We start from the raw sequence: 60,948 nt of genomic DNA on the forward strand, positions 1-60,948 counted from the left end.
GTCTCCATAAGATGTGCACACCAGCACCATGACAGTTTACCACTGCCATGACAGCACCCAAAATTTATCAGCCCTTTTCTAGAAATTTCTGAATAACCCACCCTTAATTTGCATGTAATTGAACATGGGACTAAATATGACTACAGAACTGGCCCTGAGCTGCTACTTTGTGCTCAATGCCTATGGGGTAGCCCTGCTCTGCAAGGAGCAGTGCCTCTGCTACTGTGCAGTACTGTTTCAAAAAAAGTCACTAGCACCACTGGGTTGCCCTTGAATTATTTCCTGGACAAAGCCAGGAACCCTCCCTGGCTAAGCTCCAGTTTTGGGCCCACCTGGCCTGCACCACTAGAAGAGTGACTATAACCTTGTAATAACTACCGCCTCCACACTCATCTTTCCCTAAAACAAGTTATGTTAAGCCTTTGCTTTAATGAAAACTTTCCCAAATGCCCTTTGCTTCACACTTCAATTTGGACACACCACTCATTTCCTTCTACCACAGCAGACACCACTAGATGGCTCTAGGCTGTGAGAAAGAGTTCTATCTGGACTTTTGGGAGCTCTCAAGATTTTTGACCCGAGTGGTGGTTTCATGGTTGTTCATTTGTGAATATTTAAGCTGTTCATATATTTTCTGCACTCTTTTCTATGCATATCTCCCAATTTTTTCCCTTTTCTTCTTTTGTCATTTTTTAAAAAATAAAAATAGAGGTGAGGTCTTACATTGTTGCCCAGGCTGGTCTTGAACTCCTGGGCTCAAGTGATCCTCCCACCTCAGCCTGTGAAAGTGCTGGGATTACAAGCATGAGCCACCATATCTGGCACAATTATTATTATTAATTAATTAATTTATTTATTTATTTATTTTGAGACCGAGTCTTGCTCTGGTCACGCAGGCTGGAGTACAATGGCGTGATCCCTGGCTCACTGCAACCTCCGCCTCCTGGGTTCAAGCGATTCTTCTGCCTCAGCCTCCTGAGTAGCTGGGTTTACAGATGCCCGCCACCACACCCCGCTAATTTTTGTATTTTTAGTAGAGACGGGGTTTTGCCATATTGGCCAGGCTGGTCTCGAACTCCTAACCTCAGGTGATCCATCTGCTTCGGCCTCCCAAAGTGCTGAAATTACAGGCTTGAGCCACCGCACCTGGCCAATTATTTTTTTTTAAGGGGGAAAATTTTACCTCCAAAGCTTGTGACACTTTGTTCAGTAAAACAAAACACAAACTCTTTCAAAACTGTCTTTCACATACCAGCCCGCTGAATGTTTGAAAACCTTTGTATGTATTTTCTCCCCTGAAAGAAAGCTCTTACCTAAGTTCTTCCGGAAAACAAGGGATCATTTTAGGCAGTGGTGATGGCCAAAGTGACCATGAGAACTTGGTTTCTGCACATCCCCACCTAGCCTGCCAGCAGGAACAATCCTGCATCCCCATCCAGCCCTCCCCACAGGGCCAAAACACAGACAGGCAAGGAACCAGAGAGTTGTGAGTTTATTAAGGGAGATCTAGTGCTTATCCTAGAATCAGCCCTTGCTGCCTATGATCTTCTTGATCCAGTCCAGGTAGCGGCAGATGTTGGTATAGACACCAGGTTTGTCGGACCTCCCACAGGGGTCTGAGCCCCAGGATGTGATGCCCTGGAGTGCACCATCACACACCAGGGGGCCTCCAGAATCGCCCTAGATAGGGAGAATGAGAACAGCCTTGCATCTGAGGTGTCCACAACATCCCTTTTCCTGCTGTCCCAGCGTTTTACCAGTTCTTTAGCATGACTGGTCCCCTGCAGCCAACGGGGGTAAAAGCATTGTCCCCTGAGACCAGTCAGGACAGGGCTTGGGGCTTCCATGTACCGACAGACATGGTGTCTAAGGGTAGTGGTCAAAATACTGACAGAAGAGGGGAAAGAATGAAATCCCAGCCAGGCTTGGTGGCTCACGCCTGCAATCTCAGCACTTTGGGAGGCCGAGGCGGGCAGATCGCTTGAAGTCAGGAGTTCCAGCCCAGCCTGGCCAACATGGTGGAACCCCGCCTCTACTAAAAATACAAAAACTAGCTGGGTGTGGTGGTGCACGCCTGTAATCACAGCTACTCGGGAGGCTGAGGTGGAAGAATTGCTTGAACCCGGGAGGCAGAGGCTGCAGTGAGCCAAGATTGTGCCACTGCACTCCAGTGTGGGGGACAGAGCGAGACCCTGTCTCAAAAAAAAAAAAAAAAAAAAAAGAGTTCTCGAGGGTCCAATCCAGAGAGAAGACAGTAGGGATTACTTGGAGAGGACTGAGCTGAAGTTTCTTCCATTCCTGGCCAATAGTGAAGGCATCATTGATTGCAGTTGCCAAACATAGAAGAAAGGGTCAAGATTCTTGTGGACACACACACACACACACACACACACACACACACACACACACACACACACACCATATCCCCAAGGGACCATGGCTGAAATATTTGTGGACGAGACCACTGTCCCTATGGAACAATCCAGAGAGACTGGCTTTCATGGCAGTATCGCTGATGGAAATGACTCCATTCTTGGCCAATGGGGAAGAAAGCATTGTCTTTAAGGACCAGTCATTGGCAAAGGTGGTGGGGCTTCCAGGAAGCGGACAAAGCCAGGGGGAAGTGCTAGGAACAACGAAGTTGCAGTTAGAAGGGAGAGTTATATCTATGACAAATCCCAAGAGAAAGGGATTGGAGCTCATTGAGGAGGCACTGAAGTCAATGGCACCATTTACTCCAGCCAACTGGGAAGACACCATTGTCTCCCAAGGAACCAATCACAGGAGAAGGGAACCAGCCTTGGGATTCTAGCCCGGTCTCAAAGAAAAGTGGCTGACCACCGGGCCGGTGGTAAAGTCGGCACAAATTCCACGATGTAATGCTGGGAACCAGAGAGCAGGGAACTCGTCTAACCTCTAGCCTTAGACTCTCTCCTTGCTGGACATCTATGCCACCCTCTATAGCCCCCAACTCTGCATCCCATCCTGTAGGTAAGGGTTCGAAAGAAAACAGCAGCAACAATTCAATGCTCCTAATCCCTATGCGGTGTGACTTTCAGAGAGAGTTTGGCCTTCTCTGAACCTAGCTCCCAATCCGTAGAGATAGGGGCGACCACTCCGGGTGCTAAGTCTTTGGGGTCACTCCCCTTACCACCCCCACCCCCATCCAAGCCTTGAACCTCTAGAGGGCAATGAGGGATGTGTGAGGAGAAGGATTTCAGAAATTGCTTACCTGGCACGTGTCAGCCCCTTTGCTGCTGCCCGCACAGACCATGCCATCTGTGATCTGCCCTGGGTAGGCATCCTCACACTTCTTCTGGGGAAATATTTTTACTTCTGCACAGTTGAGAGTGTCAGGAAAATTCTCTGAGGGGGAAGAGGTTGTAAGTTTCCCTGAGAGAACAGCCCTTTGCCTCCATCCCTGACTGGATCTAACCCCCTTTCTTTCCAGGATGTAATGGGGAGTTTTCCAGCTGCATGGGGGAGTTTTCTGACACTGTGCACAGGGGACATCCTTCTCACCACATTAAATGAAGCTGTACTTGCTGCTATTGTGCTTTCTCCATCTAGAGAGGGGCCCTCAGATCTCACATGTTTTTTCTTGCCCTGAGCCATTTTCAAATCAAGGGGCTGGGGGTTACTTGGAGGTGCCCCTTTTTGATACCTCTGACCCTCTCTTTCCAGTCTTCCTGCCCTCAGACAGCCGGGTCCTCAATCTGTGCTAAATCCTGCTCCTTCCAAGTGTCACCTCCTCCTGGAAGTCTTCCCTGACCACTCAAATTAAAAAATACCATCCCTCCATTACTCCCTATCCTTTTATGCTCCACAATATTTCCTTAAAGCACTTAACTCTACCTAATATTTTATTTTATGTGTATTTGTTTATTGTCTATTTCTCCCACCTAGCTTGCAACTCCCTAACGACAAGGACTTTGTACGGTTTGCTCACAGCTGTATATCCAGCGCCTGCAACAGCACCTGGGGCATACTAGGTGCTCAGTAAATCAGAGTTGAATTAATGATTGAAGGTGGAATTGATCTTTTTTATTAACCTCTTTTGAGGAATAGACTTCTCCAAACCCTCTTTGAGGGGAAAAACTTCCATCTGGCATCTCTACGTGCCAAAAGCAATATGCTCATAATCTCATTTAATCCTCACAACAGCGCTTTGAAGGAGAGATTCATTCATTCATTTCATTATTTATTCATCCAGCCATCCATTCAACAAATATTTATTGAGCATCTACCATGTAGCAGGCACCATTCTGAGCATTAGGAGAACATAATGAAGAAAACTGATGTAATCTGAACCCTCACGTAGCTAAAAAATCTATTGGTTAATGATTCCCATTCTGCAGATGAGGAAAGTGAGGCTCAGAGATGGAAAGGAATTTGCCCAGGGAGAAGGGGCAGAGCCATAGTTTGAACTGATCTACTTGATTTGCAAGCATGTGTGTTTCCACAGCCGCAAACTGTCTCATCCAAAGCATTCAGAGCAGGAGTGAGGCAGGCAGGGACCTGAATGCTGACTTTGCCACTTCCTGGAGAAGCTCCTTGACTCTCTGAGCTGAGTCCCAATGTTTTCACTGTGAAGGAAGGCGAGGGGCTGTCTGGACTCTGGAGTCCCAAAGGGACAGCTTCATTGGAGGTCCAGATTTTGGGGTCCAGAGTCAAGAGGGAGCTAGGACTGCTGGGTCCTGGGAGAAGAAGGGCCTAGACTCCCAGGTCTGAGGGAAGAGGGGACCAGGGCCCAGGTTTCCTGGGTTCAAGAAGGAGAAAAAGGCCGGGGGCGGTGGCTCATGGTTGTAATCCCAGCAGTTTGGTAGGCCAAGGCGGGCAGATCACTTGAGGTCAGGAGTTCGAGACCAGCCTGGCCAACATGGTGAAACCCTGTCTCTACAACAAATACAAAAATTAGCTCGTGTGGTGGCAGGTGCCAGTAATCCCTGCTACTCTGGAGGCTGAGGCTCGAGAATCGCTTGAGCCCAGGAGGCAGAGATTGTAGTGAGCTGAGATCATGGCACTGCACTCCAGCCTGGGCGATTGAGTGAAACTGTGTCCCCCCGCAAAAAAAAAAAAAAAAAAAAAAAAAGGGAGGTGGGGGAGAAGGTGCTTAGGAGCCTGTTTTCCTGGGCCTCTGAGAAGTCCAAATATCCCAAGTGTGTTAAGATTATATAAAATCCTATACAACCAAGGGTCTCATAGGATAGTGCTCTCTGCCATACAGGAGGGGCTTTTCTAGCCCTGCTTAACAATCTGCTAGTTGGTTCTCTTTCTCTCACCACTCTTGTTAGTAGTCTGATCTTCGAGGCTTCTAATATGACTCCCGCTTGTGAATCTCAACATCATGATCACTTTCCCTTCTTTGTCTCCCTCTGGGGGACCAAGCTTTGCCAATAGCTTGGGTTCCACTGGGCCAACCAGCTCCTCCTCTCCCTCCCATTAGTGGACAAGCCCACTACCTCGGGGACTGGTGACAGTGCCCCAGCCTGAGATGGTGCACTTCTGGCCAGGCTGGGTGCAATGATCTGCCAGGCTGATGGGCTTCACTTTGGACCCCAGGGATGCCTGGTCACGCAGTTGAAGAAGCATCAGATCATGGTTGTGGTCCTCCACATCGCTGCTGTTGTAGCAGGGGTGTGGGATGGACTGAACCACAGGTATTTCTTGCTCTGGGCCATCTTTATTCTGTAGGCTGTGGTCTCCCAGGCGTACTGTGTATTTCCTGTAACGGCGGGGATAGTTTGGGATCCAGGCAGGGGTATTGCCCCCAGCCCCCTCTTCCTTCAGACCCAGGAGTCCAGTCTTCAGCTCTCTCCTTCCGGAGTTGAAACCCCAGCCCCCTCTTTCCTTAAGCCCCAGCCGACCTCTGCCCCCATCATCCACTCACGGTTTTTTACAGTGGGCAGCCGTAAGGACCCAGTTGCCACCTATAAGGACACCGCCACAGAGTAGTTGCTGGCCCTGGAACAAGGCCGCCTGCCAAGGCTGCGAATGGGGTTGGCACTCTTGACCCCCCAGCACCTTGTCCTCCTGTGCCCTGGAGTGTCCTGCAGCAGGAGGGAGAGGGTTGAATCGCCACGCTCTGGGGCAGTGCAAGGACTGGGAAGGCCACTGTGGGTTCAAATGGACACACGGCAAGTTCTCCGCATACAACTTAGTGAGGAGGTCCAGGCATCCACACGCTGCCACACAGGGACACTCATTTCAGCGCACGTGTCATCATACAAAAGTCACACACCCAAGAATGCCCCCACATGCTTCCACATGAGTCTACAGGCCCCGTGTACTCCCAGGTGAATCTATGCCCACAAGCAAGCAGCCCCCAACAGGATGTAGCTATTCAGACAATTTACAGCATCACGGAACCTACTCCTACCTGCTGCTACCTGTTTCTTGTCTCTATCCACCCTGAGGAAAGCCCACAGAGGCTCCTGCACCGTATCACACTCTTCACATCCGTGCACACGCACCCACATAACCACCGCGACATTCCCACAGACTCCCCAGTGCCACTGCTGCCTTCAGACCCCTCCCCTCCGGAGGCCTCCGCAACCCTCCTCACCTGCCCAGGCTTCCCCCAGCAAGAGCAGGAACATCCACGTCTTGGCTGCACGAGGTCGGGGGCGTCCCATGGTGAGGTCTGGGAGATGGGGAGGGCGGGGCCGGTAAACAGGAAGGAGGAGCCAGAGCTCCCAGTTCTGGATTTTGGCACTGGGGAGGGAGCTGAGAGTATCTGGGGCTGTTCTGGGCTTCTCTGGAGGAAGCGGGAGGCTAGGGGACTGGATTCCTACATTCCAAGGGAGGAGGGAGTCCTGGATGTCTGGGTCTGAGGGGACAGCGAGCTGGGAGCTGGGACTCCTAAATTTGGGAGAGGAGGAAGCCGGGGTCCAGACTGCTGGATCTCGAGAGAGAAGGGCATCTGAGGCTGGGGTCCTGGAATCTGGAGAAGGAGGGTCCGGGGCCTGATGTCTGTGTCTGAGTACCTCTGCACCTCACCTTCCAGAATCCAGGGGCGGGGTCACCTACTGATTCGGACCCAGTGGAGGAGGCCCCAGTACTTCAGTTCTCTCTGCCTGGCACACGTTTCTGGAGACTTTTAACTGGGAATCTCCACCTCCTGCTCCTCCTCCTTCTCCTCCTGCACTAGAGAGCCTGGGGAGCTTCTGGGAACTGGAACACTGGGTGTGAGTGAGAAGGGGCGGAGGGTACTGAACGTGAAATCTTGAGGGAGGAGGGGCTGGAATCTCAGACTCCTGAGGCTAGGGAGAGGAGGGACTCGGTGCTGAGACTCTAGGATCTGAAACGTAAAGGGCTGGGGGCCAAGATTTTAGTTCTGAGAGGGGAGGAGGCTGGGGGCCTGGATTCCTGGGTCTGAGGGAGGAGAGGCTGGGGGCCTGGACTCCTAAATCTAAGAGAGGAGGGGCTGGGACCTGGGATTTAGGTCTGACTGAGGAGGGGCTGGGGGCCCAGACTCCTGGGTCTGAGGGAGGAGGGAGCTTCTAGGGGCTGAGACTCCTGGGTCTGAGGGAGGAGGAGGCTGCTAGGGGCCAGGACTCCTGGGTCTGAGGGAGGAGGGGCTGGGGGCCTGGATTCCTGGGTGTGAGGGAGGAGAGAGCTGGGGGCTAAATTCTAAGTACTTTAAAAAGGAGAAGCTTGGAACCTGATCTTTTGTGGGAGGAGGCGGCTGCTGCCAGTAACCGGGAACCGAAGAAAGGCAGGTCTTCTAGGGTCAGAAACCAGAGGGTGGATCAGGCCCCGCCCGCTGTCCCCTGAGAGGTCCGGGATCTGGGAGGGCAGGTTTGGGAGGCACTGTGACCTGGTTTCCCCTTCCCCTGGAGGCGGCAAGACCAACCCAAGCAGAACCCAGGAGTCTTGCCGCAATAGGGCTGATGGACAGAGACTTCAGGCAGGACTTACTAGGGGTTTAAGGGGGAGTTGCAAGGCGGTACCGGTTCCCTCATCTGCCCTTCACCGCCCACCCGTTTGCCCTCCACTCATCTCACAGCTCAGGCAGAAAGAAGGTGCGGTTTCCCGCGTTTACTGAAAAATCATCCATTGGCTCTAAAGGTATCCAGACCCTCCCTCAATTTCCCCCCAGGTCCCCGCCAGGATTCAAACCCAGCACACGCCCAGGACGGGGCCACAAGGGGCTGAGCTCTACACTGCCCGAGCTCCACGTGGGCGGAGCTACTGCGCCCCTGACATCACGAGGGGCGGGATCTCTGGTGAAGGAGGCGGGGCCACAAGGGGTGGAGTCCCGAGGGGAAGTCCCATTGGGCAAAATTTCGAGGGGCGGAGCTATTTTGTATAAGTGGTTCCTTGGGGCGGAGCCACAGGCTGTGCAGTTCCGAGAGGGAGGGGATGGCTGTCGGTGACGTCATAGAGACGGGCTCTGAAGGGCGTGTCCCTGCTCCGTTCTGAGGGGGCGCGAATGTGTCTTGCTTGACCTCGTGAGGGGGCGGAGCCTCGGGGCGGAGTCTCAGTGTCCAGAGGGGAGTCTCAGGGCAGCTGGTGGCAGAGGGCGGGAACCATTGAGGCTGGAACCCTACAAGAACCCCCTACCCCGTGCCCTTCGGTCTCTCTTGGTCTTCCAAGGTGCCCCCGTGGCGCGCAGGCTCAGTTCTCCATGGTTTCTTGGATCCAGTCAAGGTAGTGGCATACGCTGGTGTAGACTGCGGGGCGCCGGGGTCTGGAGCAGGGCTCAGCACCCCCAGACACCACGCCTGCCAAGGTTCCATTGCAAACCAGGGGGCCCCCAGAGTCACCCTGTACGCGAGAGAAGGGCAGAGGAACTGTTAGGCCACTCTGTTCATGACAATTACACGGGCCACTTCCTCCTTCCCAGAAAGGCCCCAGCCTCTTCCTCCTCCAACATCCGAGAGTCCCCCATCTCCAGCCTCTCCTTCCTCAGACCCAGGAGTAAAAGCTCAGAGCCCCCACCTCCCCGCAGGACCTAACCTCCTCCTCCCCCAGGACTCAGACTCTGGACGCCCAGCCCACTCCTCCTGCAGATTCAGAAGTCTGGACCTCCAGACCTTTTCTCTTTTACACTAAGGAGTCCAGGCCCTGGTCCCGTCCTCTCCCAGAAACCAGGTATCCCAGTCTCCTTCTCATTTTGATCCAGGAAGGCTGGGGGCCGACCCCTCTGCTCCCCTAAATCCTAGAAAACTTGGCAGAACAGCCTCATTTTCCCCAGAGTAAGGTCTCACCTGGCAGGAACCTCGGCCCCCCTCCCACAGGCCCGCACAGAGCATGCTGTCCGAGATGTGGCCAGGGTATGCCCAGTGACAGAGTTTGTTCTCCAGGATGCTGATGTTGGCACACTGCAGTGTGACTGGAAACAGCGCTGTCAGGGAAGAGAACTGTCAAGGATCTGCAACTGTCTCTGACACACTCAGCACCCCACCACCCTGAGTCCTCCCTGCAGCTTTTCCAAAGGACCCATGGAGCCACATTTAGGACTCTCAAAGATAGAGACAAGAGACGGTGGACAGAGAGACAGTCATAGCACGCAAGAGAAACAAATAGGGACAAGGAGGAAGAGGGCCAAGAAGAGAGAGAGGCTGGCCGGGCACCGTGGCTCACGCCTGTAATCCCAGCATTTTGGAGGCCAAGGCCGGCGGATCGCTTGAGGTCAGGAGTTTGAGACCAGACCAGCCAACATGGTGAAACCCTGTCTCTGCTAAATATACAAAAATTAGCCGGGCATGGTGACAGTCGCCTGTAATCCCAGCTACTCGGGAGGCTGAGGCACGAGAATCACTTGAACCTGGGAGGTGGAGGTTGCAGTGAGCCGAGACTGGTCACTGCACTCCAGCCTGGGAGACAGAGTGAATCAGAGAACTTATCTTGGCTGAAGGGAGCAGCCTCCATTGACTCAGCCCAATGCTTGCTATTTTGGGAATGTGAGTTCTTCAAACTTTTTCAAGTGAATCCAGAAACCTGGCTTTTGTATAAAACTTTCGAAGTTTTAGATATTGGCAGCAACAAATTCAGACTGTTTTTCCGATCCACTGACCCAATTTGGCTAATGGGTCAGTGATCCGTGACTCTGAGAGACATGGTCTTATTCCCATTCTAAAATGAACGCATTTCACATGTAAACATCTCTGGGCCAGGTACAGTGGCTCACACTTGTAATCTCAGCACTTTGGGAAGCCAGGAGTTTGAGACCAGCCTGGACAACATAGCAAGACCTCATCTTTGCTAAAAATAATAAAAATTTTTATCATAAGGCTTAAGTTAAAGGAGGTCCCATCATGGAGCAATGCATGATGGGAAATTCCCACACAGCATCTCTTACCAGAATCCGTGTTTTATTCATGGAGGGAAGAAAATTGGAACAGTATGGATGGTCACTTTTCAGAGGCAATGGAGAGAGGATTCCTGCAGCAGGTGGATTCCAGGATACTATTAGAATGCCCAGAATCTAAGATTCTAGAATTCTCAGATTCTGACACACTATTATCCATGATTCTAGAATCTAGAGGCTCAAGGTTTAGAGTTTTATGAATCCAAGATTCTAATATTCCAGATTCCCCTGGATCAAAAAACTCCAGGATTCTAACATTATCTGAATTAAATCTAAGATATGACTAGATTTAAAAAAGACTAGAATTTTGGCCGGGCGCCGTGGCTCATGCCTGTAATCCCAGCACTTTGGGAGTCCGAGGCGGGCAGATCACAAGGTCAGGAATTTGAGACCAGCCTGGCCAATATGGTGAAACCCCTGTCTCTACTAAAAATACAAAAAAAGATAATAATAATAATAATAATAATAATAAATAAAAATGACCCGGGTGTGGGATGTAGTGGTGCAAGTCTGTAATCCCAGCTACTTAGGAGGTTGAGGCAAGAGGATCGCTTGAGCCCAGGAGTTCAAAGCTGCAGTGAGCTGTGATCACACCGCTGCACTCCAGCCTGAGCAACAAAGCGAGACCCTGTCTCAAAAACAAACAGATAAACAAACAAACCCTCTGAAATTAGAATGTGTCTTCCAGAAAATGGTGTTATATAATCAATGGGATCTAATGGGATCTTTCCTCCTCCTCCTCCTCCTTTTTTTCTTCTTCTCCTCCTCCTTCTTCTTCCCCTTCTTCGCAGTTCATGAAATAATGGCACATCTTAAAAATGCTAGTATCTTATATTTGATTAAATATATCGATTGGCAGATAGATAGACTGACAGAGAGAGAGAGGAGAGAGAAAAGGAGAAGACAGAGATGAAAAGGCAGAGACAGAGGGATGAGGGAGCCAGATCCCGGGCATGAAGTTTCAGAGAGAGTTCTGGGCCAGGTCATACCCTTGGGGCTGGACACGGCCCCCCAGCCTGAAATGAGACACTGCGTGCCTGGGGAGACACAGGTCTGGCTGAGGTTGAGGGGCTGCACAGCAGGACTCAGACGTGCCTGCCTGGGCAGGCGGATCAGCATGATGTCATCATTGTGGTCATTGGCACTGAGGTCCTTGTTGAAGCCAGGGTGGGGGAAGAAGTCCGTAACCCGGAACAGCTGCTCTGGACCCTCCCATTTCCAGAGGTGGTGCTCTCCAAGGCGGACCCACAGATACCTGCTGCGACAGGACTCAGAGGTCAGGCTGCGGGGAAGGTAAACGTCCTTTCAGCCCCAGCCCTCTTTTCCTGTCCATCAGACAGCTGTGTGACCCTCCACAAGTCACACACCCTCTCTGCACCCTCGTCATCTATGTCTGGCCCAGGGTACTGTGATTTTAAGCCAGGCACACACCTCCTCTGGGTCCCTGCTCCCCACTCTGATGTTTTGTGTGTCTCCATCTTTGTAGCTCTCCCCACAAAGCACCCACTCCTAGTCCCAGGCTGAGTGAGCCACCTTCCTCCGTACTCACCTGGAGCCTTGGTGGTGACTTGGATCCCTAGGAACGGTGTGGGCACGGGGGACCCCACCTACCGCATAACAACAGCCCCACCCCTGCCCCCACAGGTCTGGTGGCTTCTGTGGGAGCGGCTCTGTATGTCTGAGTGGTGTGTGTGTATATGTGTGCATGTGTATGAAAGGGGATGGGATATGGAAAATCCCCAAATTGGGGGTCATCTCTGGCCTCAGCTTTTCCTGTCTATCATATCCTTCACCCTTCAATGCATGTCTTCCTGGTGTCTAACCTTAAGCCCTCGCCATAGTCTCAGTGCACTTGTTCCACTTCTCGTCCATGCCCTAGACAGCTGGGATCCTTTCGGGGTTGACAAGCCCATTCCCCAGCCTCTGACCTCTGACATTAGGCAGCAGGCTAATGACTGCGAATTCAGGGTTGGGGAACCAGAAACATCTGTGTCTGTCTCTCTCTGTCATTCTTGCTGTCTTGGCTCTGGATCTGGAAAAGTAGTCCTCACCCCTACATCCCCTCATCCCCCTACTCTTCCGCTGCTTCTGACTCTCTTCCACCTTCATATCTCTGCATTTCTCCTGCTTCACTTTCGGCTGAAATCTGAACATCGTTCTCCCAGTCTGATGTATAGGCTTAAGTTAAAGGAGGTCCCATCATGGAGCAATGCATGATGGGAAATTCCCACACAGCATCTCTTACCAGAATCAGTGCTTTATTCATGGAGGGAAGAAAATTGGAACAGTATGGATGGTCACTTTTCAGAGGCAATGGAGAGAGGATTCCTGCAGCAGGTGGATTCCAGGATACTATTAGAATGCCCAGAATCTAAGATTCTAGAATTCTCAGATTCTGACACACTATTATCCATGATTCTAGAATCTAGAGGCTCAAGGTTTAGAGTTTTATGAATCCAAGATTCTAACATTCCAGATTCCCCTAGATCAAAAAACTCCAGGATTCTAACATTATCTGAATTAAATCTAAGATTTGAACCTAGAATTTTAATGTTCTGGGACAGAAAGACTAGAATTTTGGCCGGGCGCGGTGGCTCATGCCTGTAATCCCAGCACTTTGGGAGTCCGAGGCTGGCAGATCACAAGGTCAGGAGTTCAAGACCAGCCTGGCCAATATGGTGAAACCCCAGTCTCTACTAAAAATACAAAAAAAAAAAAAATAGCCTGGCATGGTGGCGCATACCTGTAATCCCAGCTTCTCAGGAGGCTGAGGCAGGAGAATTGCTTGAACTCGGGAGGCGGCGGTTGCAGTGAGCTGAGATTGCACCACTGCACTCCAGCTTGGGCGACAGAGGGAGACTCTGTCTCAAAAAAAAAAAAAAAAAAAAAAAAAAAAAAAAAGACTAGAATGTCATCATGCTATAAATCTATAACCTTAGAAATTTAAGAGTCTGGGATTCAAATAGTTTAAGACTACAGAATTATCGGAATCTCAATATTCTAGGATACTGTGAATCAAAGATTCTAGTACTGTGAGTTTCAATATTCAATGAATCTAGATAGCTCTGAATTTAAGATTCTAGGATCACACTAGCCATTATGGCTATTGAACACTTGAAATGTGGCTAGTCCATTTTGTAACAGGCTATATGTGTAAAATACAGAACAGATTTCAAAGGCTTAGTACCAAAACAAAAGTAAACTGTACCATTCATACTTATTTAAAAATTGATTAAATGTCAAAATAAGTTTTTGGGTATGTCAAGTTAAATCTATTAGAATTAATTTTACTCATTCCTTATTTTTAAAATGTGTCCACTAGAAATTTAAACTTATACACGTGGCTGGCATCAGAATTCCTCCGGGCAGTGCTGTCCCAGACTGCTAAGATTCTAATAGTCTGTGAATCTATGATTCTAGAATCTGCTGAGGCTATTGCAGAATTTCATAAATTCAACATTGTAGGATTCTACGATTCTGGATTTCTCTGGGTCAGTCTCGGATTCGAACAGCCTAAGTTTCAAATCTTAGACTCCTCAAATGAGATATTGTCGGTCTCTAGAATTTTAGGATTTGGGAGGCTACCCTTCCTAATTCTAAGAGTTGAACTTGTGGTATCAGAAGTGGGGGCTCTGCGCTTCTGGCCTATAGCACCCCTCACCCTCTCCTGACCCCCAGCCTCCGCCCCCCGCCAGCGTGGCCTATAGCACCCCTCACCCTCTCCTGACCCCCAGCCTCCGCCCCCCCAGCGTGGCCAGCCCAGGTCACTCACGGCTTGCGGCAGTGGGCAGCTGTGAGCAGCCAGCGGTCACTGATGAGGGTCGCCCCACAGAAGAGCCGAGTAAGGTGGAAGAGGCCGGCCTGCCAAGGCTGGGAGTTGGGGCGACATTCCTCGGCCCCGATGGCACGGGTGTCTGCCCAGCCATGCCCTGGGGTGGGGACGAGGGACAAAGGGGTCAGCAAAGAGCAGGTTGGGAGGGCAGGGAGAGGATGCTGAGAAGCCTAGAGGGCAGGAGGCAGAAGCCTGGGACGGGAGGGAAGAGCAAGATGACCTTAGTAGAGTTGTGAAGGAGCAGCCAGCCCAGGAGCCTCACCTGCCAGCAGAGAGAGCAGGGCACAGAGGAGTCCCAGCTTCATGACCCCTGGGCACCTGGATCCTGGAACGTGCACCCGGCATCCAGTGCTTCTTTATGGTAAGCCATGCCATCTCCTTCCTCCTTCATGGGGCCGCCCCTGTGATTAATCGGGGTTGGGAAATGTCCCTGGGGGAGGGGGAAGCCCTGGGGCTGTGACAGGGGCCTTGGGAGAGGAGGTAAGTGCAAGGGAACCCCCCTTTTGGATGAACTGGTGGCTTGCTGGGCCAGAGCTTGACTGAATGGAGGAGGAGTGCTGGGGGTGTGGAGAGGTTGTGGGCACCTCCTCTGGGGTCTTCAGAGTGGTAGCCCTCATTCCTCATCACCTTAGGCTACAAGATACAGAATTTTTGTGTCCTGGAAAAGGAGGAAGATCCTTGAGGCCTAAGGTCCTGGGGTGCTGCAGGTTTATTTTGGATAAAGCAGTGGTGTGCAGAGACCAACCTCCCAGGGTAGGCTGGAGGGACGTGCAGGGGGACCCGCCCGGAAAGGAGGCTAGGGGTGGGACACAGAGTCAGGACTCAGACACAAGAGCAAAAGATACAAAGAGAGAGAGGTACAGGCACAGAAGGACCCAAGATGAGAGGAGGAGTGGGAGGAGGAGAGAGAACACGAGAAAGATTGAGGGAAGTCCAGGTGGAGCGAGGCAGAGACCACAGGCAGCTACACAGGTTTACACACCTCGCAGAACCTTCCCTGCCCTGGGGATTTGGGCCTCTTCCCACAAGGACAAGGCCCTCTCCTAGAATGTTGAGAAATCTGGTTCCATCTGGATTAACCCACTCTTGTCACAACCTGCCCCCTTTCGCACAGCTCCACTACCCAAGGACCCAGGTGCCCAACCTTCCAGGTAGCAAGTGCCCTGTGCTCTCTCTTAATACATCCTGATCTTTGCCAAATCCTGAGAACATTTGCTACATATTTTTTTCATCCATCTCCCTGCCCCCTACCCCATTGTCCTTTCCATCACCCCATCCTCCCTGCCTCTCTCCTCATCATTCCTTCTCACCAGGTGGACAGCTTCTGGAGGGCTGGGCCCAGGTCTGACTCATCTCTGTGTCCCCGCATCACCCTGTTCCAGGCGGAACAGGGCTTGCAGAAGTCCTCAGGAGATGTTCATTGAATGAGTGAATGTCTTTCTCCATATCCTTCTTTTCCTGGTGAACTTCCACTCATCCTTCAACACCCAACCTCAATGCTCCCTCCTCAGGAAATCTCTGAGTTCCTCAGGCAGAGTCCATCTTTGCCTCCCCTGGGCACTTAAAATCCCATCCACTTTCTCCTGCCCACAGGCCTGGTTATGAAGCTGGGTCTGGGCTCCCCTTGAATGTTCTCTCACTATGTCATCATGGTTTGGAGCATGGACTCTGGAACTGAATCATGTGTGTCCAAATCTCAATGATTAGGTGTGATTAGTGATGAGGTGTGTGGCTTTGGGCAAGTCACAAGACCTCTCTCAGTTGCTCCATCTGTTTTTTGTTTGTTTGTTTTCCAAAAAGGAATATTTCTCTGTCACCCAGGCTGAAGTACAGTGGCGCGATCTCAGCTCATTGCAACCTCCGCCTCCCGGGTTCAAGCAATTCTCCTGCCTCGACCTCCCAATTAGCTGGGACTAAAGGCGTGCGCCAAGACGCCTGGCTAATTTCTGTACTTTTAGTAGAGACGGGGTTTCACCATGTTGGCCAGTCTGGTCTCGAACTCTTGTCTTCGTGATCCACCTGCCTCAGCCTCCCAAAGTGCTGGGATTACAGGTGTGAGCCACCGCACCTGGCCTGCTCCTTCTGTTAAGTAGCAGTAATAATGAGGGTTGTTGGGGGGATTAAGCAAATTTACACACATGAAGCACAACAGTGTCTGACACATGGTAAATGTTCAATGTCTCTTCATCCCCTGCAGAAACCTGCGGTGCCTTTATCATAGCTCATTTCACCCTTGCCTGCAGTTGTCTCACTCCCTTTCCAGACAGGGAAGTCCTTGAGATCGGGGACTGGGTATCCACTATGTGCTAAGTGCCACCTTAACTGCTATTAAGAGCATTTCAGACCAGGCGCGGTGGCTCACGCCTGTAATCTCAGCACTTTGGGGGGCCAAGGCGGGTGGATCACTTGAGGTCAGGAGTTCAAGACCAGCCTGGCCAACATAGTGAAACTCCGACTCTATTAAAAAAACAAAAATTAGCCAGGCTTGGTGGCAGGCGGCCTGTAATCCCAGCTACTCGGGAGGCTGAGGCAGGAGAATTGCTTGAACCCAGGAGGCAGAGGTTGCAGTGAGCCTAGATCGTGCCACTGCACTCCAGCCTGGGCAACAGAGCAAGACTCTTAAAAGAAAAATAAAAATAAAAAAAGGAGCATTTTAATAGCTACCTTTATTGACTGTGTTCTCAGTGCCTGGTGTTAGGTAAACTTTGCATGTATATTATCTCATTTAATTATCCTTTTGTTGTTGTTGTTATTTTTTGTTTTTTGACACAGGGTCTCTGTTGCCAAGGCTGGAGTGCAGTGGCATGATCATAGTTCACTGCAGCCTCAACCTCCTGGACTCAAGAATTCCTCCTGCCTCAGCCTCCTGAGTAGCTAGGACTACAAGGTGTGCACCACCATGCGGGGCTAATTTTTTTTTTTTTTTTATTAGAGACGAGGTTTCACTATGTTGCTCAGGCTGATCTTAAACTCCTGAGCTCAAGCATTCCACCCACCTCAGCCTCCTAAAGTTCTGGGATTACAGGTGTGAGCCACTGTGCCCGGCCTATCTCATTTAACTCTCACGAGAGTCTAATTAAGCAGGTGTCTCCATTTCACAGAGTGGAAACTGAGGAAGAGAGAGCATTCAAGTAATTTGCTCAAAGTCATACAGCAAAGTGATTGAAATGCATTTCCTTCTCTACCTGGTGAACTTCTACTTATCCTTTAAACCCCTGCACAAATTTCCCCTCATTGAGAAGCCTTTCCTGACTCTTTCAGGCACAGCCTGTGGACTTGGTGTGGTGCACCCCATACCCCCTTCTGTTACAGCACTGATCTATTTGTGTTATGTGTTCACACAGCAACGGGGGTGACTTCTGTGTGCCGGGCACAATACAGGTGCTTAGAAAATCACAGTGAACAAATATCTGAATCACCGGCCTCACGGAATTTGTGGGGAAGGGTGACGTAGACCATTATCTAGTAAACATAAATGAGATAATTTCAGGTATAATAGGTGCTATTAAAAAAAATAAACAGAGCATCAGGACTGGATGACCAAAAGTGGACTCCTATAGCCTGGGCAATTCAGGACGGCCTCCCGGAGGAGGTGACTTTTGAGTGGAGACCTGAATGACAGGAATGTAAGGCTGGCCTGTCTCCCCGACCTAACTAGCAGCTCCTTGAGGGTAGTGCCTGGTCTGATTCATCTTTGAGGCCTGGCATAAGACGTGGCTCGATAAACATTGTGGAGTGACTAAAGGGATGGGTGAGTTGCCTTTAAAAATGAATCGAGTTTTCAAATTTCCACTGACCTCGCTTCTGATCTTTGGATGACAAACTCAGCTGATATGCCTGACTGACATTTCCTGGGTGTGCTAATGGAGGCAGAATAGGAAAGATGCCACGGAAGGGAGCTGTGTACCAGACTCTGTGCTCAGACCTTGTACATCAACCTCCTGTGGGCTTTGCAGGGGGAGGGACCTTGTGATCACCCTTACGTATGTCCCCAGCACCCAGCACTGGGCCTGGCACATAATAGATGCTCCATAAATTGGTAACTGAAAGGACAAACAAACAAACAAAAAAACCCCATGCTGGGCAATTTCTGTTGTGCCTATATTCAGCTAGCTTATGTTACTGCTTCAAAGTTCAGGATAAGCTGAGACACTCAAACTTCTTTTTTTGAGATGGAGTTTCGCTCTTTCATCCAGGCTGGAGTGCAATGGTGCAGTTTCGGCTCACTGCAACCTCCGCCCCCCGGGTTCAAGTGATTCTTCTGCCTCAGCCTCCCAAGTAGATGGGATTATAGGCGCCTGCCACCACGCCTGGCTAGGTTTTGTATTTTCAGTAGAGATGGGATTTCGCCATTTTGGCCAGGCTGGTCTCGAACTCCTGACCTCAGATGATCTGCTTTCCTCGGCCTCCCAAAGTGCTAGGATTACAGGCGTGAGCCACCACACCCAGCGGACACTCAAACTTCTATTAGCTTTACCTGGATTCTGTGTATTAACTCCCCTCCCCTCCCCCAATTTCAGGGAGAGTCAAACAATTCCTCCTCCCAAGTTTTCAGGACGAAAATCTCACAGCCAATTAATAACAGACAAACCAAAGATTTTCCCCTAAATGTCAGAGGGAGGTTTCTTGGCACAAACTGGGCAGTTGAGGTGGCAAGAGTTCCCCAATCTTCACTACCCCCTCCGCCCTCTGGTCTTAGAGGTTGGGATGGAAGCAAGGTGAGGTCCCTTGAGATCCAGTGGCCCCATGAAGGCAGAGAAGGTGCTATATGACTCAGGGGCAGCCTAGCCCCTGCCAAGACAGGAGGAACTGGTGTTGGGTGGAACCAGAAGTGGGAAACAGTGGGAGATGAGAAGGAAGTGGTTAAAAGATGGTTCCTGGGTCTTGAAACTAGGGTGGAGAAAATGATTCTTCCATCATCCCTAAGGGATGGGGATGGAAGGTTGGGATTGGGGGCTACCCTGTGCACTTCTTTCCTGGACACATGCTCTCACCGGGATGTGGTCAGATCATGACAATAGGTAACCTTTAGTCAGAGCTCACCACCCACCGTGTTAAGCCTTACATGACAATCACCATGAAGATTTACATACACATGTTATATCATAGTCTCCTCACAACATGTCTAAGAGGTAGGCATGTCATTGTTCCCATTTTGCAGATGAGGAAACTGAGGTTCAGAGAGGGCACTTGGCTTGCCCAAAGTCACACAGCGGGGAGTGGCAGAGGAAGTCAGGTTGGGTGACCCCAGTAACTGCTCTCAGAGGCTGGGCGATGACCAGCTTCTTTGCTTCTCTGGAATAAACCTTTGCCACCACTTCCTGCATTTCAGCTTCAGTTCAGGCAGAGAATGGGGATGGGTGGGGGAATGAGGCGAGAGGGGAGATGTTTAGATGTGTGGAGGGCGGCAGAGGTTTGAGCAGTGCAGACAAGGGGAGAGTTCAGCCGACTGGGGAGGAAGAGGATGGACGTCAGAGCCTCTGGGCATCTGGATCAGTTGGAGCATAACATCTGGATCAGCTGGAGCGTAGCATCTGGATCAGTTGGAGCGTATGACTTTATTGATCCAGGACATGTATTTGCAGATCTGGGTGTAAACAGCTGGATGCTGGGCAGAACCACAGGGGTAAACACCCCACGAGAGGATGCCTTGGAGGGTCTCGTCACAGACCAGGGGGCCTCCAGAGTCACTCTGGGGGTGGCAGGAAGGAGAGATCAAATAAATGTGCCAACGTGAGAGCTGTCACTTTGGGATCTGGGGCAGTGGTGGGGAAGGAAGGGATTGGGTTGGGATAAAGACGAGGATCGGATGGGGTTGGAATTAGGTATGAGACTGGAAGGTAGGAATGGAGGTGGACTTCAGGTTATGGGAGGTTGGGCTGGGGGATGAGAATGAAGACGCAGTGAGACTGGGGTTGGGATTGTAGTTCATGGAAGGTGAGGGGATGAAGATGGGCTTGGAGATGGGAATGGGGTGGGGTTAGGATGGAAATGGGATTGAGGATAGGGATGAGGAGGAGGTTAGGTCTGGGTAAGAGTTGGGGTCAAGGATGGGTTTGGGAATGGAGTTGGGGAGTGGGCACAGGGGCTGCCCTTTTTCCATAACCTCCCTGTCCTCCCTCCCAGGAGTCAGAGACTCTCCCTGTTCAGACCCTACCTGGCAAGGGTCCTGGCCCCGGTCCAGTCCGGCACATATCATGTTGTTGGTGACCACGCCAGGGTAGAAGACCTCACACTCTTTAGGGCTCAGGATAGTGACATTGGAGCAGGTCAGGCCCTTGTTGTACTTCACTGAAGGGAGAATATGCCAGTAATCCCTGGGTCCAGCCCCCAATCCTTGGGGAGCCAGGAGTCCAGATGCAAGACTGTTTCTATCTAAGCCCCAGCCCCTCCTCCTTCAGACTCAAGAATCCTGGCCCCAGCCCCTCCCCACTTAGACCCAGGAGTCCAGGCCCCCAGCCCCTCCTCCCCTCAGACTCACAGACCCAGGCATCCAGGACCACAGCCACTCCTCCCCTCAGACTCACAGACCCAGGCATCCAGGACCACAGCCCCTCCTCCCTCAGATCCAGGAGTCCAGTCCCCAGCCCATCCTTCCTCAGACCCAGGGGTTCAGGCCCTCAGCCCCCTCCTCCTGAGGTTCCGGCCTCAGAGCCCCAGCTCTTGCCTCTCCGGGCAGCCGTGGTGCCCCAGCCGGCCACCTGGCACTGGTCTCCGGGCTGGGCACAGTGGTAGGGAAGCTGCAGGGCCCGGACGCGGGGCCCCGGCACTACGGGCCTGGCCAGCTTCAGCAACATAAGGTCATGCTCATCCGTTCGCCTTGGCAGGATGGGGCCTGAGCCCTGGTGGTACTTGGGATGGACAAAAGAGCGAGTGGTCCGGCGGAGCTGCTCGCCCTGAAGAAGCAGCAGGTGGTCATCCCCTACTCGAGCCCACAGTGGCCTGGGGGAAGGAAGAGGCATGTGAAGGCAAACCCTTCATAGGGACTGGGAAAGGGGGCGGGCAGTGGCGTGAGGGCAGATACCAGGGCCGGGAGATAGGAGGGGTCTGAGGGAAGAGGGCCTTGGGGGAGAAGGGGACCTCAGTGGACATGGGGAGGAGGAATCAGTTGTTTGAGCTCTGAGGATCTGCAGGAATTGAGGAGGGCTGGGGGCCTGGACACCTAGGTAAGCCTTTCACATTTTCTTTTTTGTTGAAACAGAGTTTCGTTCTTGTCACCCAGGCTAGAATGCAATGGCGCAATCTCAGCTCACTGCAACCTCCACCTCCCAGGTTCAAGCAATTCTCCTGCCTCAGCCTCCTGAGTAGCTGGGATTACAGGCACCTGCCACCACACCCAGCCTTTTTAAATTTTTTTTTTTTTATTTTTAGTTGAGAAAGGTTTTCACCATGTTGGCCAGGCTGGTCTTGAACTCCTGACCTCAGGTGATCCACCCGCCTCGGGCTCCCAAAGTGCTGGGATTACAGGCGTGAGCCACCGAGCCCGGCCCTACTCCACATTTTCTCTGTGGTAATACCCAGCCCTTCCTCCTTCATTGGGGACTCACGAAGTGAACCTTTTCCTTTAGTTCTAAGTTCCTGACCACACCGGACCCTGGCTTCTATCCGTTGCAGGCAACCACCTCCTCCTAGAGCTCAAGGAGAATCAGCGGGACAGGGGTGACAGGCCCAGAAATGAGGAGAAGGACCACACCGCCCCCTGGCGGCCACAGCGCAAGCCCGGTCTCTCCTCCTGCTGGAAGGACACCAGGGACCGCACCTCCAGCTGTGGGAGTTCCGAGAGCCCCCGCCTTGCCCGCTCCTCCCTGGAGGCCGCCTCCACAGCCCCCCGTGGCGTCCTCGGGGATGGATCTCCTCCTACTTGTTTCCGCAGTGCGCGGCCGTCAGCACCCAACTCTGGTCCACCAGGACACCCGCGCAGTGGAACGAGAGGCCGTTGAAGAGCGAGACCTGCCAGGGCTGCGAGCCGCGCGCGCACGGGGCGCCATAGGCTTCGGGGTCCAAGCGCGTGTCGTTTTGGGGGAGCAGCACCGCCTCTGCGGCTGGAGAAAGAAAGGGGACGGGATCAGAGCACCAAGGGCAGGGGCTGGGTTTGGGGTCGGAGCTGGGCTTTGGGACTGGACTGCGTTCGGGGACGGGGGACGCAGCCAGAACGCGAGGGTGGTAGGGAAATATTGGGGGTTTCGCGTGCACCGAAGGGAATGGGAGGAGAAGAAGCGCGTGAAAGTGGAAGGAAGCTGGGATAGGGTAGCGTGGAGTAATGAGACAGAATAGGGTGGGTCTGGAGGGCAGGGACTGAACGCAGCGCGCCTGGAGAGCTGGCTAGAACGCCGCTGGTCCATAGAGGGGCGGGGATTGAACGCGGCGGGGAGGTAAAGGAGCGGGGATAGAACTCGGGGATCGGGGAGAAGAAGGGGTGGGAATAACAAAACGGGATTGAAAACCGGGAGAGGGGTGGGGCGCAGTGGTTTACGCCTGTAATCCCAGCACTTTAGGAAGCCGAGGCGGTGGGACCGCTTGAGCTCGGGAATTCAAGACCAGCCTGGGCCACACAGCGAGACCCAGTATCTACAAAAACAAACAAACAAACAACAACAAAAAAATAGTCAGTCGCGGAGGCATGCGCCGGTAGTCACAGCTACCTGGGAGGCTGAGGTGGGAGGATCGCGTGAGCCCAGGAGGTGGAGGTTGCAATGAGCCGAGATTGGGCCACTGCACTCCAGTCTGGGCGACAGAGTGAGACCCTGTCTCAAAAAAAAAAAAAAAAGCCGGATGTGGTGGTGCATGCCTGTGGTACCAGCTACTCTGGAGGCTGAGTATCGCTTGAGCCCAGGAGGTCGAGGCTGCAGTGAGCTCTGATTGGGCCACTGTACTCCAGCCACGGAGACAGAGCACGGCCCTGTCTCAAAAAAAAAAAAAAAAAAAAAAAGAAAGAAAAGAAAAGAAAGAAAGAAGAAAAAATAAGAGAGAAAGTAAAACAAGAAAGAAGAAAGAAAGAGAAAAAGAAAGCGAGAAAGAGAGAAAGAAAGAAAGAAAGAAAGAAAGAAAGAAAGAAAGAAAGAAAGAAAGAAAGAAAGAAAGAAAGAAAGAAAGAAAAAGAAAAGGGAAAGAGAAAAAAAGTGAGGGGAGAGAGCAAAAAGCGGTAAGGCAAGACTCAGGATAAAACACGGTAGTGTGGCCGAGCGTGGTGGCTCACGCCTGTAATCCCAGCACTTTGGGAGGCCGAGGCGGGCGAATCACGAGATTAGGAGATCGAGACCATCCTGGCTAACACGGTGAAAACCCATCTCTACTAAAAATACAAAAAATTAGCAGGGCGTGGCGGCGGGCGCCTGTAGTCCCACCTACTCGGGAGGCTGAGGCAGGAGAATGGTGTAAACCCGGGAGGCAGAGCTTGCAGTGAGCCGAGATCGAGCCACTGCACTCCAGCCTGGGCGACAGAGCGAGACTCCGTCTCAAAAAACAAACAAACAAAAAAACAAAAAAAACACAAAAAGCATGGTAGTGTAAAATGGGGCGGGGCCAGGATGGGGCGGTGTAAGAGGAGGAGAAAGAACGCGGCGAAGAGTCCACGGAAGAGCGAGGATCCGGGTGGCAGAAATCGGACGGGGCCTGAGTGGGGCGGGACACCCAGGGGCCGAGCCAGAAGACGGGCCCCAGATGATTTGGGGGCGGACCCTGCTCCGGAGCTCTGGGTGGGTGCTGGGGTCTCTGGGGAGGAGAGGTGCGCGGGGCTTGGTGACAAGAACACATTCTCCTCCCGCCTGTGCCTCCCACCGGCTCCTCTCGCCGCCCTCTGCCCCCCACCTCACCCCAGAGTTGCGCCATCAGCAGCGGCAGCAGCTTCGCCAGAGCCCGGGCGCCAGAGGCGGCGGAGAGGTGGAGGTGCGGGGCTCTCATGGCCAGGATCTGCTGGGGTGTGTGCGGGGGCGGGTTAAAACAGATGCTCCGTTAGAGACCCCCACCTCGCCGTGCTCCTCCGCCTAGCCTGGGCCACCCCAGCCCGCAAGCACCCTTTTGACCTGCTGCCGATAACCCCAGGGGCTGGCAGACGGGAGATTCGGGCTGGAACAGCGGTAATGGGTACAATTACCCTAATGACGCCCCTCGCGGCATCCTTCCGTCCTCCCTGTGCCCGAGGGGAGCGCTCTCCGCGCCCCAGCTACCCCGGCTGCAGCCACGCCGCGCCCGAGGTTTCCCCCTCCTTCACGCGCGGGGTGGGGATCCGAGGCTCCGAGCCAGTGGGAGCCTCTTTCTCAACCTCACAGCGGGGGGACTTCCGCGTCCCGCAGGTGGAGAAACCGAGGCTCTAAGCCGGCTCCTGTGGCCCGGGGGTCCCCACCCATCCTCTCGCAATCCACCCCAACCCGGGTGGGGTGCAGCTAGCTTCACCTGGGAGTCGCCGATAGGAAGGAGGGAGGGGACCCAGACGTGCTTCTGCCCTGCCTGTGGTCCGCCGCTGGTATCCTCTGCCCAGGGACCCCTGGCCGGACCTTCCCTTTTAACCCAAGGAGTCCGGAAGCTTCTCCACCCTCCCCTACCCCCACCCCCGGGCTCCCTCCCTTTCCCTCTGTCTAATTGTACCGTGGGTGAGGCTGGCACTCCTGGGTCCCAGATTCCTGCTCTGGGAGGGGCCCTGGAATACAGGCTTCTCCCAGTGCCCGAAACACCCCCTTTTCATCCCTTTTGGAAATGGCTTCCGTGGGGATTCCCCGGGTCCAGGTGCCAAGAAGGCTTCCCAGGTGCGGGGAGAGGGTTCATGTCCCCAGGAAGGCTAGGGGTGGCGGGATGAGAGGCCACAGAGCAAGAGGAAATCAACGGGAAGTGCATACCTAGAGTGACAATGTGAGAAGCCAGACTGTGGAAGAGGAAGGAGGAAGGCCTAGAGATAAAGCGGGTTGAGTAGGAGGGACAGAGGCTGGCTTGGAAAGGGAGATTGTAACAAACCAAGGCTAAAAGAGGCAGAGAGAGGGAGAGAGAGAGAGAGGGAGGGAGGCGCCGAGGCTAAGACAAACAGAAACAAGGAAAGAGGGAAACCCACGCCCACTCTGTGGCTATGAGTGAGCTCTGTGTGTCCCAGTGTGCGTGTTGGGGGGCTGTGGCTCTGCCTCATACCCATGTGTGGCCATCTCACACCCTCCCTGCCATCTGTGTGCCACCAGTTGACACACAGTCCCCTGAATCACAGGAGGTCAAAGCTGCGAGGGGCATCAGCATCACCTCAGCCAACTCCCTCATCTCAGGTGAGGAGTGAGAGGCTCAGAGAGGGCAGAGACTCACAGGAGGTCACACAGCAAGTCCACTTAACAACCAGAAGGCCTTGGTTCCACTCTGGGCTCCTATTGCTCATGCCAGCCACTTCTCCTGCGAAGTGAGCAGACCGTCCCAAAAGATCCTGAGCTGGCCGGGCGCGGTGGCTCACGCCTGTAATCCCAGCACTTTGGGAGGCTGAGGCGGGCAGATCACGAGGTCAGGAGTTCGCGACCAGCCTGGCCAACATAGTGAAACCCCATCTCTACTAAAAAGACACAAAAATTAGCTGGGGATGTTGGGGCGGGCCTGTAGTCCCAGCTACTAGGGAAGCTGAGGCAGGAGAATCACTTGAACCGGGGAGGCAGAAGTTGCAGTGAGCTGAGATCACACCACTGCACTCCAGCCTGGGTGACAGAGCAAGACTCTGTCTCAAAGAAAAAAAAAAAAAGATCCTGAGTTCTGGATTTTCTCCGTGGGACATCCTCTTCAGAGGCCGTCTAACTCAGTGCTGCTCAGCTGAACTTTCTGCAGTGATGTTTTATATGCACTAGTTAATCCAGCCACCATCAGCCATGTGTGACTATCCAGCCTTAGAAATATCACAAGTGAGACAGAAGAGTTACATTTCTGGCTTTATGTAATTTTAATTGGAAGAGCCAGGTGCGGTTAGTGGCTACCATATTGGCCAGCAGAGGTCTCCACTACCTAATTACCTATCATGGAAGTTGGAGAAAAACAATGATAAGCTCCATTGGTTAGGTCTTAGTATGTGCAGGCTGACTGACTTCTTTACTTACTGTGTTATACTTTTGCATGCACCGTTTTACAGGAAAGGAAACACACAGAGCCTTACTCCAGGAACATCACTTGGTAATTAAGAGATCGCCTTGCTTCAGATCCTTGCTCTCTCAGCCACGTGACTGTGAGCAAGTGACTTTGCTTCTCTGTGTCTGTTTCTTCATCTATAAAATAGGTATGAAAACAGTACCGACCTCATAGGGTTTTGTGAGGACTAAGTTGATACATTTAAAAGTGCTTGGAGGCCAGGCACAGCGACTCATGCCTGTAATCCCAGCACTTTTGGAGGCTGAGGAGGACAGATTGCTTGAGCCCAGGAGTTTGAGACTAGCCGGGGCAACATACTGAGACCTCTGCCTCTACGAAAAATACAAAAATTAGCTGGGCTTCATGGCATGTGCCTGTAGTCCCAGCTACTCTGGAGGCTGAGGCAGGACAATCACTTGAGCCCAGGAAACTGAGATTGCTGTGAGCTGTGATTGTTACTGCGCTCCAGCCTGGGCAACAGAGCAAGACTGTCTCATAAATAGATTAATTAATTTAATTTTATTTAATTAATAAATAAAAGCCGGGTGGGCACGGTGGCTCACGTCTGTAATCCCAGGAGTTTGGGAGGCCAAGGCGGGCAGATCATCTGAGGTCAGGAGTTTGAGACCAGCCTGGCCAACATGGTGAAGCCCCATCTCTACTAAAAAATACAAAAATTAGCCGGATGTGGTGGTAGGCACCTGTAATCCCAGCTATTCAGGAGGCTGAGGCAGGAGAATTGCTTGAACCCAGGAGGTGGAGGTTGCAGTGAGCAGAGATAGCGCCACTGTACTCCAGCCTGGGTGACAGAGCAAGACTCTGTCAAAAAATAAAATAAAATAAAAGCCTTTGGATCAGGGTCTAGCACATAGTAAGCACTCAGTAGATTCACTCATTTAGCAAATGTTTATTGAAACCTTGATATATGGCCAGGAGCTGTCTTTGGGGCTGGGGATACAACAGAGAACAAACCAGGTGTTATCATTCCTAGAGTCACAATAGTTCAAGGCAGAATTTGAATCCAGGTCTCACTGATTTCGAACCCCAGGTTGATTAAGTGACAGCATCTCCTGTAGTCCAGGAGGTCCAAAGAATGTTCATAGAGGGTCTTGGCTTAGGGTTTCTTATTAACAGAGTGAACAGGAACAAAACACCAAGTGGAAATGGAGGGTGTTGGGCTGTGGTGGGTGGGTCCAGTCTAATTGTTCTTCATCGTCTCCTGGATCCAGTCCACATATTTGCAGACTTTTGTGTAGACACCAGGCTTTCGGGTGATCGCACACGGATCCTGGCCCCAGGAGATAATGCCTTGAAGAGAATCGTTACAGACCAGAGGGCCCCCGGAGTCACCCTGGGCACGGGGAGAGAGAACATTGGTCAGAGAAAGTGTTGAGCATGGTGTTAGCCAGGGAGGAGATGGGGACGGTGCTTAGGAGTGGGGCCCAGACAGGATGGGTAGGCACCGGGAAAGCCGATAGGTTTAGCGATAAGGCTGGGATTATGGGTGGGATAAAGGATGGGGTTAGGCTCAAAAATGAGTTTGGGGATGGTTGGAGCTGGAAATGGTGTGGAAACAGGGATGGAGCTGAAGTTTGTGCTGAGGTCAGAAACGGGAACAGGGGAAGAGATGGATTGGGAGTTGCAGGGGGCGGCTGGTTGAGGTTGGGGATGAAGTTGTGGATGTTGGTAAAGATGTCATTGAAGCTGGGGATGGGGATGGGGCTGTGGTTGGAGACCCAAGCCCTGCCCACTGACCTGGCAGGAGTCCTTGCCCCCTTCCTGAACGCTGGCGCACACCATGGTGTCTGTGATGTTGCCGGGGTAGGCGTTCTCACACTTCTGGTGCTCAATGATGGTGATGTTGGCGCATCGCAAGGTGTGAGGCAGGCGTACTGTGGAAACAGCGTGAGGGGCTGTGGGAATGAGCCCCCTGCCACCTCCCCTAATGTAGTGCTTGCTGTGACCCTGCCTCTGGGGGAATCCCTGTCCTTAGATGCAGCCAGCTCACCTCTCTTCTTGTAACGATAGCAACAGCAATGCAGCAATGCTATCCAGCTTGTTTTTTTTTTTTTTTGTTTTTTTTTTTTTGTTTTTTTTTTTTTTGTTTTTTTTTTTGAGACAGAGTCTTGCTCTGTTGCCCAGGCTGGAGTGCAGTGGCATGATCTTGGCTCACTGCAACCTCCGTCTCCCAAGTTTAAGCGATTCTCTTGCCTCAGCCTCCCGAGTAGCTGGGATTACAGGCACACAAAACCACGCCCAGCTAATTCTCGTATTTTTAGTAGAGATGGGATTTCACCATGTTGGCCAGGCTGGTATCAAAGTCCCGACCTCAGGTGATCTGCCCACCTCGGCCTCCCAAAGTGCTGGGATTACAGGCGTGAGCCACCATGCCCAGCCTTCTATCCAATAAATGATTTATGCCAGTTGCTTGATATACATTATCTCTAATCCAATCCTGACAGGTGGGTATAATTATTCTCATTTTATAGAGAAGAAAATCAAGATTCAGAGAGGTGAAGCTGCTTGCCTAAGGTCTTACAACAGGAGGTTATGGATGTATGACTGCATATCCCGTCCGTCTGACTCCTAGGCCCCAACTTTTGTCCCCACCCTCCCCTGTCCTGACGTTTTCCACACATCCTCTCAACTTATCCCACCATCGTCACTGTGAACCGCATCTCTGATCCCCTGAACCCTTCCACAATCCTGACCACCCCCTCCTCACCACCCCCTGCCAGGTTCCCCTCTGGAGCTCCTACACTGGGGGCTGGATGTGCTGCCCCAGCCGGAAATGAGGCAGCTGGTGCCAGAAGTGACACAGCGTGAGGAGAGGGTGAGGGGTTGCACAGCCCAGGTGATGGAGACTGGCGATGCCATCTTCACCAGCATGATGTCATTGCGGTGGTCTTTGTTGGGGAGGCTGTTGTTGAAGCCGGGGTGGGGGAAGGACTCAGTGGCTGTCCGGGTCTGCTCACAGCCCTCCTCCTTCTGGAGGTTGTGTTCCCCCAGGTGAACTATGTAGTGGCTGAGGTGGGAGAGACAGCAGTTGGAGGAAGAAAGGTCGGGGGAGACATGGGTGGGAGAGGTGAGTGACACCTTTGAGGATGAAGAAACATCGCTCTGCTTCCCACCTCTTCCACATCTCCCACCGAAGCCCCCTTCCCAGCCATAGCCCCATCCCAACCCCTTTCATCCCCCCACCTTCAATCCCAACTCGAGCCCAGCAACCTTGCTGACACTACGCATCCCCATCTCTAATCCCCTTTCCCACACCCCATCCCTGAGCTTCTCTCCATCCATGTCCCCATTCCCAGCCCCCCTCCCCGGCACCGCCCCAGCCCCCGCACCCACGGCTTGCGGCAGTGGGCTGCTGTCAGGAGCCATCTGGGGGAGATGAGGGTTGCCCCACAGAGCAGCCGCGTCTTCTCGAACAGGGCTGCCTGCCAGGGCTGGGAATGAGGCTTGCACTCGGACCCCTTGATGATCCTGGTCTCTCCCCCTACGAGCCCTGGAGGGGTGAGAGCAAAAGGAGGGGCTCAGGAAGGAGAGGCGGTAGACCAGGAGGACTCCCAGAAATCGAGGTGGGGAGGAGAGAAAGAGAGTGGGTGGTCTGGACCCTGGTCTGGTATCCCTCTGGGTTGCCCTGGATGCTGGGGTCGGGTATTAAAGGATGAAAATACTTCCACAGGGTTGGATGCAGTGGTTCACGCCTGTAATCTCAGCACTTTGGGAGGCTAAGGTGGGAGGATTACTTGAGCTCAGGACTTCAAGATCAGCCTAGGCAAACATAGTGAGACCCCCTCCCCCATCTCTACAAACAATTAAACAATTAGCCTGGCTTAGTGGCAGGTGCCTGTGGTCCCAGCTACCGGGGAAGCCGAGATGGCTTAAGGATCACTTAAACCCGGAAAGTCAAGACTGCAGTGAGCCATGTTGGCACCACTGCACTCCAGCCTGGACAACAGAGCGAGACCTTGTCTCTGGGGAAAAAAAAAAAAAAAGGATATACTTCCATACTGGTTGGTCAGTAGCCCCTGTCCTGTGTGCTTTGATGACTGCTCCCCCAACTCCGGCTTCCTCGGCCCCTCCACGGGACCCTTTAGGACCCCCTTGACCTCTCCTCCTTTGGCATTTAAAGGGATTATCTGGAAGGGCATCCAGGCCCTCAGGACGGCTGCTACCAGTTCAGGTGCCTTATGGGTTGTTCTGTAATTTGGAATCAGCCCTGTCACTGTCCAGACACAGAGGGTTAGGGGATCCCAGAGATTCAAGAGGGAGGCTCCTGCCCTGCCCCACCCCTGCGTACCTGTCGCCAGAGCAAGCATGATTAACTGCAGAATCCTCATGGCCTGGAGGGGGGAGGAGCGGGCCCCAGGTTCCTCTGGGAACAAGGAGGGACATGGGGCCGCATCACTTTACGGGGAAATCGGGGGGCTGGCTCATGCCCTCTCCTCTCTCCCTCACCTGCTCCCGCTCCCCACTTGGGAGAAACAAGGTTGGGGAAATCCCCTGTTTCTCACAGCACTCGGATCTCCAAACACTTAAAATATATCTTAGGTGTCTAGGGTGGCCTTGGAGAGGGCCTGGTCACAGCTAGAAGCTTCCGAGATACCAAGAACCACGTGGAAGTTGTTGGGAGGGGCTTTGAGCCGTCAAGCCATGGGCCGGCCCCCTTCAAGTCAGCCATGGGACCTCCCCGGCACATGTCAGAGGATGTTTTCCTTCTTGCCTTGAGAGCTGGCCAGGCCCCAGCAGCTTGGGGTAGAAGGACAAGGGGAACCAGACCCCGTTCCGTAGCCACCCCTTTTTCGTTGTCTTCGCAGCAGAGCAATATGGAGCCTTTGAGGTCTGCTGGGGGGGAGTAGGGGGCTCAACCCCAGACAATGTCTGGGACCCCCATCACCCGGCTTGCTGAACCCCTGTCTGCCAAATCCCTGCCCTTTTGAAGGACAGCCAAGCAAAGCTGGGCGGGGCTGGTCGAGGGGAGGGCCAGTACCCTCAGCTGCCCTGGCCAGTGGGGGTGGGAGTAGAGGGCGGGCTCAGCAGCTGAAGTCATGGAGATTAGAGGTAACTGAGGCTGGGGACAGCCATCGGAGGTGAGAGCTGTAGAGAGAGGCCAGGAACCCCCAACCAAGCAGAGAAGGACAGAGCAGAGGGAGAAATGGGCGCCCGAGTGGGACAGATGTCCTTGGGGAGGGCTGACACCTGGATGGGGAGGGACGGCTTCCCTTTCCTCCTGGACTCACGGGCTCTGGGGCTGGGGCTCTGGGGGCCCAGTGGCGGCGGAGGCGGCAGTGGCGGCAGCTACAGCAGGTAGGCTGGGTTGGAGCGCCAGGTGCCAGGCACCAGGCAGGCAGGCTGGCAGGCGGGCGGCCCCGGGCGGGCCCAGGATGACTGGCCTCCAAGCCCTGCCTTAATGCCCCGGGGCGGGGTGTGTGTGAGGGCCCTCCCCGAGGCCTCTGAGGCACTGGCTACCTGCCTGTGCCGCCTCTCCAAGCCCCTCTTCTCCCTGCGTCTTGGCCTCCCTCTGTCTGTCTGTCTGCAGCCTTCCTTTCCCTGCCCTGAGTCTCTGAATCTGTGTCTCGCTCTATGTGTCATTCCCTGTCATTCAGTAATTCTGATTTTGTGTGATTTTTCTCTTTCTGTCCCTACGTGTCTGTCTGCCTTTCTCTGCCCTCGTCCCTGTCTCCATCTCCGCTCTTCTCTCTCTGTCTGGCTCTGTGTGGCCCTTTCTTTAATTCCTTCTATCTTTGTGTCTCTCAGTCAGTCTCTCTGACTGCATCTCTGGCAATTTGTCTCGAAATCCCTCTCCTTCCATCTAATCTCCAGCTCTCTTTTTCCTCCCGTCCCAGCCACTCCCTCTCCACAGCCCCAGCCCAGGTGGGCCCCTGGCCTCCCCTAGGCCGCTCCCTTCTCCTTTGCAAGGAGGGGGGGGTGTGCTGGGGTGTCACACAGGTGGGGCTGCTGCCAGGCACGGGGCAGGACCGGAGGGTGGGGGAGGCAGGTCAGGGCCTGTGGAAGCCGAGTCCAGGAAAGGGAACGGAGCCCTCGGCTACGCTCCACCCCAGGGCTCCTCTGGGGCCTTGCTTCTCTGCTGACCCTTCCCCTGCCCGCTTCTCCCTGCCTCCCAGGCAGCCCGAGTCCAGCTGTTCACTTACTGGCTGCTGTGAGACCTCTGCCCGATGACTTCCAGTCCTGCAGCCACCTCAACCTCTGCATCTGCGGAACCCGAGCGCGGATTCCTGCTTCTCCCAGCTTGTTTGTTTTCAGTTAGGTCCCTTCCCTTGGCTTTCCTCCCCTCTCTCCCCTAACCAGATGTGGAGTAAGGCAGGGGAGGGCCTAGGTTCTGACAGCAGCCAGCCCTGGCCTCAAACCTAGGTGCTTCCTCTTCCTGCTACTATGACTACCCTTATGACGTGGGGACAAGGGACTCCACCCCTGTGAGGCTCAGTTTCTTCATCTGAGAGATGGGGGTGACAGATCTGCGTGCAGGGGAGGTTGGGATCAGGCTTCCAAGAGGGTCCATTTGGAAAGAGCAGACTGCAGGGGAGCTCAGCAAATGTGCCTCCGCTGGTATGATCACCCCTCACTTCCTCCCTCCTCCAGTTCCCCTTCAGTGCATTTGGGGAGATGTTCTCTCCTCGCCTCCTGAGTCCCAGTGGAGACAGACTCCAAGGGGTGGGCAGGAGGATTAAAGACGTCGGCTGAGCTCTCCTGCTTTCCAAGGCTGCACTCCACCCTTCGTCTTATTAGAACAAAGCCACGTCCCACATTAAAGATACAATGTATGCTTCATTACAAGATACAATGTATGCTTCACTACAAGAAAGTAAACTGCAGTTGGCTAGTGGAAAGAATGTTACGTTTTATGGACATTGGATTAAATGGTCATAAATGTTGACTTTGCAGCTTTCATCTGGTATTTTGGAGCTAAGAATTTTCTTTTTCTTTCTCGGGTCTTTTGTGGACCCTTGAAAAGCTTATAAGCTCTGGGCACTATTTCTATCGTGCCGGATGAAGAAACATGTGTCTTATTTATATTGCTGGGTTTTTGTTTTTGAGACAAGGTCTCACTTTATTGCCCAGGCTGGAGTGCAGTGGCATGATCTCGGCTCTTTGCAGCCTCCACCTCCCCGGCTCGGGTGATCCTCCCACCTCAGCTTCCCAAGTAGCTGGGACTACAGGTGCGCACCACCACACCCAGATAATTTTTTGTATTTTTGTAGTGACAAGGTTTCACCATGTTGCCAGGCTGATCTCGAAATCTGAGCTCAAGCCATCCTCCCAGCTCGGCCTCCCAAAGTGCTGGGATTACAGGTGTGGGCCACTGCACCCGGCCTATATTATTATAAGTAACTTTTTCTACTCCATTTCTGAGTAACTACTCAGGGAAGACCCTCATCCTATTTGAGCTCTGGGTTTTTTGTTTGTTGTTTTTGAGATGAAGTCTCGCTCTGTCCCCCAGGCTGGAGTGCAATGGTTCAATCTCGGCTCGCTGCAGCCTCTGCCTCATGGATTCATACTATTCTCCTGTCTCAGCCTCCCGAGTAGCTGGGATTACAGGCATGCGCCACCATGCCTGGCTAATTTTTGCATTTTTAGTAGAGATGGGGTTTAACCATGTTGACCAGGCTGGTCTCGAGCTCCTGACCTCAGGTGATCCACCTGCCTCAGCTTCCCAAAGTGCTGGGATTACAGGTGTGTGCCACCATGCCCTGCTAATTTTTTTTTTTTTTTTTTGTATTTTTGTAGAGATGGGGTTTCACCGTGTTGGCCAGGCTGGTCTTGAACTCCTGATCTCAAGTCATCCACCCGCCTCAGCCTCCCAAAGTGCTGGGATTACAGGTGTGAGCCACTGCGCCTGGCCTTATTTGAGCTCTGTTTCTACTCCTATGAGATAGGGAAACTGCTGAGTCCTTCTTCCAGTCTCAACCAGCATGAGAACTTCAAATGGACAGACATGGCCCCTCCTTCATTTATATTTATTCCAGACTATTGCACACTTCTCTCACCCCGCTCGTGGGTCTTAGAAGGGCTGGCAGGAGTTAAAATTCCAAGAAGTTCTCAGGCCAACAAGAGTGGAGCTGGGGGAAGTGATGGAGGAGACATTGGTGCTCTGAGGGCCAGAGTGGTACCCAAGCTAAGGGGTGGAGGTGGAGGAAACAGGTCAGTTGTTCCTCATGATCATCCGGATCCAGTCCACATACTTGCAAATATAGGTGTAGACTCCAGGGATGCCATCTTGTCCACAGGGCCCCACAGACCCCCAGGACACCAGACCTTGAAGGACTCCCCCACACACCAGGGGACCCCCAGAATCACCCTGGAAGGGAAGAGAAGTACTGTCTGAACAATGGAGACATCTTATTTCTGTTTTCCTCCCCAACCGTCCAACCCAGTCCTGGGCCTTGGGGAGGGCTCCAAGTCTGGTCATCAGACAAAAGAGTATAATCACTTTCCTGGAGGACAATGGCAACGGCTAACCAAAAGAGAAGAGCCGCTGTCTCTAGGGGCCAATCCCAGGGGAGGAGGGTGGGACTCCATAAAGGGTAGAGGTTCTCTCAAGGACAATGCCTGGGGTTCTGACCAATGAGGGGAGAGAGTGTCATCAAAAATGACCAGTCCCAGGGAAGGTGGGCAGGACTCCATCAAAAGCACAGAGTTCTCTCAATGACAATGGCTGGGGCCCTGACCAATGAGGGGAGAGACCGCCATCCTCAAATCTCTCTCAGTCTGGGACACCACCAACTGGAGGATGGTATGGGAAAGACTTAGAGCCCCAGAAACAGCTGGTTCCCTGTCTGGGCTCCCAGTCCTCTCTGTCTGTTTTGCTGCCTCTCTCTGTAACCCCTGCCCCATCTTTCTTTCTCTGTTCCCTTCCCCCCCTTCTCTCCCTGCCCCTCCCCCTCCTCCATTCCCCAGTCCTCCCTTTTACTCCCTGTCTCTCTCCCTCCCTTATCCTGGGCCTCTCCTCCATCATTTATTATTATTATTATTATTATTATTATTATTATTATTTTGTTTTGAGACAGAGTCTGGCTCTGTCACCCAGGCTGGAGTGCAGTGGCGCCATCTCAGCTCACTGCAACCTCCGCCTCCCGGCATCAAGCGATTCTCCTGCCTCAGCCTTCCGAGTAGCTGGGGCCATAGGCTTGCACCACCACCCCCGGCTAATTTTGGTATTTTTAGTAGATTCAGGGTCTCACCATGTTGGCTAGGCTCGTCTTGAACTCCTGACCTCAAGTGATCCGCCCGCCTCGGCCTCCCAAAGTGCTGGGATTACAGGTGTGAGCCTCCGCGCCCAGCCTCTCCCTTCCTTTTTGACCCCATCTCTCTCCAGCATTCCCTTTCCCTGATTCATCCTCCATCAGTTCCCCTCCTGCTTCCAGCGCCTCCCCTTCACTTCCTGTCCTGGTGACCACGCGTGCTGCCTGCACTGGCTCACCTGGCAGGCATCCTGCCCCGGGACGCCACCTGCGCACACCATGTTGCTCGTGATTCTCCCGGGATACACATCATGGCAGGTGGCATGGGAGACGATGGAGAGGTTGAGGCACTGGAGCAGATCCGGGAATGGGTCTGGAGAGAGAACATGCGTGCGGCAGGGTCCCCTAAATCTCCCCACTTTGAGGCCACGTTCCTCTTCCCTGGACGTGGCCCATCCAAGTCAATACCCCTGCCCCTCACCAACCTGCGCTACAATCCCAAAACCTCCAAGTTACATATTTATGTCTTAATTTCATATGAATTGTGACCCCAGATGATTGATGGTCTCTTTGATCTTTGACATTTGACTTTGAGTGGCATAACTCAAGAACTTTCTTGTCTCTCCAGCCTCAGAGACAACGAATCCAGACCTGACCCTCTTCAATGCCAGCTACTGTGATCTTTGACCTTCTGTCTTATTACCTCATGATCCCAGCTTGATCTCATATCTTCTGTCTCCTGACCCCATGTCCCTGTCTTTACCTTAACCTCCAACCTCAGCTCTGCACCTTCCAAACCTCGCTGCTTCCAACGCCAGTGTCCCCTGATCCTAGTTTATTTGGCCTCAGCCTCCATGACCCCAAACTTCGGGCCCCACACCCCAAACGCTATGACCTCCAATCTCAGATATGTGATTTCGGATAGAATCCCAGTTTCCATCCTCAGATTCTGACCAGATTGTACAACCTCTGGATCCCATGACCTTAATTCTACAGTGACCTCTAACCCCAGACCCATGACCCACAATGCCATATCCCATATATATATATATGTCTTTTGCGCCAGTGTGGTGACCCCTGACACACTCTGACCTCTGACCATGTCTCTGACCTCTGATCCCTGACTTCATACCCAGTCCTTTAACCCCTTTGACTCCCAAGACCCCAATCCACTATAATCTCTGACTCCAAACCATGATCCTGGTGTCCCATCCCACACCCTGACCCTTTACCCATCCTTCCTCTGAGGTCATGATTCGACCTCTCGCCCTGCATCCCAGACTTGTACCCATCCTGACCCCTGACCCCTGGCCCCGGGCCCCTTACTCCATGGGTGGTTGGTGATGCCCCAGCCTGAGATGTGGCACTCGGTGCCAGCGGTTGCACAGTCGTTGGGCAGGGGCAGGGGTTGAACGCTGCTGGTTATGCGGACGGGCAGACGCAGCCGCAGAAGCCGGAGGTCGTGCTCATGGCTCGTCGAGGCTCCCAGGTAGCCGGGGTGGGTCACAGAGAAGCTGCTGCGCCGGATCTGCTCGGTCCAGTCGAGCTGGCTGAGGCTGTGTTCCCCCAGGCGCACCCAGTACCTGCTGCCGGTGGCGATGGCTGAGCGGGTGGCAGGCAGGCAGCCCCCACCTTGCACCCCTCCATGGACACTCCCAGGCACTCCTGCCGCTCCCCACTGCTCTGCCTCTCACTGTCTGTCCTCTCACCCGTGCCTCTCATTCTCCAAGTGTCTCTCACAGGCTCTTATTCCCAACCTCCATCACCCTCTTTCCATCTTGGGTGTTCCCTGTTTCTCCTCCCATGTCCCTGCATCTGTGTCTCTCTCTCCTTTTTTTTTTTTTTTTTTTTTCAAGACCGAGTCTCGCTCTGTCACCGAGGCTGGAGTGCAGTGGCACCATCTTGGCTCACTACAACCTCCGCCTCCCGGGTTCAAGCAATTCCCCTGCCTCAGCCTCCCAAGTAGCTGGGATTACAGGAGCATGCCACCATGCCCAGCTAATTTTTGTATTTTTAGTAGAGATGAGGTTTCACCATGTGTGTCAGGCTGGTCTCAAACTCCTGACCTCAAGTGATCTGCCCGCCTCGGCCTCCCAAAGTGCTGGGATTACAGGTGTGAGCCACCACGCCGGGCCTCTCTTTCTGATTCTCTCGGCTGGTGAAGCCCACGAAGGCAGGGACATCAGTGGGCCTTGTTCACTGCCTTATTCCCACCTCCTGGAATGGAGCATGTGCCATCCACGCTGCTGACTGAATGAGTGGGATGCTGACTCTGCATCCTGCTGCTGGCCCTCTCTCTCCCTAAGTCTCTGTTTCTTTGCATCTGAGCTCCCCTTTCACAAAAAAAGTTCCAGGCCAGGTACAGTGGCTCACACCTGTAATCCCGGCACTTTGGGGGAGGTCAAGGCAGGAAGATCGCTTGAGCTGAGGAGTTTGAGACTAGCCTGGGTAACATAGCAAAACCCTGTCTCTACAAAAAACATTTAAAAATTAGCCAGGGGTGGTGGCGCAGGCCTGTAGTCTTAGCTCCTTGGGAGGCTGAGGTGTGAGGATCACTTGAGCCCAGGTGGTTGAGGCTGTAATGAGCCAAGATAGCATCACTGCACTCCAGTCTGGATGACAGAAAGAGCAAGACTCTGTCTCCAAAAAAAAAAAAAAAAAAAAAAAGAAAGAAAGAAAGAAAAAGAAAAAAATTCCAGAACATCAGTCCACTGAGGCCCAGAGAGGTGCCAGGCATAGATTCTGAGGTTGCACAAAGAGTTTAGGTCATGTTGGCCAGGCGCAGTGGCTCACACCTGTAATCCCAGCACTTTGGGAGGCCAAGGCGGGCAGGTCATTTGAGGCCAGGAGTTCGAGAGCAGCCTGGCCAACATGGCAAAACCCCGTCTCTACAAAAAATACAAAAATTAGCCGGGCATGGTGGCGGGTGCCTGTAATCCCAGCTACTCAGGAGGCTGGGGCAGGAGAATCACTTGAACCTGGGAGGCAGAGACAGCAGTGAGCTGTGATCACACCATTGCACAGCAGCCTGGGCAACAGAGCGAGACCCTGTCTCAAAAAAAGAAAAAAAAGAAAAAGAAGAGCTTGGGTCAGACCTGGGCCCCGGGCCCAGACTGGGTCAAGGAATGGCTGGGGTGTGTGGCAGATGTCATATAGGAAAGAAAGGGTACATGCAGGAATGGGAGAGGGCAGGTTCCAGGACCCTCCCCGGCCCAACACACCTCACCCTGCCCAGCACCACCCCAGGCCCACTGCTAAGGAAGTTCCACTCCTGGTCTAACCTCAGACTTTCTTGTTGCAGGACCAGCTTCTTCCCAGTGGGCACCACTCTCCCTTGTGATCCTACCCCCAGCGCTTGCCTTCCCATAGTCCTCCCTTAGCCCACCCCAGCAAGGGACTCAGCCTGGGGCTTACCTGCCGCTGCAGTGAGCCGCTGTGAGGACCCACTTGCGGTCTATAAGGACACCCCCGCAGCGCAGGCTGGTGCCCTCAAACAGCCCCACCTGCCACGGCTGTGAGTTACGCCCACACTCGGTGCCATTGAAAATCTTCGGTGTGGCTGCCTGGCTGAGCCCTGGGGACAGACAGGGCCATGGGTCAGAGAGAGGAAGAAAAGATACAGAGATGGAGACACACACACACACACACACAGAGAAACAGGCAGGAGAGAGAGAGGAGAAAGAGAGAGAAAGAGAGAGAGACCCAGTGATAGAAAAAGACCATGAAACATCAAAGAGACCCAGGGAGAAAGATGCTTACACATAGGAGGGAAATGGAGAGACAGAGATTCAGAGAGGGACAGAAGGGAAGAGGGATCAAAAGATAGGGGAGACTGAGGTGAGCAGTGCCCTGAGAGCTGCAGGTAAATGGAGGCACAGAGAAAGCCCCTCTCCTCCTCACCACCAGGCTGGGGGCCAGAGCTGAGATGGGGAGGGGGGTGGGGCCTCCTCATGGGGGTGGAGGGATCCAGTCACAGTCCTGCCCTCTCCCTGCTCCGGGAGAACTCACCAAGAACACACAGGAGCAAAAAGATGCTGGGCCCCATGGTGGGTCACCTCCGAAGTCTGGGGGAAAAAGGGGAATCTCAGAGGTCACCCTTTCCCCGTGCCCCCACCTCTGCCCCTCTGCTTCTCTTTGAAGGTCACCAAGGGGATGACCTGCTTGTCCTCTCTCTACCTGCTCCCCTGTGTGTCACTCCCTCATTGGCAGTCGCTTACCTCCTTCTCACCTTGTCTCTTTGTCTGCCAGATCCTCTACGTGGCTGTCACTGTTCGGCCTGTCCGCGTCGCTGCTATCTCTCCGTCCACCTACCTGCCTGTCGTCTCATCTGCTGGCCACTCCGCCAGCCAACTCTACTACTCTGCACCTGGTTCCTCAGCCACCTGTCATGTTGCTCAACCGGTCCCTTTCCTTCCATCTGTCGCTCCAGACAGACCACTGACAAAGCTCTTAACTCTCTTTGTCCTGGCCCATCCAATTTCCGGGTTAAGGGAAGGGGACCAGGAAGACAGGGGTGGGGGCGTCCTCTTAATTCTGCAGAAACTCTTCTCACCTAATCACACTTAATTGAGCTTTACAGCTAAACGGAGTGGGGAAGTAGGAAAGGACCCAGGGTGGGAAGACCCAGCCCCACTCCCTCTCTCCTCTGCAAGCCCATAAGCAGCCCCGGGACTTATGACTCAAGGTGACTAGGGAGCTGGGTTCTAATCCTGACTCCAGTGACAAAGGAGGGTGGGGAGACCTTGGACACCTGGGGCCCATCCCCATGCAGTGCAGGGGAGGGACAGGGGGAAGGAGAGGCTGTGAAAGCAGGAGAGTGGACGGGAGGGGCAGGAAGCCCAAGCTAGAAAGAGTCCCAGAAAGAGAACAAGAGATGAAGGAACAGACTTCCAAATAGTTGATCAGGCAGGGGTAGAAGAGAGTTTCTGAACTGGGTTCATATATATACATATGAAGTGGATCAATCTAATTCCATGAAGTTTTTCTTTGCATAAGAACTTCTATTGCTTAAATAAAACTCAGAGAAAAAGAAACAGACACAGGGAAGGAGAAATGGTAGAAAAAGAGAGAGAGAGAGAATGAATCATAGGACAAGGGAACTTTGTGCTGTTTTTTATTTTTCGTTTTGAGATGGAGTCTCACTCTGTCGCCCAGGTTGGAGTGCAGGGGTGTGAAATCCACTCACTGCAACCTCCACCTCCTGGGTTCAAGCTATTCTTGTGCCTCAGCCTCCTGAGTACCTGGGATTACAAGCACGTGCCACCATGTCCGGCTAATTTTTGTATTTTTAGTAGAGACGGGGTTTCACCATGTGGGCAAGGCTGGTCTTGAACTCCTGGCCTCAAGCAACCTGCCTGCCTTGGCCTCCCAAAGTGCTGGGATTACAGGTGTGAGCCACCATACCCGGCCTCTGTGCTGGTTTATCTGAGTTTTTGCTTCATCTAGGAGGAATGGAAGGAGAGAAAGAAGGAGAGAGAGAGGGGACAGAGAGAGAAAATGAGAACAAAAAGGGAATTAGACTCAGAGGAAGGGGGATTGAGAAACCAAGAGAAAAGCAGTCAGGGCCAGGCGCGGTGGCTCACGCCTGTAATCCCAACACTTTGGGAGGCCGAGTTGGGCAGGTCACTTGAGGCTAGGAGTTCAAGACCAGCCTGGCCAATATGGTGAAACCCTGTCTCTACTAAAAATACAAAAATTAGCTGAGTGTGGTGGTGCGTGCTTGTAATCCCAGCTGCTCGGGAGGCTGAGGCAGGAGAATCCCTTGAACTCGGGAGGCAGAGGTTGCAGCGAGCCAAGATTGTGACACTGCACTCCAGCCTGGGAGGCAGAGCAAGACTCCATTTCAAAAAAAAAGAAAAAGAAAAGCGGTCAGACAGACAGAGCCCACAAACAAACAAAAAAACCCAGAACAAAACAGAGGAGAGCAAACTCCCACCCTATGACTGTCTTTTAGTTGTTCAATTTCTCTCTGGGTCTCCAGTCTCTGTCCGTGTCTCATTTTCCGAATCACAGAACCTTAGCTTTGGTTTGCTCTTAGAAACGACCTGACTGCTTTAACACATCATTGGTCAGCGCGATTGGCGTTGATAACGCTGGTCCCTACAAGCCTCCTGCTGGCTGTTAAGAGCTTTCCTTCTTTGGACAGAGAGGATAAAAAAGCACCATGACTGTCCTTTCTCTGGAAAGGACACACTTCACACGCTCACAGCACAAAAACGCCACTTCTTCCTTTTTCTGGTGTCAAGTTTTACAATAAACCTCAACTGAATAAGCAAAGAAACAAAAACAAAAGTACCAACAACTACCCAACTCAACCTCTCTCTCTTTTTTTTTTGTAGATTTTTAAGAGAATCAGGTTTACTGATGTGGAATTTATATTCAATAAAGTTGAATACAAAAAATAAGGCAGGGTCCCTGATTTTAAGGAGCATTCATGCAAATTAAAAATTACCATGTATATAGTTAGTGACAATGTATTGTGTACTTGAAAATTACTGACAGAGTAGGGTTTAAGTGTTCTCACTACAAGTAAATACAAGTATGGGGCCGGGCATGGCGGCTTGTGGCTATAATCCTAGCACTTTGAGAGGTTGAGATGGGAGGATGGATTGAGGCCAGGAGATAGAGGCCAGCCTGGGTAACATAGTGAGACCCTGTTTCTACAAACAAAAACTAAAAAAATTAACCAGGCATTATGGTGACACAGGCCTGTAGTCTTAGACGTGTGGGAGGCTGAGGTGGGAGGATCACTTGACCCCAGGAGTTTGAGGCTGCAGTGAGCTATGATTGTGCCACTGCACTCCAGCCTGGGTGACAGAGTGAGACCCTGTCTCAAAGAAAAAGACTAAATGTAAGCATATGAGACAATGCATATATGAATGAGCTTGATTTAACCATTCCACAATGTTATATATTTCAAATTTTTGTGTTGTGCACCATAAATATATACAATTTTAGTGTTGATTTAAAAACAAACATGTCATTTTTATTTGAAAAATTTCACCCTTCAGGTTCAGTTGCGTCTCAAAAGATGAAGTCAGTCACCCAAAGTGGCAGCACTGGAGGCTGAACCACTCCAGAGCCTGTATTCTTTATCATTATCCAAATATACGAATGAACAAATAAACGACTAACTGAACTAGTAAGTACAGACACGAGTAGCTGAACATATATTTAAATTTAAATTATATGTTTATTTTTAAATTAACACATCAAAATTGTATATATTTAGGGTGCACATCACAAAATTTTGAAATCTCTAACGTTATGGAGTGGCTAAATCACGTTAATTCATGTATGCATTGTCTCATTGGATCAATGTTTCTACAGGTTTAAAAGAAAGAGAATAGCTTTTGGAATCATACAGACCTAAGCTGAGACCTGAACTTATCTCCCATGATTCTCCGGAAGAGAATGGGCCACTCTCTTTTCCTAACCTCAGTTTTTCACCCATCTGGAAAATGGGGCCAGGAGGAGGCGAAATGCCCATTGCGTCAGAGATGCAACAAGGCAATCAAGATGAACAAGGAAATCAGAGATGGATGGGAATATTAAGTAGATAAGTATAGACACCACCGAAATGGCTCTTATCAGTTTATTTCCGTATAAAGAAGGAATTTGCAAAGCTGACTTAGATGATAGAATCTTTTTTTAGAGAGACAGGATCTCACTCTGTCACTCAGGCTGGAGTGCAGCGGCGCAATCATAGCTCACTGCAGCCTCGACCTCCCGGGCTCAAGTGATCCTCCCACCTCAGTCTCCTGAGTAGCTGGGACTACAGGCATGCACTACCATGCCTGGCTAATTTTTTAATTTATTTGTAGAGACGAGGTCTCACCATGTTGCCCAGGCTGGTCTCAAACTCCTGTGCTCAAGAGATCCTCCTGTCTCAGCCTCCCAAAGTGCTGGAATTACAGGAGTGAGACACTGTGGCATGAAGAAGTAACAGTGACAGCTTGTCCTTTGTTCTGTCTCCATCTTTCTCTCTCTCTCTCTCTCTCTCTCTCTCTCTCCATGTCTCTGTCTGTCTCATGTATTCATTCATTTACTCATTCTTGTTTGGATGCTCAGAGACCTCCCTGTTTTCCAATCTAGTGGCCACCCCTCTGCTCTCACCTTACTGACTTCTGAGATGGGGTCTCACCGTGTCGCCTAGGCTGGACTGCAGTATGCAATCACGGCTTATTGCAACCCTGAACTCCTGGTCTCAAGTCATCCTCTTGCCTTGACCTCCCAAAGTGTTGGGGTTACAGGCATGAGCCACCATGCAACAAGCCATTATGATGCTCTGTGTGGCCTGTAGCCTGGATCCAGTGAGGGAGGTGAAAATTCCATTGAATGCCTTGTTCAAGAACTCAGCATTGAGCTTCCTAAGAGGTGAAATGAGTACCTTGTTCACTATCAATAATGTATGGAACTCCACAGGGAAAAAGGAGAGGCTTGCATTGTGTTTTTGGTATGTGCAGAGACATGCCTGAACTTGATTAATATTTGGAGTATCTGTGAGGCAAGAGAGTCCCAGAGTTCATTACCCCAAAGGGGGCTACCATAAATGAGGAATTATTAGTGCTGCCATTGGGCAGAACCACATGGCCAGATCATTGGCAATGGCTCAAGAATCTTTCGAAATATGTACACGTGGCCGATTGTTGACCTGGGCATCTGGTGCTAAGACGACTGCCTGAAGCTCAGCTAATTTTGCTGACCCGTTCTTGGTCAGGGACACCCTAAGTAAGGGATGAGAGGCAGCTACTCTCCAGAAAGCTCCATCCTCTGTGATGGTGGCATCATCACCCACAAAGTGTATGAATTCCCCTTGCTATTCACTCAGTTATTCCCACGGGGCTCCCTAGGTAGCTAAGGGGGCCAGGAAAGAGGTGATCTCCTCCAGCACCATGGAATCTGGCAAGAAACTGGGGATAGGGAGGCCGCCCTCTGCTGCAGGTGAGATATACTGGGAGGCTCAGGCTGGCTGCCTCCTGTGTTAAGAAGGCGTCACAGCCATGCTGAGCATGTGGGGTGCTGCTTCCAGGACCCAAGGCATAACGGGCAGCTGGGTACACAGAGACACAGGCTCAGGCTCTCCTATGTTTCCAGGAAAACCCAATATGGGACCAGCAATTGCCTTTCTAATGACATATAGTGTGGGTCCAAGAGGGGCAGTCCCTTGCATCAGAAACTCATGGAGGCTGGGCACAGTGGCTCCCACCTGTAATCCCAGCACTTTGGGAAGCCGAGGCGGGAGGATCACCTGAGGTCAGGAGTTTGAGACCAGCCTGGCCAATATGGCAAAACCCTGACTCTGCTAAAAATACAAAAATTAGCTGGGCGTGGTGGTGTGTACCTGTAGTCCCAGCTACTAGGGAGGCTGAGGCAGGAGAATCGCTTGAACCCGGGGGCAGAGGTTGCAGGGAGTCGAGATCGCACCACTGCACTCCAGCCTGGGCGACAGAGCGAGACTCTGTCTCAAAAAAAAAAAGAGAAAGAAAAAAGAAACTCATGGAAATCTATGGTTGTTTTGGATAATCCAGAGACCCCAGGAAGCATGAGAAGGGTTGCTAAAGCCTCTATAGTAAAGGAGTCCGTAGGAGGTTGGGAGGTGGAGCCCAAATGGGGGTACCTGTTGTGATGCAATTTGGGCAGATTCTAGAGCTTTTGGGTGAAGAGGGGCCCATTCAAATTGGACTGATTTGAAAGTAGCAACATAAATGGGCTTAAGTAAAATTTGTCGGCCAAGCATGATGGCTCACACCTGTAATCTCAACACTGGGAGGCTCAGGCTGGAGGATCGCTTGAGCCCAAGATATTAAGACCAGCATAGGCTGGGCGCGGTGGCTCATGCCACTGGGAGGCCGAGGCGGGTGGATCACGAGGTCAGAAGATAGAGACCATCCTGGCTAACATGGTAAAATTTTGTCTCTACTAAAAATACAAAAAAAATAAAAATAAAAAATTAGCTGGGCGTGGTGGTGGGCGCCTGTAGTCCCATCTACTCGGGAGGCCGAGGCAGAAGAATGGCATGAACGTGGAAGGTGGAGCTTGCAGTGAGCCAAGATTGTACCACTGCACTCCAGCCTGGGCACTCCAGCCTGCACTCCCATCTCAAAAAAAAAAAAAGAGGAAAAAAAAAAAAAAGACCAGCATAGGCAACATAGTGAGACCTCATCGCTACAAAAAGTAAAAAAAAGTTAGCCTGGTGGAGTGGCATATCTGTGGTCCCAGCTACTTGGGAGGCTGAGGTGGGAGGATCGCTTGAGCCCAGGGGTTGAGGCTGCAGTGAACCATGATGACACCACTGCACTCTAGTTTGGGTCACAGAGCAAGACCCTGTCTCTCTTTAAAAAAAAAATAATAACTTTTATTAAAAAATAAAATAAAATAAATTTGTAGATGAGGAATATGTTGCCTCCAGAACTCAATGAGGCCTAAAATGTTTTGCGTTTGTTTTAATGCTGTGGGTGCTAAAAGACTCAATAGCTGTTTCCTGGCAGTGTCTCAGCTGGAGGGGTCCTCACTTTACCAAATGATTTTTAGAAATTTAACCAAGGTGGGGCCGGGTGTGGTGGCTCACGTCTGTAATCCCAGCACTAGGCCGAGGTGGGCAGATCACTTGAGACCAGGAGCTCGAGACAAGCCTGGTCAACATGGTGAAACCCCTTCTCTACTAAAAATACAAAAATTAGCCAGTTGTGGTGGCGGGCACCTGTAATTCCAGCTACTCGAGAGGCTGAGGCAGGAGAATCACTTGAACCTAGGAGGCAGAGGTTGCAGTGAGCTGAGATCGAGCCACTGCACTCCAGCCTGGGAGACAGAGTGAGACTCCGTCTCAAAAAAAAAAAGAAATTCAACGAAGGTGGGAGGCCTCATACTCTGTGTGGGGCACTGACTGGCCCATCCCGTTGTGTGAGTTCCTCTTGAGTATTTGTGAATCTAGAATGTGTGTATCCCATGGCTTCCTTTGGACAAGGGTGTTTGTCACCATATGACGTCATGCCTGTGCTTTTGGAGAAATGTGGATGGAGCTGGGGTTTTGCCTGTGTTGCATCTCAGAACGTGATATCCCAGAGTCTGGAACTCAGGCATGCTGAGTGCTTTGAGCTGAAGGAGATTGAAAGACCTCAGGAACAAGAGGTTCTCTCGGACCTTCTCCTGCCTTCCTCTCCCCTTACTTCTCCTTTGAAGCAGTCACAGACGCTAGAATTCCTTTTCCCCTGAAGACCCTCATGTGACAGGTGTCCTGCAGAGGAAGGAATGCAACACAGAGAGGCCCAGAAGAATCTGAACAAACGGGACCTGCTGGGATCCCCCCCTCAATTTATGACCAAGAGATCATACCTGTTTTTGGTTTTTGTTCTTTTGTTGAGTTGGTTGGATTTGTTTGAGATAGAGTCTTACTCTGTTGCCCAGGCTGAAGTGCAGTGGCACGATCTCAGCTCACTGCAACCTCCGCCTCCTGGGTTCAAGCAATTCTTCTGCCTCAGCCTACTGAGTAGCTGGAATTACAGGCACCCGCCACCACACCCAGCTAATTTTTGTATTTTTAGTAGAGATGGGGCTTCACCATATTGACCAGGCTGGTCTCGAACTCCTGACCTCATGATCCACCCGCCTTGGCCTCCCAAGATCGTACCTGTTTTTTCACATCACATGTCTACATGCCAACGCCTTCTTCATTGAACCTCAAAATGACACAGTTTTCCCTGAGTTTTTGGGTCTTCATTTCTGAAGGCTTTCATGTCACATAAAACTGTTAAATCCACTTGTTATGCTTTTCTCTCATTAACCTGTCTTTTGTTATAGGGGTGCTGGCCATGGACTTTGAAAAGGGTAAGAAAAAGGTATTGCCGGCCAAGCACGGTGACTCATGTCTGTAATCCCAGCACTTCGGGAGGCCGAGGCAGTTAGATCACCTGAGGTCAGGAGTTTGAGACCAGCCTGGCTAACATGGTGAAACCCCGTCTCTACTAAAAATACAAAAATTAGCCGGGTGTGGTGGTGGGCACCTGTAATCCCAGCTACTCGGGAGGCTGAGGCAGGGGAATTGCTTGAACCCAGGTGGCGGATGTTGCAGTGAGTGGAGATTGCGCCACTGCACTCCAGCCTGGGTGACTGAGCAAGACTCCATCTCAAAAAAAAAAAAAAGGTATTGCACCTTTTCACTACTGCACCTGCAGTAGTGGCCAGGATTCAAGGTTCCCCAGGGACAGCCGGGTCAGCGTATTGTATCCTTTCCACAGTGAAGGCTAGCTGCAGCTGAGAGGCTGTTGAAATAGCCTTGGAACAGAGCATATTAGCCAAACCCAATGACAGTAACATATTTACCAGTTGCTGATTCTATGGAAAGTAATACTGGGTATGAGGGCCTTAATGGGTATGTGAAATTTTGTTTTGTTTTTGACACAGGGTCTTGCTTTGTCACTCAGGTTGGAGTGCAGTGGTGCAATTATAGCTCACTGCAGCCTTGATCTGAGCTCAAGCAATCCTCTTGCCTCAGCCTTTCAAGGAGTCGGGACCACAGATGCACACTACCCTAGGCTGGTCTTGAATTCCTGAGCTCAAGCAATCCTTGATCCTCTCACCTTGGCCTCCTAGAGTGCTAGGATTACAGATGTGAGCCGCCTCACTGGGCTGGTCCATGATGTTCTGAAATACATATACATTGTGGAATGACTAAGTTGAGCTAATTAACATATGCATCCCTCACATTCTTATTTTGTGTGCATGTGGTGAGAACACTTAAAATCTACTCTCTTAGCAATTTTTGAGCCCTGTAGTCACCGCTTATCCAGGGAAAATACATTCCAAGATCATGGAGAGTACCTATCGTAAAATTTAATTTATAAATTAGGTGTAGTAAGAGATGAACCACAATAATGAATAATAATACAATAAAACAATTATAACCATGCACTGTAATAAAATTATGTGTTATGTGGTCTCTCTCTCTCAAAATATCTTATTGTACTGTATTGTACCCACCTATTGTGGGACTGCGGTTGACCACAGGTACCTGCACTGCAGAAAGGGAAACCTCAAATAAGGAGGGACTGCTGTCTATGGTACATTGTTATTAACTAGAGTTACCATGTTGTATTAATACAGTAAATCTCTTAAACTTATTCCTCCTGCACTACAGGTGCACACCACCATGTCCGGCTAATTTTTCAGATTTTTAGTAGAGATGAGGGTCTCACTATGTTACCCAGACTGGTCTCAAACTCCTGGGCTTAACCGATCCTCCCACTTTGGCCTCCTAAAGTGCTGGGATGATAGGTGTGAGCCACTGTGACTGGCCATCAACTTCCTTTTTTTTTTTTTTTTGAGATGGAGTCTCGCTCTGTTGCCCAGGCTGGAGAGTGCAATGGCGCAATCTCGGCTCACTGCAAGCTCCACCTCCTGGGTTCACGCCATTCTCCTGCCTCAGCCTCCTGAGCAGCTGGGACTACAGGCGCCCGCCACCAAGCCTGGCTAATTTTTTTTTGCATGTTTAGTGAAGATGGGGTTTCACCATGTTAGCCAGGATGGTCTCGATCTCCTGACCTAGTGATCTGCCCGCCTCGGCCTCCCAAAGTGCTGGGATGACAGGCGTGAGCCACCAAGCCCGGCTAGCCATCAACTTCTTATAAAGTTAGATGTATGCTGGCCAGGCACAGTGGCTCACGCCTGTCATCCCAGCACTTTGGGAGGCCAAGGCAGGTGGATCACCTGAGGTCAGGAGTTCAAGACCAGCCTGGCCAACATGGTAAAACCCTGTCTCTACTAAAAATACAAAAAAGTGTCTGGGCATGGTGGCAGGCACCTGTAATCCCAGCTACTCAGGAGGCTGAGGCAGGAGAATCGCTTGAACCTGGGAGGCAGAGGTTGCAGTAAGCCTAGATCATGCCACTTCATTCCAGCCTGGGCAACAGGAGCGAAACTCTGTCTCACACACACACACAAAAAATGTTAACTATATGCTTATCATACAATTCAGCAATTCTGCTTCGAGGTGTCTTCCCAAGAGAAAGGAAAACATATGTCCACACGATGATTTGTACATGAATATTCATAGCAGCCTTATTTATAATTGCTAGAAACTGAAAGCAACCCAAATATACAACTGGTGAATGGATAAACAAGTTGTGGTATTCCATACTATGGAATACTGCTCAGCAATAGAAAGGAATGAACTTAGGGCCAGGCACAGTGGCTCACGCCTGTAATCCCAGCACTTTGGGAGGCCGAGGTGGGCGGATCACCTGAGGTCGTGAGTTCGAGACCAGCCTGACCAACATGGAGAAACCCCATCTCTACTAAAAATACAAAATTAGCTGGGCATGGTGGTGCGTGCCTGTAGTCCCAGCTACTTGGGAGGCTGAGGTGGGAGAACCGCTTGAACCCGGGAGGTGGAGGTTGTGGTGAGCCGAGATCGTGCCATTGTACTCCAGCCTGGGCAATAAGAGTGAAAGTCCATCTCAAAAATAAAAAAAATAAAAGGAAGAAAGGAAGAAAAGAAAGGAATGAACATAAACTTTTCATAGAGATGGCGGTCTCACGATGTTGTCCCGGCTGCTAAGCAGTTAATCTAAACCTGACCCATCTCAGAAAAAAAAGAAAAAAAGGAAGAAAGAAAAGAAAGGAATGAACATAAACTTTTCATGGAGATGGTGGTCTCATGATGCTGTCCAGGCTGCCAAGCAGTTAATCTAAACCTGACTTAACCCCTGGGGTCCTTAAACCCAATCAAGCCACCATTGCCATGGGGAAGGCCCCTAACCATGATAATACTGATTTGAGGCTCTCTGGAGGAAAAAAAAGTCGAGTATAAATATAAACAGGGTAGAGAGGACCCAATCTCACTCCAAAATATATCCAGTAAGCATTTAAAAAAAAGCTTAAAAAATTTCAGCATTGTATGGGTATACCACAACTTGTTTATCCATTCACCAGTTGTTGTATATTTTGGTTGCTTCCAGTTTCTGGCAATGATAAATAAGGTTGCTATGAACATTCATGTACAAATAATTGTGTGGACATGTTTTCCTTTCTCTTGGGAAGACACCTCAGAGTGGGATTGCTGGATTGTACGATAAGCATATGTTTAACTTTATAAGAAGTTGGTAATACTGATTTGAGGCTCTCTGGAGGAAAAAAAAATCGAGTATAAATATAAACAGGGTAGAGAGGACCCAATCTCACTCCAAAATATATCCAGTAAGCATTAAAAACAAAAGATTAAAAAATTTCAGCATTGTATGGGTATACCACAACTTGTTTATCCATTCACCGGTTGTTGTATATTTTGGTTGCTTCCAGTTTCTGGCAATGATAAATAAGGCTGCTATGAATATTCATGTACACATCATTGTGTGGACATGTTTTCCTTTCTCTTGGGAAGACACCTCAGAGTGAGATTGCTGGATTGTACGATAAGCATATGTTTAACTTTATAAGAAGTTGGTAATACTGATATGAGGCTCTCTGGAGGAGAAAAAATAGAGTATAAATATAAATAGGGTAGAGAGGACCCACTCCCACTCCAAAATGTATTCAGTAACCATCAAAAAAAAAAAAAAAAAAAGATAAAAAGATTTCAGCATAGTATGGAATACCACAAGTTGTTTATGCATTCACCAGTTGTATATTTGGATTGCTTCCAGTTTCTGGCAATTACAAATAAGGCTGCTATGAACATTCATGTACAAAGCATCATGTGGACTTGTTTTTCTTTCTCTTGGGAAGACATCTTGAAGTGGGATTGCTGGATTGTATGATAAGCATAGGTTTAACTTTATAACAAGTTGCTGGCCGGGTGCAGTGGCTCACATCTATCATCCTGGCACTTTAGGAGGCCAAGGTGGGAGGATCGCTTGAGCCCAGGAGTTTGAAACCACTCTGGGCAACATAGTGAGACCCCATCTCCACAAAACATTTGAAAAATCAGCCGGTCATGGTGGTGTGCACCTGTAGTCCCAGCTACTCAGGAGGCTGAGGTAGGAGGATCACTTGAGCCCAGGAGATTGAGGCTGCAGTGAGACGTGACTGAGCCACTGCACTCCAGCTTGGACAACAGAGGGAGATCCTGTATCAAAACACTCCCCGCAAACGAAAAAACCTGCTGGTCCCAGAGCGCTCCCTGGAACAGAGAGCTAATGCCTGCTTGAGACCAAGCAATAGTCACAGAATGAGATCCTTCCTCTGAGAGCTTATGGTGTCATTAGGATACGTGACTCAATTCAAGACACATAGAGAGGTCTGGGCCCAGATGCATGAACCAGGGCCACTGGAAACAGGGTTGCAGCTTCTTACTCCCGTTCCTAAACACCAGCTCTTGAAACTTCTGACTTAAGCCGGTTAAATCTGTAACAGAGGGTTCAGTAGGTCTCAGCAAATGCAGCATCCAGCTCAAAGAGCATGCCCCCCAGCCGGAGGCAGTGCAGTGAGCAGAAGGCAAGAGGAGAAAGACCCTGGTGCTGGTGCTGGTGCTGGTGGTGGTCATCACCTAGACCCCTGCTCACAGCACCGACTCTGCAGTCACCCCACAGAGGCAGAACAGGACCCTTCGGTGAGTGTGTGGCATCATCGGTCTTGACATCCGAACCAAATTTCGGATGGGGAGATCCATCCCATTTTTGCAGATGGCCACAGCATCAACCTTCAAGGCCCAACTAACTCCAAAGTCCCCTCCTCCAGAAAGCCTGACCTGGGTTTCTTGCCTCCTCATTGCTCCTATGAACTGTCTGCTTCTCTCTTTTTATCACTTAACTTCTTAGAATGGAAACTTGGGCTTGCTCATGGAAAAGCCAGACCGTAAAATATTTTAAAGAGGTTTATTCTGAGCCAGTAGGAGTGGTCATGGCCTGAGGAACACAATCTCAAGAGGTCCTGAGCAAGTGCACACTGAGTAGTTGGATTACAGTTTGGTTTTATGCATTTTAGGGAGGCAGGAGTTACTGGCAAAGTCATAGATCAATATATGGAAGGCATACATTGGTTTGGCCTGAAAAGGCAGGAGATCTTGAAACATGGGCTTACAGGTTATAGGTGAGTTCAGAGATTCTTTTTTTTCTTTCTTTTCTTTTTTTTTTTTAGATGGAGTTTCACTGTATTGCCCAAGCTGGAGTGCAGTGGCGCGATCTCGGCTCACTGCAACCTCCACCTCCCGGGTTCAAGCGATTCTCCTGCCTCAGCCTCTGAGTAGCTGGGACTACAGGCCCCTGCCACCACGCCCAGCTAATTTTTGTATTTTTAGTAGAGACGGGGTTTTACCATGTTGGCCAGGATGGTCTCGAATTCCTGACCTTGTTATCCGCCCGCCTTGGCCTCTCAAAGTGCTGAGATTACAGGCATGAGCCACCGCGCCCGGCCTCAGACATTCTTTAATTTGCAATTGGTTAAGGGAGTAAAGCTGTGTCTAAAAATTCGGAGTCGGCAGAAAGGAGTGTTTATAGTTAACATAAGGAAATCTGTTAACCAAACCACCAGGTCAGAGCGACCTGCACGGTGCATGACTTAACCCTTACCTGGCATGGCCTCAGGTCCTGTGTATAACCTGGTATCTTGCTGTCACAAAGAGTTTGTCTCCTCAGCCGTAATCTCTATTTTAACATTAATGCTGGTCAGTTGTGCCTAAACCCCAAAAGATAGAGAGTACAATGAGGCATGTCTGACCTCCCTTCTCATCATGGCAGGGAATTAAGTTTTAAAGTTTTTTCTGGGGTCCCATTGGCCAAAAGGGGGTCCTTTCAGTTGGTGAGGGGCTTAGAATTTTTATTTATTTATTTATTGAGACAAGGCTGGAGTGCCATGGCGTGAACACAGCTCACTACAGCCTCAACCTCCGAGGCTCGGGCGACACTCTGCCTCAGCCTCCCGAGTCGCTGGGACTACAAGCACTCGCCATCACACCTGGAAAATTTTTTTTATTTTTTGTAGAGACAGGGTCTTGCTATGTTGTCCAGGCTGGTTTCAAACACCTGGGCTCAAGCGATCCACTCATCTCCGCCTCCCAAAGTGCTGTGATTACAGGTGTGAGCCACGGTGCCGTTATCTCATTTAATTGTCTTCACAATCCTGCTAAATAATTTTCATGCTCTCTGCTCCAGAATGAGGAAACCAAAGCCTCTCAAATCACAAGGGACCGCCCTGAAGCTCCTCTAACCAGCCAGGGAAGAGCTGGAACTTGAGCTCAGGCCGCATGATTCTCCTCCGCCAAAGGGGAAAGACTGAGCTCAATTCAGTGGCTTCCAACCTGCTCCAGCATGAGGCCTCCATTTTCCCTTTGGAAATGATTGCCTAGGGTGGTCTCAAACTCCTGAGCTCAAGTGATTTTCCTCGCCTCAGCCTCCCCAAGTGCTGGGATTACAGTGGTGAGATACCACGTCTGGCCTAGGTTTTTATTTTTAGTTTACAGGTGTTAACGCAAACTAAATATGGCCTGAGAAGGACTCCGTACTTCTATATTTGAGTCCTTGTGGATGAACTGTAACCTAGCTTAATAGGCAGGCAGCATCGAAAACCTAACTTAGTAGTATGCACCTGTTACATCGGCTAAGTCTTGGCCAATCCCAGCAGCCATACTTCACTGCTGAGTGTTCAAACTGTGTTCAAATAAGACATATGCCGAGCTGTAACCAATCCAGCCATTCTGTACCTCACTACCAATTTCTGTACATCGTCTCTCTCTCTCTCTTTTTTTTTTTTTTTTTTTTTTTGTCTATAAATCTTCTTCCACCACGTGGCTGCGCTGGAGTCTCTCTGAATCTGCTGTGATTCTGGGGGCTGCTCGATTCGGGAATTGTTCATTGCTCAATTAAACTCCTTTAAATTTAATTCGGCAGAAGTTTTCCTTTTATCACAGGCTTATATTCCCCACTGCCCTCAATAGCCTGGAAAGTTCCACGGGTACCCATCTACAAAGCCTCACCCTGGGGCAGTGGCTGAGCTTGGCCTGACCCTCCAGGCTAACAAGGTGAAGTCCGTGGGGCCATCGAAGATGCGGTTCCATTAACCAGGATAGGGTTAAATCACCAGCGATTTTCCTTAGTGTAGGCCCATTCTTCTGTAAGATGGAGAGGATGACATTCTACCCAGCTGACGCCTTGGGAGAATGGAATAAAAGGACTTCCAGTGCTGTGCCAACCTGGACAAATGCCAGAAAGCCTGGTTCGTCTTTTGACAAAATCCACCTTGATTCCCCATTTTGCTTTTCTCCCTCTTTTTCTTTCTTTCTCTCTCTCTTTCTCTTTCTTTCTTTTCTTTCTTTCTTTCCTTCTTTCTTTCTTTCTTTCTTTCTTTTTCTTTTTCTTTCCTTCTTTCTTTCTTTCTTTCTTTTTCTTTTTCTTTCTTTCTTTCTTTCTTTCTTTCTTTCTCTTTCTTTCTCTTTCTTTCTTCCTCTGTGTCTCTTCTTTCTTTCTTCCTCTCTCTCTTTCTTTCTTTCTCTTTCTCTCTTGCTTTCTTTCTTGCTTGCTTTTTTTGAGACAGAGTCTCACTCTGTAGCCTAATCTGGAGTGCAGTGGCTCAATCTTGGCTCACTGCAAGCTTCGCTTCTGGGGCTCAAGCGAATCTCCTGTCTCAGCCTTCCAAGTAGCTGGGACTAGAGGCATGTGCCACCACGCTTGGTTAATTTTTTTGTATTTTTAGTAGAGACGGGGTTTCACCACGTTGCCCTGGGTGGTCTCGAACTCCTGAGCTCAGGGAGTCCACCCGCCTTGGCCTCCCAAAGTGCTGGGATTACAGGCTTGAGCCACTGCACCGGCTGTAACCCCTTTTTCAAGCCTTCTCCATCTCCTGGCTCCACCAGTTCTCTCCAAATTCTTCCCAGTGCAGGCTTCCATTGTTATTAAAATTCCCCTGGGCAAAAACAGGAAAAGGAGGGCAGGTGGCTGAGAAATCCCAGAAGAGGGAGGAGGGAGGGAACGCTGAGTAGCTCACCACCTGGCTGGCCTTTCTGAGTCGAGGTGTTGTTGATAGTCAGAATCTCCAGCCCAGCTATGTCATTATTTTCTGTTCCATAGGAAGGATTTGGGTGGCTGCCTCCTACTCTCCAAAATCCACAGCTGTCACTCAAGGCAGCTTTCCTGGCACTGGGACCTTGGAGACAGCCTCGTAGTTACACTAATAATAACAGCAACAACAATAATGAAAATAATGACAGCTACCGCTTATTGAGTTCTCACTGTGCAAGGCGTTCTTCTGAGCTTTTCACAGGAGCTCAATTAATCCTCTCAAATGCATTCTGCAGTCAGTGCTGTTCTTTTTTATTTTAAAAAGTTTATGAATACATTTGGGTAGTCCCTAATTCTCCGGTGGAAAGAGTTGAATTCGTTGGGGTGGCATATTTTCATTAGTGATTTGGAGAGGATCCCTCTTTTGTTTTCCTTATTTATTTTGTTCCCTTTTATTTCCCTTCCCTTCTGCTATTGTCTTTATCATTGTGTACATTTTGCCATTATCTTTGTTAATGTGTATCCTTTGCTATTGTTTTTATTATTGTGAATCCTTTGCAATTATTTTTGCTATCTTGTCTCCTTTGCTATTATCCTCATTATTGTGTCTTTTGCTGTTGTATTTATTATTGCATAGCCTTTTATTAAGTTGAAATTCACAAATCATAAAATTAGCCATTTAAAGTGGACAGTTCAGTGGCATTTAGTACATTCACAACGTTATGGATCTTTTTATTAGTATATGTCCTTACAAATTGTGTGTTGTTTTGTGTGCATTTTAAATTTATATCAATGGTATTGTGGTACGTAGCTTATTCTTTTCTTCCCCCCACCCCCCATGCAGAACTGTACTTTTTCTGGCTGGGCGCTGTGGCTTATACCTGTAATCCTAGCACTTTTGGAGGCTGAGGCAGGCAGATTGCTTGAGGTCAGGAGTTCAAGACCAGCCTGGCCAACATGGTAAAACCTCATCGCTACTGAAAAAAAAAAAAGCATAAAAAATACAAAAATTAGCTGGGCATGGTGGTGCCTGTAGTCTCAGCTACTTGGAAGGCTGAGGCAGAATAATTAATTGTACCTCGGAGGTGAAGGTTGCAGTGAGCCAAGATCATGCCACTGCACTCCAGCCTGGGCCACAGAGCGAGACTCTGTCTTGAAAAAAAAAGAACTATGCTTTTTCATTTTCTAGTAAGACATTATTTACATAAAATAAAATTCATCCACTTTAAATGTTCAGTTCGGTGAATTTTGGAAATCGGATGGAATCATGTAACCACCTCCATAATCCAAACTAAACCAGCCCCTCCCTGTCTCCCTCCCTCACTGCCCTCATCCTTAAGCTGCCTGCCCTGTGCCCCTTTTGCAAAAACTCCCCGCAGGTGACACTGACGGGCACTCTGCCTCTATGGTTTTGCCTTTTTTAGAATGTTGTATACAGGTTTGTCTTCTTTTACTAGCATAATACATTTCAGATTCGTCCATGTTTTTGCGCTGATAAATACACTCATGAGAAAGACATTGTTTTGAACCAAGCTCTTGGACTAGGCCCTAGCAGACCAGGCCAAACCAGAATGGAGTCCCTTGTGCTAATTGTCATGTAATCAAACTGTTTTTGAAAATAACAAACAAACAAACAACCAGGAGGTTTACAGTAAGGAATCAGAAGGGGCCTAGTTGACCTGAGCTGGCAGGATAAGAGAGTTCCCTCTGTTTTAACCCTATAAAAAACATAACATTGGAAAGACCAATCCACATATTATTCCCTATTTCTGTTTCCTTCATCCCTTTTATGCCTATAAAGCCAAACTCTGCTCAGCTCATGGGAACACCATTCTATTTTGTGGAATGAGATGCTGCCCATTTCTAGAATTGCAACTCAAAGTTGATTAGATCTTGAAACTAAATGTGTTGTAATTTAGTCTTTTGACTGCATATCAAGAGTTCATTCCTTTCTATTGCTGAGCTGTATTCCATAGTATGAGTATACCACAACTTGTTTGACCATTCACCAGTTGTTGTATATTTGGGTTGCTTCCAGTTTCTGGCTATTATAATACAAATAAGGCTGATACAAACATTTATGTATCAATCATTGTGTGGACATATGTTTTCATTTCTCTTGGGAAGACACCTCAGAGTGGGGATTGCTGGATTGTATGATAAGCATAAGTTTAACTTTATAAGAAGTTGCGGCTGGGTGCAGGTGGCTCACACCTGTAATCCCAGCACTTTGGGAGGCCGAGAAGGGCAGATCACTTGAGGTCAGAAGTTCTAGACCAGCCTGACCAACATGGTGAAACCCCGTCTCTGCTAAAAATACAAAAGTTAGCCAGGCATGGTGGTAGGCGCCTGTAATCCCAGCTACTCAGGAAGTTGGTGGGAGAATCGCTTGAACCCAGGAGGTAGAGGTTGCAGTGAGCCAAAATAAATAGCACCACTGTACTCCAGCCTGGGCAACAGAGCAAGATTCTATCTCAAAAGAAAAAAAAAAGTTGCTGGCCGGGCACTGTGGCTCATGCCTGTAATCCCAGCACTTTAGGGCGCCAAGGCAGGAGGATCGGTTGAGCCCAGGAGTTTGAGACCAGCCTGGACAACATAGTGAGACCCCCATCTCTACAAAAAATTTGAAAAATTAGCCAGGTATGATGGTGTATGCCTGTAGTCCCAACTACTTGGGAGGCTGAGGTGGGAGGATGGCATGAGCCCAGGAGGTTGAGACTGCAGTGAGTTATAATTGTGCTACTGCACTCTAGCCTGGGCGATGGAGTGAGACCCTGTCTCAAAAACACACAAGCAGCAGCAACAACAACAACAAAAAGAAGTTGTCAAATGTTTTCTAAAGTGGTTGTACCATTTTGCATTGCCACCAGTAGTGTGGTTCCAGTTCAAGTTGGCCCATATCTTTCTCAACACTTAGTATTGTCAGTCTTTTAAATTTTCACCATTGTAGTTGGTAGCACTATACCTTTAAGATTTGATTCCTATTGCTGTCTCTAGTTTGTTGCTTTTAACTGCTGCAAAGTCCTCCATGGGGGAATCCACCACATTCTATCATCCACTCCCCCATTAATAGGTAACCAGGTTTCTTCTAATTTCCACCACAGCAAAATACTCTGTGACAGAGAGCTTATATCTCTGCCCCTTTGTGATGTGCATAATTATTGCCTTTGTGTAGACATCCAGAAGTGGAACTACTGGGTCTTAGGATGTACATATACTTAATTCAGCCAAGCAATGCCAAATTAGTTTCCGAAATAACCACACCAATGTACATTCACACCAGCTGTGCACAAGCATTCCTTTGTTTCCACATCTCTGCTAATACTTGGGGTTACTTAACTTTGAAATTTTCTTAAATCCATCTAACAAATGTAAAGCAATTGTTATTTGTATTTGTGTTTCTTGGATACCTAATGAGTGTGAGCATATTTTGTATGAGTTTTTTGGGTTTCCTTCTTTATAAATCTGTTCATATCCTTTGCTCATTATTCTCATCTTTTTTGCAGGACTTCCTTGCATATTTGGGTCAATATGTCAATCTTAAGTCAATAGTACAGACTGCAAATGTCACCTCTCAAGCTGTTACATGTTGATTTACCTTGTCCATTGTGTCTTTTGATGAACAGAAATGTTTAACTTTGATGTAATGAAATTAAACGTTATTTTGCCTTTAGATTTGTCTTTCTGAAGTTTTAAAAAATCCTTCCTCAGGCCAGGCACAGTGGCTCACGCCTGCAATCTCCGCACTTTGGGAGGCTGAGGTGGGCAGATTGCTTGAGCCCAGGAGTTTGAGACCAGACTGGGCAACATGGCGAAACTCTGTCTCTACAAAAAATACAAAAATAGGTGGGTGTGGTGGCATGCACCTGTAGTCCCAGCTACTTGGCAGGCTGAGAGATGGGAGGATCACTAGAGCCCAGGAAGTTGAGGCTGCAGTGAGCTGTGATTGCATCACTGTACTCCAGCCTGGGTGACAGAGTGAGACCCTGTTTTTAAAAAAAAAAAAAAAAAAAGAAGAAGAAGAGGAGGAGGAGGAAGAAAAGTCCTTCCTCATCCCCAAATCACAAAAATGTTATCTGCCATTATCTTCTTCCTTTTTTTTTTTTTTTGAAACGGAGTCTCGCTCTGTCCCCCAGGCTGGAGTGCAGTGGTGCGATCTCCGCTCACTGCAAGCCCCGCCTCCCGGGTTCACGCCATTCTCCTGCCTCAGCCTCCTGAGTAGCTGGGACTACAGGCACCCGCCACCACGCCTGGCTAATATTTTGTATTTTTAGTAGAGACGGGGTTTCACCGTGTGAGCCAGGATGGCTTCAATCTCCTGACCTCGTGATCCGCCCGCCTTGGCCTCCCAAAGTGCTGGGATTACAGGTGTGAGCCACCGCGCCCGGCCTCTACCATTATCTTCTATTAACTTTGTAGTTTGACCTTCTGCTTTTAGGTCTTAAAGCCATTTGGTGTTAAGCACCATTGTTATACGTACTTGAGTAATGGGAAAACTGAGGCACACAGAAGGTGAGTAATTTGAAGACTATACAGTTCAACAAGTGACAGAGCTAGTATTCAAACCGAGGCAGCCTGGCCCCCGAAACTGTGTTCCGTAGCTACTATGTCATGCTGCTTCTCCATTGACCAGGATCAGTGATTCAGAAGTTGCTGTGTGCAGAGCCCATAAATGCCAATCTTTCACTCTGTCCTCCCAACAGCCCTGAGCAGTAGGGCCTGTTATTACCAGATTAAAGAACTGAGGTTCCCAAAAGATAAAGTGGCAAAACCAGATCTTTCAGACTCCACCCTTTGTGTTTTTGAACACTAAACTATAGTCTCCCCTGAAATAACCAGGAATCACGCAGGAATCATCCTCAACATTCACCCTCACCCCCACAGATACAGTTGATCCTCATTATTCATGAAATTTGTATTTTCAAATTTACCTGCTTGATAAAATCTGCGGGTAGCCCCCAAACCAATACACTTGGGACTTTTGCAGCTGTTTGCAAATATGCACGGAGTGGTGAACAATTTGAATTGCCCGAGGTGCATGCTCCCAGCTGAGGTCAATTAAGGCCATGCGCTGCCTTATTTCAGCTCTTATTCTGTAAACAAGTGTTCTTTTTGTGGTCTAGTTAGTGCCATGTTTTGCACATTTTTGTTGATTTCGCTGTTTAAAATGCCCCCTCAGGACAGTGGTAAAGTGCCGTCTAGCGTCCTAAGTGCAAGAAGGCTGTGATGTGCCTTATGGGAAAACACACAAGGCTGGGTGCAGTGGCTCATGCCTATAATCCCAATACACCGGGAGGACAAGGTGGGAGGATCACTTGAGTCCAGGAGTTGGAGACCAGTCTGGGCAAGACAGTGAGACCCCATCTCTACAAAAATAAAAAAAAAATTAGCTGGGCATGGTGGTACACGCCTGTAGTCCCAGCAACTCAGGAGCTAAGGCGGGAGGATCACTTGAGCCTAGGAGTTCAGAGCTGCACTGAGCTACGATTGCACCACTGTACTCCAGCCTGGGCAACAGAGCAAGATCCTGTCTCAAAAAGATAAAATGTATAAAATAAATTTTGAAAAATTTAAAAGGAAAATACACATGTT

General features: G+C 50.4%; 5 protein-coding genes and 1 long non-coding RNA gene across 15 annotated transcripts; 1 reads left to right on the top strand and 5 right to left on the bottom strand.

Annotated features, from left to right (window-relative positions):
* Positions 1–1,237: 1,237 nt before the first annotated feature.
* Positions 1,238–8,219, bottom strand: KLK8 (kallikrein related peptidase 8). 4 transcript variants are annotated; one of them, XM_054541060.2, is made up of 8 exons: positions 8,122–8,217; positions 7,664–7,726; positions 7,000–7,181; positions 6,566–6,643; positions 5,891–6,050; positions 5,463–5,725; positions 3,233–3,366; positions 1,238–1,680 (listed from the first exon to the last, which is right to left on the bottom strand). In XM_054541060.2, the coding sequence occupies exons 4-8, from the start codon at positions 6,633–6,635 to the stop codon at positions 1,525–1,527; spliced, it is 783 nt and encodes a 260-aa protein (XP_054397035.1). In that variant the 5' UTR covers positions 6,636–6,643; positions 7,000–7,181; positions 7,664–7,726; positions 8,122–8,217; the 3' UTR covers positions 1,238–1,524. The 4 variants fall into 4 exon arrangements, with proteins under 4 accessions (XP_054397035.1, XP_054397036.1, XP_054397037.1 ...); XM_054541061.2 differs by lacking the exon at positions 7,000–7,181 and having other exon boundaries at positions 8,122–8,219; XM_054541062.2 differs by lacking the exons at positions 7,000–7,181; positions 8,122–8,217 and adding an exon at positions 7,921–8,009.
* KLK9 (kallikrein related peptidase 9) lies at positions 8,021–14,497 on the bottom strand. Its single transcript, XM_009232964.3, has 5 exons — positions 14,410–14,497; positions 14,088–14,244; positions 11,305–11,570; positions 9,213–9,349; positions 8,021–8,769 (listed from the first exon to the last, which is right to left on the bottom strand). Exons 1-5 carry the CDS (start codon positions 14,450–14,452, stop codon positions 8,620–8,622), a joined length of 753 nt encoding a protein of 250 aa, XP_009231239.2. The 5' UTR covers positions 14,453–14,497; the 3' UTR covers positions 8,021–8,619.
* Positions 14,498–17,623: 3,126 nt separating this feature from the next.
* Positions 17,624–25,139, bottom strand: KLK10 (kallikrein related peptidase 10). Of its 3 annotated transcripts, none has more exons than XM_009232966.4 (6): positions 24,980–25,139; positions 23,960–24,059; positions 22,009–22,189; positions 20,815–21,089; positions 20,305–20,438; positions 17,624–19,839 (listed from the first exon to the last, which is right to left on the bottom strand). In XM_009232966.4, exons 2-6 carry the CDS (start codon positions 24,045–24,047, stop codon positions 19,687–19,689), a joined length of 831 nt encoding a protein of 276 aa, XP_009231241.3. In that variant the 5' UTR covers positions 24,048–24,059; positions 24,980–25,139; the 3' UTR covers positions 17,624–19,686. The 3 variants fall into 3 exon arrangements, with proteins under 3 accessions (XP_009231241.3, XP_002829676.4, XP_002829677.3); XM_002829630.6 differs by lacking the exon at positions 24,980–25,139 and adding an exon at positions 24,732–24,773; XM_002829631.6 differs by lacking the exon at positions 24,980–25,139 and adding an exon at positions 24,540–24,622 and having other exon boundaries at positions 23,960–24,056.
* Positions 25,140–27,117: 1,978 nt separating this feature from the next.
* On the bottom strand, positions 27,118–32,633 carry KLK11 (kallikrein related peptidase 11). Its single transcript, XM_024237259.3, has 6 exons — positions 32,384–32,633; positions 30,532–30,606; positions 29,577–29,733; positions 28,985–29,250; positions 27,981–28,117; positions 27,118–27,576 (listed from the first exon to the last, which is right to left on the bottom strand). Exons 1-6 carry the CDS (start codon positions 32,442–32,444, stop codon positions 27,424–27,426), a joined length of 849 nt encoding a protein of 282 aa, XP_024093027.1. The 5' UTR covers positions 32,445–32,633; the 3' UTR covers positions 27,118–27,423.
* A 24-nt stretch (positions 32,634–32,657) lies between these two features.
* LOC129052021 (uncharacterized) lies at positions 32,658–41,855 on the top strand. Its single transcript, XR_008516691.2, has 3 exons — positions 32,658–32,798; positions 33,978–34,070; positions 39,680–41,855. It is a non-coding gene; the product is annotated as an uncharacterized LOC129052021 (long non-coding RNA).
* KLK12 (kallikrein related peptidase 12) lies at positions 34,148–58,462 on the bottom strand. 5 transcript variants are annotated; one of them, XM_054541064.2, is made up of 6 exons: positions 39,649–40,193; positions 39,440–39,495; positions 38,846–39,005; positions 36,758–37,017; positions 35,671–35,804; positions 34,148–34,548 (listed from the first exon to the last, which is right to left on the bottom strand). In XM_054541064.2, exons 2-6 carry the CDS (start codon positions 39,474–39,476, stop codon positions 34,393–34,395), a joined length of 747 nt encoding a protein of 248 aa, XP_054397039.1. In that variant the 5' UTR covers positions 39,477–39,495; positions 39,649–40,193; the 3' UTR covers positions 34,148–34,392. The 5 variants fall into 5 exon arrangements, with proteins under 5 accessions (XP_054397039.1, XP_054397041.1, XP_054397040.1 ...); XM_054541066.2 differs by lacking the exons at positions 39,440–39,495; positions 39,649–40,193 and adding exons at positions 52,933–53,038; positions 58,322–58,462 and having other exon boundaries at positions 34,159–34,548; XM_054541065.2 differs by lacking the exon at positions 39,649–40,193 and adding an exon at positions 43,547–43,672 and having other exon boundaries at positions 34,159–34,548.
* Between the last annotated feature and the right edge of the window lie 2,486 nt (positions 58,463–60,948).

This window comes from Pongo abelii, chromosome 20 (genome assembly GCF_028885655.2).
Source record: "Pongo abelii isolate AG06213 chromosome 20, NHGRI_mPonAbe1-v2.0_pri, whole genome shotgun sequence".
In the NCBI taxonomy this organism is placed as follows: Eukaryota; Metazoa; Chordata; class Mammalia; order Primates; family Hominidae; genus Pongo; species Pongo abelii.

Excerpts from the sequence above, each read along its gene's own strand:
- KLK8 (XM_054541061.2), bottom strand. The coding sequence starts at position 6,635 with ATGGGACGCCCCCGACCTCGTGCAGCCAAGACGTGGATGTTCCTGCTC. Across the intron at positions 6,051-6,565 it reads GCTGGGGGAAGCCTGGGCAG|GACACTCCAGGGCACAGGAG; the intron begins GTGAGGAGGGTT and ends CTCCTGCTGCAG. Across the intron at positions 1,681-3,232 it reads AAGGGGCTGACACGTGCCAG|GGCGATTCTGGAGGCCCCCT; the intron begins GTAAGCAATTTC and ends CTCCCTATCTAG.
- KLK9 (XM_009232964.3), bottom strand. The coding sequence starts at position 14,452 with ATGAAGCTGGGACTCCTCTGTGCCCTGCTCTCTCTGCTGGCAG. Across the intron at positions 14,245-14,409 it reads CCTGCTCTCTCTGCTGGCAG|GGCATGGCTGGGCAGACACC; the intron begins GTGAGGCTCCTG and ends TCCCCACCCCAG. Across the intron at positions 8,770-9,212 it reads GGGGCCGAGGTTCCTGCCAG|GGTGACTCTGGGGGCCCCCT; the intron begins GTGAGACCTTAC and ends TCTCGCGTACAG.
- KLK10 (XM_009232966.4), bottom strand. The coding sequence starts at position 24,047 with ATGAGAGCCCCGCACCTCCACCTCTCCGCCGCCTCTGGCGCCCGGGCT. Across the intron at positions 21,090-22,008 it reads GCCGCGCACTGCGGAAACAA|GCCACTGTGGGCTCGAGTAG; the intron begins GTAGGAGGAGAT and ends TCCTTCCCCCAG. Across the intron at positions 20,439-20,814 it reads CACCACGGCTGCCCGGAGAG|TGAAGTACAACAAGGGCCTG; the intron begins GCAAGAGCTGGG and ends TTCTCCCTTCAG.
- KLK11 (XM_024237259.3), bottom strand. The coding sequence starts at position 32,444 with ATGCAGAGGTTGAGGTGGCTGCAGGACTGGAAGTCATCGGGCAGAGGT. Across the intron at positions 29,734-30,531 it reads CATGCTTGCTCTGGCGACAG|GGCTCGTAGGGGGAGAGACC; the intron begins GTACGCAGGGGT and ends TCACCCCTCCAG. Across the intron at positions 27,577-27,980 it reads GGGGCAAGGACTCCTGCCAG|GGTGACTCCGGGGGCCCTCT; the intron begins GTCAGTGGGCAG and ends CCCCGTGCCCAG.
- KLK12 (XM_054541064.2), bottom strand. The coding sequence starts at position 39,476 with ATGGGGCCCAGCATCTTTTTGCTCCTGTGTGTTCTTG. Across the intron at positions 39,006-39,439 it reads TTTGCTCCTGTGTGTTCTTG|GGCTCAGCCAGGCAGCCACA; the intron begins GTGAGTTCTCCC and ends GTCTGTCCCCAG. Across the intron at positions 34,549-35,670 it reads CGGGGCAGGATGCCTGCCAG|GGTGATTCTGGGGGTCCCCT; the intron begins GTGAGCCAGTGC and ends CTTCCCTTCCAG.